This window comes from Schistocerca americana, chromosome 5 (assembly GCF_021461395.2).
Source record: "Schistocerca americana isolate TAMUIC-IGC-003095 chromosome 5, iqSchAmer2.1, whole genome shotgun sequence".
Classification (NCBI taxonomy): Eukaryota; Metazoa; Arthropoda; class Insecta; order Orthoptera; family Acrididae; genus Schistocerca; species Schistocerca americana.
Window position 1 is genome coordinate 756,757,189 of NC_060123.1, and position 72,089 is coordinate 756,829,277.

General features: G+C 40.5%; 2 protein-coding genes across 8 annotated transcripts in view; both read left to right on the top strand.

Annotated features, from left to right (window-relative positions):
• Positions 1–4,699: 4,699 nt before the first annotated feature.
• On the top strand, positions 4,700–60,066 carry LOC124616715. 5 transcript variants are annotated; one of them, XR_006979868.1, is made up of 6 exons: positions 4,700–4,816; positions 14,093–14,278; positions 19,709–19,888; positions 24,013–24,252; positions 40,925–42,442; positions 43,587–44,154. XR_006979868.1 is itself a non-coding variant. In XM_047145074.1 (6 exons), the coding sequence occupies exons 1-5, from the start codon at positions 4,722–4,724 to the stop codon at positions 42,397–42,399; spliced, it is 792 nt and encodes a 263-aa protein (XP_047001030.1). In that variant the 5' UTR covers positions 4,700–4,721; the 3' UTR covers positions 42,400–42,442; positions 43,587–44,154. The 5 variants fall into 5 exon arrangements, 4 of the variants coding, with proteins under 4 accessions (XP_047001030.1, XP_047001032.1, XP_047001029.1 ...); XM_047145074.1 differs by having other exon boundaries at positions 42,309–42,442; XM_047145076.1 differs by lacking the exons at positions 40,925–42,442; positions 43,587–44,154 and adding an exon at positions 59,495–60,066.
• An 11,266-nt stretch (positions 60,067–71,332) lies between these two features.
• LOC124615385 overlaps positions 71,333–72,089 on the top strand; it is a 251,077-nt gene continuing 250,320 nt past the window's right edge. For all 3 annotated transcript variants that reach the window (XM_047143209.1, XM_047143210.1, XM_047143211.1), the window contains exon 1: positions 71,333–71,440. In XM_047143209.1, coding sequence (XP_046999165.1) covers positions 71,426–71,440 — 15 coding nt within the window. In that variant the 5' untranslated portion in view covers positions 71,333–71,425. The remainder of the gene's footprint in view (positions 71,441–72,089) is intronic.

The window sequence follows — 72,089 nt, forward strand, 5'->3', positions numbered from 1 at the left end:
CAGATTGGCTGCGTAATAGCCTACAGGGGCAACAAACAATTGATTTTCGGTACTTCATATAATTACTGTCTGACCTTAAAAGAAAATGCTGTCATAATATACCCATTGAGAGGTATAATCCTAAGTCAAAGATTTAATGTAATAAAACAAGTATTACAGTTCAAAATTGTGCACATCTTGAGGCTGCATAACACACAGCACACAAATTACCCAGACTATATACTTACACACACACACACACACACACACACACACACACACACACACACACGCACACAAAATAATGAAAGGAAAAAATTTCATCACTTATCACATTTTCACTGTTCATGCAGTGAAACATCCACATCAGGCATTACTCTATTACTTCTTCACTACTAACTCTATTTTCAACATGTTTTGCAGACAGTATCCACACATAGCACAGATAGATTAGGAGATATGGTTGTTGATGTCTTCAGTCTGAAGATTGGTTTGATGCAGCTCTTCACACTACAGTTATTCTGTCCTGTGCAGGCTCCGTCATTTCGAAATAACTGCAATATACAGGGTGTACATAAAGCCCAAAAACACTTCAAATAATTTATTGCACAAGAACTAAACATTGTACAGGTATCATACATATGTAATTTTGAAGAGAAAACCTGAAAGTTTTTTTCACATATACCGCCACAGCATAGTTGGGTAATTTGCCGATAGTTGGCACTAGTCGCAAATGTGGTGAGTTCAGGTGCAGAGTGAGCTTTCTTTGTGTCGGAGTTCGACAAAAACGAGTGTGCTACAGCTGTTTGACAGATGTTTAGAACCGAGTACAGTAAGAAGCCACCGACAAGGAAGGCTATTTACCGCTGGCACAGCAAATTCATTAAGATGGATTTCTCGTGCCCGGCAAGATGAGCGGATGTCCCAGTGTGGGTGAAGTGAATGTGGAGCACATACGAGGGACATTCGTAAGCAGTCCAAAGAAATTGGTAGGTCACGCATCCCGTGAACTCGAAATGGCTCCGATGACTGCGGAAAGTCCTGCGACAGAAGCTGTCTGTGAAACCGTTCAAATTGGAGTTAGTGCAGAAGCTCAATGGCGACAACAAAGATGAGCATTTTGAGTTTTGTTCACAGTTGCAACAACTGAATGAGAATGCGGATGGCATTGTTGATCGCTAAATTTTTAGCGGTGAAGCTACTTTTCACACTGATGGGAAAGTGAACAGGCGTAACTGTCGAATCTGGGCTACAAAGCATCCACACAAATGCATTGAATTTGAGCGTGATTCCCCAAAGGTAAGTGTTTTTTTGTGCCTCGTCATGTCGAAAACTGTACAGGTGATTCTTCTGGTCGAGAGCACTGTCACTGGACATTCCTACCCGGACATGTTGCAGCGATGGCTGATGCCTCGAATGCAATCGCACTTTCCGTTCATCTTTCAGCAGGATGGGGCTCCACCCCATTTTCGTCGTGAAGTTCGTGGGTACCCGAACACGGAGCTATCGCATCGATGGATCGGCCGTGCTACAGAAGGGGACAGCTGTTTCACGAAATGGCCTCCCTGATCGCCAGATCTCACTCCGTGTGACTTTTTTGTGTGGGGACCATTAAAGACCTGGTGTATGTACCTCCTTTATCACGTGATGTAGCAGAGCTCTGGGAGAGAATACGGGAAGCGACTGCCACAGTCGACTATGCCGTGCTGGGACAGGTACGGCAAGAATTTGATAACCACTCGTGGTTTGCACATCGAATTTTTGTACAAAAAACTTTCATAGTTTCTCTTCAAAATGCAATATGTATGACATCTGTACAATGTTTAGTTCTTGCACAATAAATAATTGAAAGTATTCCTGGACTTTATGTACACTCTGTATGTCCCTTTGACATCTACACGATTACTCTGCAATTCACAATTAAGTGCCTGGCAGAGAGTTCATAGATCCACACTTAGGCTACCACTCTACCGTTCCACTCTTGAAGAGCGTGCAGGAGTAACAAACCTAAATCTTTCTGTGTGAACTCTGCTTTCTCTTATTTTATTATGATTTTACCCCCAGTAGTTCCCTCCAGTAATAAACTGGTAATTGCTTGATTTTTCAGAATGTGTCCTGTCAACCATTGAGCTCTTTTAGTAAAGTTATGCCACAGATTTCTTGTTTCCCCAGTTCTGTTCAGTACCTTTTCATTAATTATATGATCTATCCGTCTAATCTTTGGCAATCTTCTGTAGCACCACATTTCAACTTCCTGACACTTATATCCATGTTTCATGTCAACAAATTTCTCTTCTTAAAAAACTCTGTTCCTGCTATTACCAGTCTACAGTTTATATCCTTTCTACTTAAGCCCTCATCAGCAAAACTCATCTATTACTTTTAGTGTCTCGTTTCTGAATCTAATTCCCTCGGCATCCCCTGATTTAATTTGACTACATTCCATTACCTTTGTTTTACTTTGTATCCTATCTTCCCTTTATAAGACACTACCCACTCGGTTCAACTGCTCTTCCAAGTTCTTTGTTGCCTGACAGAATTACAATGTCGTCGGCAAGCCTCAAAGTTTTTATTTCTTCTCTCTGAACTTTAATTCCTACTCCAATTTTTTCTGTAGTTTTGTTTACTGATCATTCAGTGTAGAGACTGAATAACATCGGGGATAGGGTAAAACCCTGTCTCACTCCCTTCCTTTTCGTGCCCCTCAACTCGTAACTGCCACCTGGTGTCTGTACAAGTTGTATACAACCTTTTGGTCCTGACACGTTACATGTGCTACCTTCGGAACTAAAGAATGTATCCCGCTTAACATTGTCAAAAGCTGTCTGCAACCCTACAAAATCTATAAGAGTAAGCTTGCCTTTCCTTAATCTATCTTCTAAGGTAAGTCATAGGGTCAGTATTGCCTCGGGTGTCCCTACATTTCTCTGAAATCCAAAAATATGTTCCCCGAGGTTGAGTGCTACCAGTTTTTTGATTCACCTGAAAAGAATTTGTGCTATTATTTTGGAACCAGAACTTATGAAACTGTTAGTTTGGTAATATTCAGACCTGTCAGCATTTGATTTCTTTGGAATAGGAATTATGATATTCGTCTTCAAGTCTGAGGGTACTTTACCTGTCTCATATATCTTACATACCAGGATATCATTAGTTCAGAGGGAATGTTGTCTATTCTAGGGGCCTCGTTTCGACTCTCGCAGTATCGTATCGTATCTCCCATCTCGTCTTCATCTGTATCCTCTTACTTTACCATAATATTGCCTTCAAGTTCATTTCCCTTGTGTACACCTTTTGCATACTCCCTCCACCAGTCACCTTTCCCTTCTTGCTTAGGACTGGTTTTCCATCTGGCCTCTTGTTATTTGTACAGATGCTTTCCTTTTCTGAAAATGTCTCTCTAACTTTCCTTCAGGTGGTATCTATCTTTCACTGGGTTATATATACTTCTGTATCCTATGTCTTAAAACCACTCCTGCTTAGCCATTTTGGATTTTTTGTTAATCTCATTTTTTAGATGTGTGTACTTCCCTTCAACTGCTTCATTTGCTGGATTTTTATATTTTCTCCTTTCGTCAACTGAATTAAACATATCTTGTGATATCCAGGGAGATATTTAATCGTAAGCACTGAGACGTTTGAAAGACTGCATTTTGCTTAAAACAGAAAAAAGTTATCCGAATAATACTCCTCCAGTGTTTGATGAATAGGATGGCCATTGACTTTCAGCACACTTCAAACATAATTTCAAACCTTTACTAAACCTTTTCTTGTTCACATGCTGAACATTAACACATTAACTCATATGTAATCACACATTTAATGCCGTTTTTGTATGTGATAGTTTGTTTTATAAAATAATGTTGGTCAAGAGTTGCATTGGTATCGTATTACAGCTTAAAACAACTCAAAAAAAAAAAAAAAAAAAAACATTAAATAAACCATAATGGACCTAAATGAACCTTTTGGGTAGTAAGCATTTTTTACTGAAAAACTCCTTCTGAACTGAGGAAACTCCACTAATGTATTTCCATTCTGATCCATTGAGCTTTTGCCCAGTAACTACTTTGTCTCAATGTATATATGATTACTGGGGTGGCACATAGTCAATTAACAACAAGGAAGAAGAGTAGAGTTCAGTTGTTCTGAAATGTAGGCCATTCAGAGTGTTTCCTGGGATCAAAAAAGACACACGGTGGTGCGAGCAGCTGTGACATCGACAATACGAACTGACTCGGGAGTCATCAGAAGGGAGGACACCTGTTAGCTGATAGGAAGTCAGTTTGGTGAGCGTGGACGGTGCGGGTGCTTTCCTCTCGTTCACCGCAGTTACTGACTTCCTCTGTGGCCGTCTGTTTAGCTGCTGTGCAACTTCTGTTGCTGGAAATTGGTCAGGTGCTTCAGAAGAGGCAGAAAGCATCTGTTTGAACGACCATTAATAGTGCTTCTTTTGTTTCAGTGTATCCCACTCCTTAGCTCAGAAGTGTTACTGTACTACAGGAAGTGTGCGGTTGCAGACGGTGAAGAACTCGGTCGAGCAGTGCTCCGGGATACACGTGCTGACGGCACCCGATGAGCTACTGAAGACCGAGAAATTTTCAGAGGCGGTGTCGCGTCTGCAGCACCTCCGTGTGCTGTGTCTGCAAGAGAGATACGTGGGGACGACTTGCGTCCTGCGTCCTTGTGTGCTGAGACCTTTGGGTGACGGGTGCACCCGACTGGTCGAGATTGACTTCGGACGTATGTCTGTCGATACGGATGATCTGAAGTACTTTCTGAATGCCAAGAAGAACACCCTAAAGTGCTTACGAATAAAGTGGTCGGTGGGTGGAACGAGGTGAGTACTATTATCTCTCCTCGTACGAATGTCTAACTTTTACTCGAGCCAACTTTTGCTCGACGAATACTGTTCTCGTATGTTCGGTATTTTTCACACTGTGTAAAAGACATTTGGCATATTTCACCGTTATGTATACATAGGGACATGAGATACAAAATGTTAAGGAGACATCTAATTATTGTTACAGTGCTTTTAAGCTAGGTCTAGTTCAGTAAACATATCTATGTCTTCAAACATCTTCTGTCACGTTTATTACGTAATTACTTTCACTCGTAGCTAATAGTGCCGCTGTATTTAACAGTTGTGCCCAGTTCAGTTCTGTGTGATTCGGTAGTACCCGGCAGACCTGTCTCAATTGCACATTTTGGGTTTCTCAGTTTTTTTCACATTAGTCTGTAGATGGGGCTTCGTAGTGAAATTAATGGGTAGACTGTGTCATTTCAGAATGGGGACTTATAATTTAACATATGCCACTGTCGATTGATTGCGTATGCACAGCCTGTGGAAGAGGAAGTTTTTGAAATGTTTATCCCTCAGGGCACAATTCTGGGCCCATTACTTTCCCATTTACATCAGCAATATTCTGTCATCTTTTACTTCTCTTCTACTTTTTGCTGCGCAGTAGCAACAGTATGAGAAACTTGGCAACTCGTATGTGAGGGGACTGTGCATGCTACTGTGCAAGCTTGTAGTGGAACATATGTTTTGGTACTATGTAATTTTATTGTGAAACATTTGGCAAAAATGGCTTTCTACTGCAGCTCGCATATGAAAGTGTGACCGTGTGAATGTCATGCTAAACTCCCAAAAATAAATACAGTAAACCACTGTGTTTACATTCTCACATTTTACATTTTCTTGCTTTTTATATTCATTTTTGTCATTACAATCAGGAGTCACATTCTCTGAATTCAGTACTTTCCTGTCGTCACTGATTCCGTGTTACGACATTTCCCGCACCTTTAAGTTTTCTTTGACATTATCACAACATTTGACTTTGTTTTTTGTGCAGATATCTGCAAAAAGTGCATTGTATTCCTACTCAAAGTCAACCTCGGAACAAAGCAGAAAATGGAGACTATACACAAAGTTAATAATCGTGTCAGACAGCGTTAGCATAGTAAGTGAGATTTTCATTGTCATCATGTTTGGCCACAGCCACCTGTTTATAGGTACGCAGTGTTTGGAAGGGTGGGAAAGCACGCTGAGGCACTTCCCGAATGATGATCGTGACCTGACAGTATTGACTGTAGTAGCAGCCTTCCTTCTGCTCATTGTCTTGTATTACCACAGCTTTGATTTAATTTCAGTCATTTATACAAACAAGACATCACTCTATAACGAGCTTTCACGAATTGTTGTTACTTCAGTGTAAAATACATGAATCCGTACGAGGCACGCAGTCTTATGTCGGTACGACTTAGTGTCAGACGTAAATATTCCTCCTCGAGATGCTCCATAATGTTGCAATTTCCGTCCTCTTCCTCGCCCAGGATGTTCCTGAACCGTGTGATCTGCTTGTCGACAACAAGCTGTATGATTTTGTGTCTGTTGTTCTCCATTTATTAAAGACTCCCAACATTAATGTTTCAACCAATATTGTGTTACAAGTTTTATTTACCATAGGTTTATAATGATTACCGGTAATAAGTTTGACAGTAGAATTAAAATGCTCTTTTAATGTGGTTTAACAAAAGAATACAACAAATTGCTGTTAGAAAGAAGCAAAAACAATTATTTCAGTTTTTTTAAATAGGCAAAATTTAGATTGTTATAATTTCTGATTTTGAACAATATAAAGAGAATGACAGTAAGATAAATTTATTCATTTTTTACTTGGTTTGTTTCCAATGCTTTCCTGTATTTTGCAATTTCCTGCAACTTACACTTTGTGTGTGTGTGTGTGTGTGTGTGTGTGTGTGTGTCATTCCACTGAAAAGTGTAAGCAGGGGTTTAACTGTATGTCAAGAGCTGGTCCCAGCACTTGGATGTAAAAATTCAGTATACTACAGTTCAGTTACACACTTCAGAGTCCCTTTACCTGTGATACATTAACTGTTGTCCACAATTAACCATTATCAGGAACCACTGTGGCCTGGACTGTCATTGTTTCATTGTTATGCACACACAAAAATAACTCCCTGTGGAATATGCACTCAAAATTTAAAAAAAATACAGTATAGAATTTTCTGTAGATAGTGTTCAGTGAGCACATGTATTTGCAGTGATGGTTGATAACGCTGACACATGGGGCAACAGTATCTGAACAAAGTAAACCTCACACTTAGGCGAGAGAGAGAGAGGGGGGGGGGGGGGGGGGGGAAGAGAAGAAAACCATAAACACCTTTTGTTCATGCATTCATGTCAGCACAAGTGCATATTTCATATCTTGTAATGATACATTGAACTCACAAAAATGTAATTAAATTATGTAGATAAATACCGATACACGATGATGGTTGTGATATAACTGTATAATAATAGTGGTAGTAGTAGTAGTAGTAGTAGTAGTAGTAGTAGAAGCAGCAGCAGCAGCAGCAGCAGCAGCAGCAGAAGCAATGACGCTTGGTATTGGTTATTATCCTGTAGTGAGGAACAGATTTGAGGCAGAGATACGAGCTTCACACTGAAACACAAAGTTCACTGCAAATGCTGCATTCTCAGATTAAGATTTGTAAAGTTGCATAGTGGTGAACTCACAAACTGATCAGGGCCTAACTGAACTACAAAAATCAGTTGGGTTGGCGCTTTACGTGCCTAGGTTATCCTCTCGGTATCGCCTGTCCGCGAGTGCCCGGCATTCGATCGCGCACCTACTCGTATTCGGAGCTAGTGCGGCGCATCTCTTCCACTGTGGCTTGTCAGTCTGTGCCTCATACACGACAGTCATTTTAAAGGACTACACTTGCCAAAATACAGGGTTATTCAAAGAGGAGTGGCATATTTCTGGGATTAATCTTTTACATACTATAAAGGATAGAAATGCAACTCCAGACAGAGAAAAGTGGAAACTTTTGAGCAGTTGACATAGAAGTTCAATTAAAGGTGCAGTGCTGCTGTTGCTCATTCGTAGGAAAATGGAGACACCACGGAGGCATTTGTTTTCTGTGCTGCAATTAGCAAAATCGGAGTCCACTGTTAGTGTGAAATGTGTATTTTGATAACAATTTGACAGAGAGCTGCCTGCCAGTAAACAAATGTACGAGTGCCACTGAAAATCACAGAAAATTGGTGCATCTGCAAATGGAAAAGTGAGTGTCATCCTTGCACATAGAGTGAAGATGTCAAAGGTATCTGTGCAACTTACAAAAGGCGCCCTAGAAAATCCGTGACACGAGTGAACAATAAACTTAAAACCTTTCAACTCGAGATATGGTGAGTTCGGAAACTGACTGCATCAGAAATCATACACACTGGAATTGTTGCAAGCATTGCATCTGATGACCACACCAAAAGGTAAGAATTTTGCACAGGAATTCTAGAAGAAATGGAGGTGCACATTTTTTCTGAGCTATTATATTTTTTGTATGAACCCACTTTTCATCTTTCTGGTACAGTTAATTGGCATAGAGCTAGATTTAGATTTTGGGAGAGCAAAACTCCTATGGTAGTAGCTCAGCACAAATGAGACATTCTTTCGTCTTTCCCTCTCCTTCCCTCTTTCCTGACGAAGCAACCGTTGGTTGCGAAAGCTTGAATTTAGTGTGTATGTTTGTGTTTGTTTGTGTGTCTATCGACGTGCTAGCGCTTTCGTTTGGTAAGTCTCGTCATCTTTGTTTTTAGATATATTTTTCCCACGTGGAATGTTTCCCTCTATTTTATATATATATATAAAAACAAAGATGATGAGACTTACCAAATGAAAGTGCTGGCGGGTCGACACACACACAAACATACACACAAAATTCAAGCTTTTGCAACAAACTGTTGCCTCATCAGGAAAGAGGGAAGGAGAGGGAAAGACGAAAGGATGTGGGTTTTAAGGGAGAGGGTAAGGAGTCATTCCAATCCTGGGAGCGGAAAGACTTACCTTAGGGGGAAAAAAGGACAGGTATACACTCGCGCGCACAAACACACATATCCATCCGCATATACACAGACACAAGCAGACATTTGTAAAGGCAAAGAGTTTGGGCAGAGATGTCAGTCGAGGCGGAAGTACAGAGGCAAAGACATTGTTGAAAGACAGGTGAGGTATGAGCGGCGGCAAATTGAAATTAGAAATTAGCGGAGATTGAGGCCTGGCGGATAGTGAGAAGAGAGGATATGCTGAAGGGCAAGTTCCCATATCCGGAGTTCTGACAGGTTGGTGTTAGTGGGAAGTATCCAGATAACCCAGGCGGTGTAACACTGTGCCAAGATGTGCTGGCCGTGCACCAAGGCATGTTTAGCCACAGGATGATCCTCATTACCAACAAACACTGTCTGCCTGTGTCCATTCATGCGAATGGACAGTTTGTTGCGGGTCATTCCCACATAGAAGGCTTCACAGTGTAGGCAGGTCAGTTGGTAAATCACGTGGGTGCTTTCACACGTGGTGCTGCCTTTGATCGTGTACACCTTCCGGATTACAGGACTGGAGTAGGTGGTGGTGGGAGGGTGCATGGGACAGGTTTTACACCGGGGGCGGTTACAAGGGTAGGAGCCAGAGGGTAGGGAAGGTGGTTTGGGGATTTCATAGGGATGAACTAAGAGGTTACGAAGGTTAGGTGGACGGCAGAAAGACACTCTTGGTGGAGTGGGGAGGATTTCATGAAGGATGGATCTCATTTCAGGGCAGGATTTGAGGAAGTCGTATCCCTGCTGGAGAGCCACATTCAGAATCTGATCCAGTCCCGGAAAGTATCCTGTCACAAGTGGGGCACTTTTGTGGTTCTTCTGTGGGAGGTTCTGGGTTTGAGGAGATGAGGAAGTGGCTCTGGTTATTTGCTTCTGTACCAGGTTGGGAGGGTAGTTACGGGATGCGAAAGCTGTTTTCAGGTTGTTGGTGTAATGGTTCACGGATTCCGTACTGGAGCAGATTTGTTTGCCATGAAGACCTAGGCTGTAGGGAAGGGACCGCCTGATGTGGAATGGGTGGCAGCTGTCATAATGGAGGTACTGTTGCTTGTTGGTGGGTTTGATGTGGACAGACATGTGAAGCTGGCCATTGGACAGGTGGAGGTCAACGTCAAGGAAAGTGGCATGGGATTTAGAGTAGGACCAGGTGAATCTGATGGAACCAAAGGAGTTGAGGTTAAAGAGGAAATTCTGGATTTCTTCTTCACTGTGAGTCCAGATCATGAAAACTTTGGGTTGGCAGGCCTGGGTAACCAAGAAGGCTTCCTCTAAGCGACCCATGAATAGGTTGGCGTACGAGGGGGCCATCCTGGTACCCATGGCTGTTCCACAAACATGCCTTCGCCCTAGCCAGATTACACTCCCATATTTTATTTTCTCAGGCTTGTCTGACATTTGGCATCACCCCCAAAGGCCTCACACTTAAAGTTCCCATCTCTGGCTGCAACCCTTCTTTCCATCAGTCCCTATACCAGTTCCAAACTGAACAATCCATTGCCCTCACCCACCTAATCCTTCAGCTACACACCCACTCAGCCAATCAACACACCCGTCAACTCCTATCCTTAATAAAAGTCCTCAATCCTTCCTCTCCCACATCCACACCGGCTGTTCAGAGCATCCTCCTACAGGCCAACCGCAAATTGGAACAGCATGCCACCCTCCACCTTAAAAAACTATCCAATCTCCTGGTTTCCCACCTCCGGAAAGGCAACTCACTCACCCTTCACAACCTTTCCAGCAAACCTCAACTTCCTCTCATTGCACACAAACCCAGTCTCTCCCATCTACTCAATCTCCCACTTCCAGCTCCACTCCCTCCAAAACCTCAAAATTTCAATCAACACAATCTGGAACCACAACACCCCAATTCAGTAGTTAACCTTTCCTCCAAACCTCTCTCCCAATCTGAAACCCCTGTCCTATCCAAAGGCCTCACCTTCAGCCCCACTCCCAGATTCAACCAAACAGCCCTCGTCAAAGATTTACTGTCCTACACCTGTACTCTCTGCTGGAAATATCACTTTGCCACGAAGAAAAATGATCCTAATCCTACTCCTAATGATCCAACTCCCCAAGACACTATCCAAATTGAACCCTGCCTGGAACAGTTCCGTCCTCCGTCACAGCGGGACCCACCTCCTCTTCCTCAAAATCACCCTCTCCAAACCTTCCAGGAATTTCTGACTTCCAGCCTTGCCTCTCAATCCTTAAAAAACCTTAATCCTACTCCCAACATCACCACTGCTGAAGCCCAGGCTATCTGTGATCTGAAGGCTGACCGATCCATCGCCATTCTTCCGGCGGACAAGGGTTCCACGACTGAGGTACTTGATCGTCGGGAGTATGTGGCTGAGGGACTACGTCAGCTTTCAGACAACACTACTTACAAAGTTTGCCAAGGTAATCCCATTCCTGATGTCCAGGCGGAGCTTCAACGAATCCTCAGAACCTTAGGCCCCCTACAAAACCTTTCACCTGACTCCATCAACCACCTGACCCCACCAACACCCCGCACCCCTACCTTCTACCTTCTTCCTAAAATTCACAAACCCAATCATCCCGGCCGTCCCATTGTAGCTGGTTACCAAGCCCCCACAGAACGCATCTCTGCCTACGTAGATCAACACCTTCAACCCATTACATGCAGTCTCCCATCCTTCATCAAAGACACCAACCACTTTCTCGAATGCCTGGAATCCCTACCCAATCTGTTACCCCCGGAAACCATCCTTGTAACCACTGATGCCACTTCCTTATACACAAATATTCCGCATGTCCAGGGCCTCGCTGCGATGGAGCACTTCCTTTCACGCCGATCACCTGCCACCCTACCTAAAACCTCTTTCCTCATTACCTTAGCCAGCTTCATCCTGACCCACAACTTCTTCACTTTCGAAGGCCAGACATACCAACAATTAAAGGGAACAGCCATGGGTACCAGGATGGCCCCCTCGTACGCCAACCTATTCATGGGTCGCTTAGAGGAAGCCTTCTTGGTTACCCAGGCCTGCCAACCCAAAGTTTGGTACAGATTTATTGATGACATTTTTATGATCTGGACTCACAGTGAAGAAGAACTCCAGAATTTCCTCTTTAACCTCAACTCCTTTGGTTCCATCAGATTCACCTGGTCCTACTCTAAATCCCATGCCACTTTCCTTGACGTTGACCTCCACCTGTCCAATGGCCAGCTTCACACGTCCGTCCACATCAAACCCACCAACAAGCAACAGTACCTCCATTATGACAGCTGCCACCCATTCCACATCAAGCGGTCCCTTCCCTACAGCCTAGGTCTTCATGGCAAACAAATCTGCTCCAGTCCGGAATCCGAAAACCATTACACCAACAACCTGAAAACAGCATTCGCATCCTGCAACTACCCTCCCAACCTGGTACAGAAGCAAATAACCAGAGCCACTTCCTCATCCTCTCAAACCCAGAATCTCCCACAGAAGAACCCCAAAAGTGCCCCACTTGTGACAGGACTGGATCAGACTCTGAATGTGGCTCTCCAGCAGGGATACGACTTCCTCAAATCCTGCCCTGAAATGAGATCCATCCTTCATGAAATCCTCCCCACTCCACCAAGAGTGTCTTTCTGCCGTCCACCTAACCTTCGTAACCTCTTAGTTCATCCCTATGAAATCCCCAAACCACCTTCCCTACCCTCTGGCTCCTACCCTTGTAACCGCCCCCGGTGTAAAACCTGTCCCATGCACCCTCCCACCACCACCTACTCCAGTCCTGTAATCCAGAAGGTGTACACGATCAAAGGCAGCGCCACGTGTGAAAGCACCCACGTGATTTACCAACTGACCTGCCTACACTGTGAAGCCTTCTATGTGGGAATGACCAGCAACAAACTGTCCATTCGCATGAATGGACACAGGCAGACAGTGTTTGTTGGTAATGAGGATCACCCTGTGGCTAAACATGCCTTGGTGCACGGCCAGCACATCTTGGCACAGTGTTACACCGTCCGGGTTATCTGGATACTTCCCACTAACACCAACCTGTCAGAACTCCGGAGATGGAAACTTGCCCTTCAGCATATCCTCTCTTCTCACTATCCGCCAGTCCTCAATCTCCGCTAATTTCTAATTTCAATTTGCCGCTGCTCATACCTGACCTGTCTTTCAACAACATCTTTGCCTCTGTATTTCCGCCTCGACTGACATCTATGCCCAAACTCTTTGCCTTTACAAATGTCTGCTTGTGTCTGTGTATATGCGGATGGATATGTGTGTGTGTGTGCGAGTGTATACCTGTCCTTTTTCCCCCTAAGGTAAGTCTTTCTGCTCCTGGGATTATAATGACTCCTTACCCTCTCCCTTAAAACCCACATCCTTTCGTCTTTTCCTCTCCTTCCCTCTTTCCTGACGAAGCAACCGTTGGTTGCGAAAGCTTGAATTTAGTGTATATGTTTGTGTTTGTTTGTGTGTCTATCGACCTGCCAGCACTTTTGTTTGGTAAGTCACATCATCTTTGTTTTTAGATATATTTTTCCCACGTGGAATGATGAGACTTACCAAACAAAAGCACTGACACACAAAAAAACAAACACACACACAAAATTCAAACTTTCGCAACAAACTGTTGCCTCATCAGGAAAGGGGGATGGAGAGGGAAAGAAAAATATATCTAAAAACAAAGATGTGTGACTTACCGAACGAAAGCGCTGGCAGATCGATAGGCACCTATATATATAAAAACAAAGATGATGTGACTTACCAAACGAAAGCGCTGGCATGTCGATAGACACACAAACATAAACACAAAATTCTAGCTTTCGCAACCAACGGTTGCCTCGTCAGGAAAGAGGGAAGGAGAGGGAAAGACGAAAGGATTTGGGTTTTAAGGGAGAGGGTAAGGAGTCATTCCAATCCCGGGAGCGGAAAGACTATTTTGTACCCAACAGAAGGCCTAGTACCCAGTGCCCTGACACTCACCACGATGTCTGATGTATACCCACGCAATCTGTCCCTCACAGGTATACTTTCGATGCAAATTAATGTGGTGGTAATAGTAATGATGTCGTATTTCAGTGGCAAGTGATGTAAAGGTGACAGTCGAACACAGAAATGTTACAAATGCAGAATAAGAACCCTTAATTTGGAATTGGAATATAGTGTATGCCGTTTGTGTGGTCTCCTCAAATGTGACAGAAGACGAATAATTTTCACGAGCCCCATTTCTGTTGTTAGAAAGGCACGTCATACCGTTGCTGCCGGTATATGCCGACAGCTTGGAACGTCTGGAACTTTATGAGTTCGACATAGTCCGCAACTCGGCCAGAGAGGCGTTCACTACCGTCGGAAGCTTGAAGCACTTGCGGGAACTCAGGATGTCCGTCCCCGATCGAATACCGCCCGGAACAGCTGCTCTGGCTTTTACGTAAGTGACCCATCAAGTAGGTAACTGCTGTATTTACCTGATTATAAGATGAGGTTTTTTTTCCAAATTTGCCATTCAGAAAATATGAGATCGAGTAATATTGGCAGATTAAACTATTGCTGCTGAGATTAACATTTTAACATTGTTTAATAGAGTATATAGAGGGTATCCTACATTTACAGATGAAGCTTTGCTAGCTGAGGTCACGTGCAGGTTTATTTTGAAGAATTCAGAAGGGCAGGGCCGGGCAAACGATATTTGCATCGAAAGAGTCTCGAGGTTTCCCGATAGAAACATTAATACTAATTTTTAAGTAAACATAACATTCAAAAGCGAAAATGTTGTCCTTCAAAAAACATTACTCGATTCTGACCCCAGATCAATATTTTATTTGATTATGAGAGACTGGAAGGATTTATCAAGTGCATTGCAAGTGAGAAATTCAGTTGCTGTTCGTGTATTAGAACAATGGGTGAAACATTACCAACTTTTAATCAGCTTTAGAACTTGGTGACATTCAGATGAGAAGAGAGGAAAATTAATCCAGAATTAGATTTCTAATTAACAAAATAAATCGTATTAGGTTGACTGTAAATTATAGTGGCGAGACTCATCAGGAGATAGTACTGACAGACGTCAGTAGATCGTGGGGTAAGCAATAGTTAAAGAATTGGACCGAATCATGATTGTGAACTTTATTTATGTATCGGTTGTGGTTGTCATTGTTGTTACATCTGACTTGCACTCTGAAGATATTGTAGTACACGTTCCACAGTCTCGAGCAGCACTATACGAGGCTCGGTGGGGGAACAGCTTGGCAGGGAACTAGGATGAGTGTGGGGAGGGGAATAGAACAGAAGAGAATCTTTTGTGGTGTCACCACCAGACACCACACTTGCTAGGTGGTAGCCTTTAAATCGGCTGCGGTCCGTTAGTATACGTCGGACCTGCTTCAGCTACGTCATTTGCTATGACCTAGCAAGGTGCCATATTCAGTTACTATAATCTGAACAGATAATATTGTGAATCATGTACCATCAAGAGCAATGTTCATCATTAATGGATTAAAGTTAAGTATCAAACTAATTATGTCCGCTTTTTGAATTCTAATTCCTTGTCATGTTCCAGATCTCACGTCAATGTAGTTCTTCCCTCCTTATGCCAGCCTGCGTGAGCTAAAATGCGTGCCTTTTGGCCTCCTCTCGTAACACGGTGTTGACTCTTCAGCCAACACAACATCTTTATTGTCACATGACATGTTATATACAGTCGTTTGATTGAAATATTGGTCACTCATCAATGAATAATTCTGTGCCTACCTAAGGATACCTAAAACAAGATACATTAAAATAATGCATATGGAAGTATTTTTCATGTTTGTTTCTGTAGTTTATAAATATGGACATACCTCAAGGACCACATATTTCCATAAATGTAATATATGTGTTTACATCTACATATTTAGATACATAGTTCTCATGATAGTTTACAAGTATCGACACATTTAAAAAGAACATATACCTCCAGTAAAAGGGAACATAAGCATACACATAGAACGTAATGTAGAAAAAACAGGAAAACAAAACAGATATGTTATCTCCTACTTGTCTCTGTTTATAAAATCATCCACACTGTAGTAGCAGTTGGCTTTTTAAATATTTTCAATGTTTGCACAGGTAGATTCTAGCTTACAGTCCTTCATCTTTGAATGGATTTTATTTGCTAAGCTTCAAAGCCATGTAATATGCAGTATTTTCAGATAATGGTTGTCTATGGCAATGTAACATGTAATCTTGTTTGTGTTTTGTTGGATAAGTATGTGTAAATGAATTTCCCTCAAAAAGATGTGGGTTTCTTAACTCAGAGAAGTGTTTCATATATAAACATGGAAGGAATGGTCAGAAAGTCAAGGCTTGCAAATAAAGGTTTGTTCCAGTCATAGCTCTGATAATTTTTTTTTCTGTAGCTTGAACACTCTTGGGTGGCTTCCTTTTCAACTCCCCAAAAAATTATGCCATACCTTACAACTGATATAAAATATGTATGATACACAATTTTCCTAACAGCTAAGTCAGTTACTTTATTCGGAACCCTCATTGCATAAACAAAACTATTTAACTGCTTCAGTAAGCAATCCACATGATCAGTCTGTTTTGTTTTCTGTGCTAATTCTTCAGTGTTTTTACAGCAGACTACTGCTGTTGAGTCATCTGCACACAGAATCGTATCTGAAGTTACCTTACCTGGTGTGTCATTTATATAGTAATGGGCCTTGTATGGACCCCTGGGGTACACCTGCATGTATTTCCTTCCAACTAGAGCAAGCTTTCTTGCCCTTATGTTGTATAACTACCCTCTGTTTCCTATTTTTGAGATATGACTTGAACTAATTTAAAGATTTTTCATGGACACCATAAGAAGCTAATTTGAGGGGCAGCTGCGTATGGTTCACCATAGCAAATGCCTTACTGAGGTCACATAAGATACCTGATATGCCAACAGTGGTAATCTGTACCACATACTCTGTCTCTTTTTGTACATCTTCCATGTTTAAACTGCAGTTTGCCTGAATGCACATGTATTCAGAACTGAATTGACTTTAAAACTGGACAAACACACAATAGTAGTATTAACTTCTGCAGCAGACAGTTAGTCTACATAGGGGCCAGTGGCGTAGTTGTGTGTTTCCCGCTGTAGTGTTATCGATGTTCACTGTGATGTATGACGGGTGTGAAAGGATATGTGTCAGCTGTCAGTTCTATGTAGCTAATGAGAGAGCAGTGAGCAGATTATGTGTTTGGAAGTGAGAGACACCGCAAAATTGTCACACCTGTACAAAAGCAAAATCCTACACGTATTTGGATGAAAACAGCCATATTCTGAGGTCATCACATCAGAACAACTCACAGTTAATTCAATTAAAATGGCATAAATTTAGAACAGGTATAATGTTAACTCTTTAGGCAAATACTTTGTCAATAAAACAGTTTGTAATTTTGATTGGTCAAGAATATGTTAAAAATTAATTTTTCTTAAGAAGCCAGTCAAATAAAAGGGGGCTCGTCTTAAAATTGGGGTCATCTTACCCTTGCATATGTACAGTATGGTGTGCTGTTTGTTACTGAAAACATGTACTGAGCCAGCAGGGGTTAGGTCTCTCAGCTGTCAGGGTTACTCACAAATTTGGTGGCTTCAAATCAACCAGCCAAAGATCTGGCAGTTCTAATGTAAATATTATGAAGTAAAGGAAGCCTCTCACTGCACTAGATAGCAGAAGTGTAGAGTTTTTCAGAAGAAACCCTTTGGCAAGTTAGAGGGGACACACACACACACACACACACACACACACACACACACACACACAGAGAGAGAGACACAGAGACACACACACACAGAGAGAGAGAGAGAGAGAGAGAGAGAGAGAGAGAGAGAGAGTGTGTGTGTGTGTGTGTGTGTGTGTGTGTGTGTGTGTGTGTGACAATTTTTGTTTTTCATATTCACGTTTCCAAAAAACGCTTAAAGAAAGATTTTCACAATTCCTGTTGCAGGTTCCTAAGGGTTGTGCAGGTGACTTGGCAGAACAAATCTGATGAGGAACCCATGTCTGCAAATTTACCATTTGGATGTAAAATAAGTTTGAAGGTTGGATCACTTTCATATCTTCCACTTCACTGTGTGCAGACACGCACACAGTGGAGGTAATGAGCTCCGACTCGCGTGCTGTAGGAGCACACGATACAGTCAGTGTTTAGAATATTCGTCTTAGTGTTCCATTCTACGTGGTGAAGGACATTCTCTTCAAAGTAGAGAGTTTGGCCGGTCTGTGAAACACCACAGATCGCTGCAGTTGTGAACGTACTGACCAGTGAACGTACTTGCAGCCATTGTTGGAGTCAGAGGAAAATAGTACGTGATGTCATAATTACAACAGCGTGTGAGAACGGCACATTCCTCTCAATAGGTGCGCGCACTGGGAAGTGGTGGATTCAAAAGTGTTCTAATCTTCAAACTTATTTTACATCTCAAGAGGTGCGGGTTCATTATTAAAAACTTGTATACTAAGTCTCCTCTCCAAGTCCTAGAAGACAGCAATAGGAATTGTAAAACACTTTGTTGCCAATAAAAAACAGAAAGCGTACAGAAAGCAGAATCTGGACTGAGGATCAAAGTAAACAAATAATATGAACACAGGTCTCGTACCAGTCAGCCACAGTCAGTGAGGCCTTTATCTCGAGGCACATCTGTGGTAACGGGTGAAACTTTGGCGTGACACATACCACAGCTGTACATATTTTAAGAAACTTTTATTTTCACAGACTCAGTTGTATGACATAAATGACTGAGTTGTTTGGTCATATGAAAGACAGAGAACAACAACCAGACTGATCGATTCAGACCACAGAAGAGGACACAGAATTGACAAACATTTTCTGAATAACTGTAGGTCATAACTGCACCGTTGTGGAGCTACAGCTGATCGGTGACGAGAGCACGGAAAAGTGTGTGCTCTGAGCACAGTTACTACTTAAATTAGCTGCAGATGATAGTATCAGCTGGTCTGTCAAACTTGGTAAAACTTTAAATACATATCCACGGCTAGTTACCTGACACACGAATTTTCTGTTATGTTTACTGTTTAATGGTAGACTGTTAAATCCAATTATGCTAATAGTACTGTAATGTCAATAATAAGATACTAATTGGTACTGGAGAAACAGGACTGCATGTAGATAGTTGACATGAGGTACTGTAAGATCCAGTGTTGTTAATACTGAAATGTATAGGCTACATGTTTGTTTTTTTGTCATGTAGAGATAACCTGAATTAACTTATATTCTAACAACTTCAGTAGCACCGATTCTGACAAAATTACACAACTAGACACATCCTCGCAGCTGACCGGCTGCTGTTCTACAGCGGGAGCTTCCCGACGGTGCATTTCTGACCCGTGGTTCTCTATTGCTCAAATCGAGGTTGCCAATGTTGCTCTACTCTCGTGTTATGGCCAGTTTTATTTTCCCATACTATATAATGATCACCTCGATATCCGCGAGTCCCCACTGTCCGTGATCAGTCGAACATATATGAAACAAATTTAAATTAGAATTTTGATACCTGGAAAATTAATATAGTTACAATTTCCCTATTTTTTAGTGTTCTAAAATTGTACTTGGTGCAAATCAGATAGCGCCTCGGTTCATTTGATGTGGATGTTTCCAAAAAATGTAGTGTTGTGACCCTATCCTTTCGTGAGAGTTACTTTGCTGTGGCAACTGATCAGCGTCCTGAAGTTATCAAAATTGGTGAGCAGGGTGTGTTCTGTCATTGTAAGCAGAATGTGTCAGGTTGCTGTTTCTGATTTTTTCCCCCCATTATAAAGACAAAATAATGTGACACAACATAAACTATGTACTCGATTGTATTTTTAAGGAATGGAGGACTGCCACAACTGAAAGTGCTGGATCTACCACACGGATACGGTGTGGAAGATAACACAGTAATTGCCATCAGCCACGGATGTCCCGGTTTGCGGCAGCTCTCCGTCACTCACGCTACGAAGCTGTCGCCTGCTGCCTTCTCGGAGATCGACCATCTAGAACATCTTGAAATGTAAGTGATGTTGCTGGCTTTGCAGTGTAGTGCAGACAGAGTATTTTGCTGAATAATGAAAACGTAACTGGTGAAGTAGTACAGAATCGTGTGAGTTACTCATAAATGTTGTGACTGAAATTGTGTTGAAAAAGAATTGTAAGTCAAGACAATAAATAAAATATGCAGCTGGCCATTAAAACTGCAATATGACTGAGGTAGAGTGCAACAATTGTCAAACACGCATGAAGTTTACTACTGTTTTTACCCAAGTATAAGACGATCCGAAAGGCTTCTTTAGAAACATTTATTTTAACATACCCTGACGAATCAGAGTAACAAACTGTTTTATTGACATTATGTATCTGCCTAAAATTCCAGTTTTGACTGTCTACATTTTGATAATACAAGGAGAATTAACCCCTTAATATATATATATTTTTTTCAAATTATGTTCCAAAAATGATATTTTTTATTAATGAAAAACATTATATACTGAAAGACATTACATACTGAAATATAAAGATGGGTTTTAGAGCTCAAAATTATAAGTTGCAAAATTTTGAAAATCACCAATAGTAAAATCCTGAGCATACTGGTGCACTAGACTTCGATTGAAATATCTGAAACTTGGAGTCATTTTTAGGTTTCTGTGCAGCTGTCAATTCTAAGTGTGGATTTTACAACGGTTTCCTGTGAACAGAAATCTCGTAGAAGCTGGCCAGAGCACAGTGGACGTATTTATCTCGTACCACCGGCAAGTACTTGTCGCTCGACTGGCAAACTGTCGTCACTTTCGGTCTCGAATGAAATAACGCCACATTCTTCTTCACTTTCTAAGGTGCAGTAAATGAAGCAGGGAAAAATGAATACAAACGTCTCAAAAATGAGATCGACAGGAAGTGCAAAATGGCTAAGCAGGGATGGCTACAGGACAAATGTAAGGATGTAGAGGCTTATCTTGCTAGGGGTAAGATAGATACTGCCTACAGGAAAATTAAAGAGACATTTGGAGAAAAGAGAACCACTTGTATGAATATCAAGAGCTCAGACAGAAACCCAGTTCTAAGGAAAGAAGGGAAAGCAGAAAGGTGGAAGGAGTATATAGAGGGTCTATACAAGGGTGATGTACTTGAGGACAATATTATAGAAATAGAAGAGAATGTAGATGAAGATGAAATGGGAGATATGATACTGCATGAAGAGTTTGACAGAGCACTGAAAGACCCGAGTCGAAACAGGGCCCCAGGAGTAGACAACATTCCATTAGAACTACCGACAGCCTTGGGAGAGCCAGTCCTGACAAAACTCTACCATCTGGTGAGCAAGATGTATGAGACAGGCGAAATACCCTCAGACTTGAAGAAGAATATAATAATTCCAATCCCAAAGAAAGCAGGTGTTGACAGATGTGAAAATTACTGAACTATCACGTTAATAAGTCATGGCTGCAAAATACTAATGTGAATTCTTTACAGACGAATGGAAAAACTGGTAGAAGCGGACCTTGGGGAAGATCAGTTTGGATTCGGTAGAAATGTTGGAACACATGACGCAATACTGACCCTACGACTTATCTTAGAAGAAATATTAAGGTAAGGCAAACCTACATTTCTAGCATTTGTAGACTTAGAGAAAGCTTTTGACAATGTTGACTGGAATACTGTCTTTCAAATTCAGCAGGTGGCAGGGGTAAAATACAGGGAGCGAAAGGCTATTTACAATTTGTACAGAAAGCAGATGGCTGTTATAAGAGTCGAGGGGTATGAAAGGGAAGCAGTGGTTGGGAAGGGAGTGAGACAGGGTTGTAGCCTCCTCCGATGTTATTCAATCTGTATATTGAGCAAGCAGTAAAGGAAACAAAAGAAAAGTTCGGAGTAGGTATTAAAATCCATGGAGAAGAAATAAAAACTTTGAGGTTCACCGATGGCATTGTAATTCTGTCAGAGACAGCAAAGGACTTGGAGGAGCAGTTGAACGGAATGGACAATGTCTTGAAAGGAGGATCTAAGATGAACATCAACAAAAGCAAAATGAGGCTAATGGAATGTAGTTGAATTAAGTCGGGTGATGCTGAAGGAATTAGATTAGGAAATGAGACACTTAAAGTAGTAAAGGAGTTTTGCTGTTTGGGGAGCAAAATAACTGAAGATGGTCGAAGTAGAGAGAATGTAAAATGTAGACTGGCAATGGCAAGGAAAGTGTTTCAGAAGAAGAGAAATTTGTTAACGTCGAGTATTGATTTAAGTGTTAGCCATGTATGGAAGTGAAACATGGACGATAAATAGTTTAGACAAGAAGAGAATAGAAGCTTTTGAAATGTGGTGCTACAGAAGAATGCTGAAGATTAGATGGGTAGATCACATAACCAATGAGGTGGTACTGAATAGGATTGGGGAGAAGAGGAGTTTGTGGCACAACTTGACTAGAAGAAGGGACCGGTTGGTAGGACATGTTCTGAGGCATCAAGGGATCACCAATTTAGTGTTGGAGGGCAGCGTGGAGGGTAAAAATCGTAGAGGGAGACCAAGAGATGAATACACCAAGCAGATTCAGAAGGATGTAGGCTGCAGTAGGTACTGGGAGATGAAGAAGCTTGCACAGGATAGAGTAGCATGGAGAGCTGCATCAAACCAGTCTCGGGGCTGAAGACCACAACAACAACGACAACAACAACAACATGCTTAAATTCAATGTCAGACTTAGGATCACTGTAGTAAACCTAAACAACAATACAGGAGAAAGGCTGGAATGCACGTGTTTAATTGTCGAGCATCTAAAGCTGCACACAGTAAAGATGGTACCGAGTGGCAACCACCACGACAGCCAGGTGCAAACGCAGTACCAGATGCTCTATAGTGGCTGAACACTTAACTATCAGTGCTGAAACAGGTATAAATGGAGTTCTACTTTTTCACAGGTCTATTTATAAGCTGGCCAAGTACACTATGGATTTTTAGTATCTGTCAGAATAATAAAACCGAGGTAACTCAGGGTTTTATGATAAGGAGTTAAAATAAAGGAAAAGATATGGTTTTCATTAATATTTGGACTGTTTTCTTTTCTACCTATTTTGCTTCTAACCCAGTTTTTTTGTGGTACCACTGTTTTTAATCATTATCCTGACAGTACAGCTGTGAAATTTATATCTTTGCTGTCACAATTATTTGCCTGTTTATTCAGAATACATTGCAATTTCAAAGGTTTTGGTGGGACCTGAGAAGGCATCTGTCATCCCTCCCTCCACCCTTTCCCTGCCCTTCCAAATTCTTCAGAATTGACCTGCATGTGACCTCAGAGTCAAAGCTTCATCTCTAAATGTATTATGACCTCTATATGCTCTACAAAACAATGTGAAAATGTTGACTGTGAATACGAGATGAAATGATCCTTCAGTTTAGGAATGATGAGTTTGGGAAAAGCCTCATCTTATAATCGGGTAAATGCGGTAAACATTTGTATATGCAAAGAATCGGCATTTCAGTGCAATCGTGCAAAATTCTTAGCGAAACCTCTACCTACATTCTTTATGTAAGGAAATATTACAATGGTGGTTTCTCTGCACTGGAGCATAAAAGCCTTTACAGTTCCCAGGACTGATAATTTTATAGCTCAATGGAAAAGTATATTGTCTCTTAACATGGAAAAAATGTACTTTCACCCAAGGGATAGTGTATTTTCTCTAGGCAAAAAGTGTGTTTTTGTTAAAGAAATAAAGAAAATTTTTTCTTCTCAATGCATAACCCTGAAGTTTCTCATTGTGAGATAGTGGCTAATGTAGCATTTTGCTCTTTTCCATTGTGTTAACAATGGCTTGCTGATTATAAAGCCTGATGTTCAGGCTATCTCAAGGAGTAGGGTATCGTCATCAATGTTGCAAATCTTTGCTTCAGATCTTGTGTAAGGTGTTGTTTTTGTGACTTTTCCTTTATGACAGTCATGCCACTTTGTAGGTGTATTTGTCATCACCCTCACCTTAGACTTAAGTTTAATTTTGGAACAATTTTACTTGAAGATGTACAATAATTTTGATTTACATGAAAAATGCTCTGTCTCAAAGGTGACAGCTAGGAGTAAAATTCATCATATTTATTTCTGCCAACTTGTTCCCGTGTAAACGATAGTGCACTTGTGGTTTGTTCCAGACTAGATGTGACAGGTTGTAGCAGACTCGGCGGAGGCCTATTCCCCTGCCTCGTCGGGCTACCGCGACTTCACACGTTGCGAATGGGTACCATGTATTTCGGTACCACGTATTTTACAGAGTTGCAGCCAGGTGTGAGCAGCATCCTCAAATTGTCAGGTTTGCGCTGTCTGACATTCGATTATTCGGATGTTACTGGAGTGCCTTTTGATAAGTTTCCGGAGAATCTCATCAGTCTCAGGTAAGGAAAGATCTGTGTCTACATAATTACTTTGCAGGTTCAAGCTTTGGAAACTGCAGGTTGGAATAAGAATAATATAAGGAAAAGGATAGATTCTTACTCACAACAAAGGTGACCTGTCGAGAAGCAGAAATGCACGACAGAAAGACTGTTACACAGTATAGCTTTCCACGAGAGAGAGAGAGAGAGAGAAAGAGAGAGAGAGAGAAGCACACCTCATGCACACATGTCCACTCCCACCAGCAGGTCTGACTGGAACGCAACTGTCACATTAATAGCAATCTGAACCATGGACCTTGCCGTTGGTGGGGAGGCTTGCGTGCCTCAGCGATACAGATAGCCGTACCGTAGGTGCAACCACAACGGAGGGGTATCTGTTGAGAGGCCAGACAAACGTGTGGTTCCTGAAGAGGGGCAGCAGCCTTTTCAGTAGTTGCAAGGGCAACAGTCTGGATGATTGACTGATCTGGCCTTGTAACAATAACCAAAACGGCCTTGCTGTGCTGGTGCTGCGAACGGCTGAAAGCAAGGGGAAACTACAGCCGTAACTTTTCCCGAGGGCATGCAGCTTTGCTGTATGGTTAAATGATGATGGCGTCCTCTTGGGTAAAATATTCCGGAGGTAAAATAGTCCCCCATTCGGATCTCCGGGCAGGGACTACTCAGGAGGACGTCGTTATCAGGAGAAATAAAACTGGCGTTCTACGGATCGGAGCGTGGAATGTCAGATCCCTTAATCGGGCAGGTAGGTTAGAAAATTTAAAAAGGGAAATGGATAGGTTAATGTTAGATATAGTGGGGATTAGTGAAGTTCGGTGACAAGAGGGACAAGAGTTTAGATCAAGTGAATACAGGGTTATAAATACAAAATCAAATAGGGGTAACGCAGGAGTAGGTTTAATAATGAATAAAAAAATAGGAGTGCAGGTAAGCTACTACAAACAGCATAGTGAACGCATTATTGTGGCCAAGATAGATACGAAGCCCACGCCTACTACAGTAGTACAAGTTTATATGCCAACTAGCTCTGCAGATGACGAAGAAATTGAAGAAATGTATGATGAAATAAAAGAAATTATTCAGATTGTGAAGGGAGACGAAAATTTAATAGTCATGGGTGACTGGAATTCGAGAGTAGGAAAAGGGAGAGAAGGAAACATAGTAGGTGAATATGGATTGGGGGTAAGGAATGAAAGAGAAAGCCGTCTGGTAGAATTTTGCACAGAGCATAACTTAATCAAAATTAACACTTGGTTCAAGAATCATGAAAGAAGGTTGTATACATGGAAGAATCCTGGAGATACTAAAAGGTATCGGATAGATTATATAATGGTAAGACAGATTTAGGAACCAGGTTTTAAATTACAAGACATTTCCAGGGGCAGATGTGGACTCTGACCACAATCTGTTGGTTATGAACTATAGATTAAAACTGAAGAAAGTGCAGAAAGGTGGTAATTTAAGGAAATGGGACCTGGATAAACTGACTAAACCAGAGGTTGTACAGAGTTTCAGGGAGAGCATAAGGGAACAATTGACAGGAATTGGGGAAAGAAATACAGTAGAAGAAGAATGGGTAGCTCTGAGGGATGAAGTAGTGAAGGCAGCAGAGTACCAAGTAGGTAAAAAGACAACGGCTAGTAGAAATCCTTGGGTAACAGAAGAAATATTGAATTTAATTGATGAAAGGAGAAAATATAAAACTGCAGTAAATGAAGCAGGCAAAAAGGAATACAAACGTCTCAAAAATGAGATCGACAGGAAGTGCAAAATGGCTAAGCAGGGATGGCTACAGGACAAATGTAAGGATGTAGAGGCTTATCTTGCTAGGGGTAAGATAGATACTGCCTACAGGAAAATTAAAGAGACCTTTGGAGAAAAGAGAACCACTTGTATGAATATCAAGAGCTCAGACAGAAACCCAGTTCTAAGGAAAGAAGGGAAAGCAGAAAGGTGGAAGGAGTATATAGAGGGTCTATACAAGGGTGATGTACTTGAGGACAATATTATAGAAATAGAAGAGAATGTAGATGAAGATGAAATGGGAGATATGATACTGCATGAAGAGTTTGACAGAGCACTGAAAGACCCGAGTCGAAACAGGGCCCCAGGAGTAGACAGCATTCCATTAGAACTACTGATGGCCTTGGCAGAGCCAGTCCTGACAAAACTCTACCATCTGGTGAGCAAAGCGTATGAGACAGGCGTAAGAAATACCCTTAGGTTTCAAGAAGAATATAATAATTACAAACCCAAAGAAAGCAGGTGTTGGCAGATGTGAAAATTACCGATCTATCCTGTGAATTTTAACTTATTTTATGTTTAATCAAGAATATTTTGAACAGACTGACGGTGTCGCCATGGGTAGCCCCCTGTCTCCTTTGGTGGCCAACCTTTTTATGAAGGATTTTGAAGAGAGAGCGCTTGAATCAGCTGCCCTGAAGCCAACTGTTTTTTGGCGGTATGTGGATGACACTTTCATAGTGTTGCCTCATGGAGAAGATAAATTAATCGAGTTTCTACATCACCTCAACTCCATTCATAGCAACATCCTGTTCACCATGGAAATAGAGGAAGATGGTTGTTTGCCTTTCTCGGATGTCCTGGTCGAAGGAAGAATGATGGTTCTCTAGGGCATTCAGTTTACCGGAAACACACTTGTACTGATTTGTACCTGCAAGCATCAAGTTGCCATCACCCATCACAAACCATGAATTTGCTTAAAACACTTGTTCATAGAGCTCATACTGTCCCAGATCTAGATAGCTTACCTCAAGAATTCGCCCATCTAAAGACAGTACTCAGCGAAAATGGGTATTCCATCCGGCAGATTAACAGGGCACTAACAATTAAAACTAAGAAGCAGGAAGAGAATAAAGAGGAGAACATGCCAGAACCATCTTTAGCTTTTCTTCCTTTTGTTGGTAACACTTCGTTTAAAATAGCAAGAATCCTCTGCTGAACATGGTATTTCTACTGGACATTCAATGGAGTATGAGAAAACAATGATTTTGTCTACAGCAACGTCTTTCTGGGACTCCATTATTGAAGAATCCGTAGAAATACGACTGGCGGAAAATCTGTTAAACTGTGACAGCGGCTACCAGCTGGACAGTGCATGGAATCCTGTCATCTCCACGATTTGCTCAAATCGAAGACGACTGAGTGCATCGACGGCCGTGGCAAACAGCAACGCAGAGGGCGACTGAGTTCCACTATTCACCAGCGAGGGCGCGGCCGGCGGGCAGTGTGGTTCAACTATCAAGCTTTCGATGCATGCGCAGAATAGTTACAGTACGCTATATATTGTGGAATGGAGGACGTTTTCGCGTCTGCGACAGCTCAGCTGAAGGTGACTGGCAGGTGCCCAGTTGACATATCGTGCGAAGTATTGAACGACGACCGGCTGCAAGCTCGAAATTTGTTTGAACTACCGACCTATCCATTTAATATGCCACAGCTGCAAACTACTAACACGAATTCTTTACAGACGAATGGAAAAACTAGTAGAAGCCGACCTCAGGGAAGATCAGTTTGGATTCCGTAGGAATGTTGGAACACGTGAGGCCATACTGACCCTACGACTTATCTTAGAAGAAAGGTTAAAGAAAGGCAAACCTACATTTCTAGCATTTGTAGACTTAGAGAAAGCTTTTGAAAATGTTGACTGGAATACTCTCTTTCAAATTCTAAAGGTGGCAGGGGTAAAATACAGGGAGCGAAAGGCTATTTACAATTTGTACAGGAACCAGATGGCAGTTATAAGAGTCGAGGGGCTTGAAAGGGAAGCAGTGGTTGGGAAGGGAGTGAGACAGGGTTGTAGCCTCTCCCCGATGTTATTCAGTCTGTATATTAAGGAAGCAGTAAAGGAAACAAAAGAAAAGTTCGGAGTAGGTATTAAAATCCATGGAGAAGAAATAAAAACTTTGAGGTTTGGCGATGGCATTGTAATTCTGTCAGAGACAGCAAAGGACTTGGAAGAGCAGTTGAACGGAATGGACAGTGTCTTGAATGGAGGATATAAGATGAACATCAACAAAGCAAAACGAGGATAATGGAATGTAGTCGAATTAAGTCTGGTGATGCTGAGGGAATTAGATTAGGAAATGAGACACTTAAAGTAGTAAATGAGTTTTGCTATTTGGGAAGCGAAATAACTGATGATGGTCGAAGTAGAGAGGATATAAAATGTAGACTGGCAGTGGCAAGGAAAGTTTTTATGAAGAAGAGAAATTTGTTAAAATCGAGTATAGATTTGTGAGGAAGTTGTTTCTGAAAGTATTTGTATCGAGTGTGGCCATGTATGGAAGTGAAACATGGACGATAAATAGTTTGGACAAGAAGAGAATAGAAGCTTTCAAAATGTGGTGCTACAGAAGAATGCTGAAGATTAGATGGGTAGATCACATAACTAATGAGGAGTTACTGAATAGAATTGGGGAGAAGAGGAGTTTGTGGCACAACTTGACTAGAAGAAGGGATCGGTTGGTAGGACATGTTCTGAGGCATCAAGGGATCACCAATTTAGCATTGGAGGGCAGCGTGGAGGGTAAAAATGGTAGAGGGAGACCAAGAGATGAATACACTAAGCAGATTGAGAGGGATGTAGGTTGCAGTAGGTACTGGGAGATGAAGAAGCTTGCACAGGATAGAGTCGCATGGAGAGCTGCATCAAACAAGTCTCAGGACTGAAGACCACAACAACAGGTGGAGAGCTGCATCAAACAAGTCTCAGGACTGAAGACCACAACAACAGGTGGGGGGAGAGAAGAAGACGGGCGGGGCATGCAGGGACTAGATGGGGGTACAGCAATACTGGCAGGTGCAGTGTTCTGAGGTGGAGGGAGGGGGAAGATTGAAAAAGAGGAGAAGAGGAGGGGAAAGGATGGTCAGGTGCATTGGCAGAGGGAGGCACACAGCGAGGGTGAGAGGACACGAAAATGGAGGAGGTGGAAGGACAGAGGGGATGGAAACAGTAGCGACAGTAGGTTACTGTATGTTCAGGCAACTATAATTTCGGGAGGGAGTGGAGAATGTCTTGTAAGGATAATGCTCATTTTTGCAGTTCGGAAAAGCTGGTGTTGGAGGGTAGGATCCACACGGCTCGAGTAGTGAAGCAGCCGTCAAAATCCAGCACATTATGTTCACCTGCAAGTTGTACCACGTGGTGCTACTTCGCTCTCGCCCCCCAGGTTGGCGGTGCCCGTTTGTCTCGTACCGATATAGAAAGCTGTGCAGTGATTGCAGAGCTGGTAGATGACGTGGCTGCTTTCTCGGACGGCCTGGCCTCTGGTGGGCTAGGACGAGGCTGTGACGGATCTGGAATTGGAAGTGCTGGGAGGTGGATTGGGCTGGTCCTGCACCAGGGTCTCCACAGTGATACGATCCCTGTAGCTGTGGCCCAGGACGGGGAGTGGCATAGGGATGGACTGAGATGTTAACGTGTCATATTTATGGTGAATAGTAATCTATCCTTTTCCTGCAGTTTACGTTTGATTGGCAAAGGGTTCAAAAATATAGAAGCACTCGGGCTTTCTCTGTGTTCTGTCTCAGATAGCATGTGGGGAAAATAAATAACTTCTCTTGCAGTTCTGTATCAGTGTTAAATAAGGATAAATGTAGAATAATGACTCTGTGTGTGTGTGTGTGTGTGTGTGTGTGTGTGTGAGAGAGAGAGAGAGAGAGAGAGAGAGAGAGAGAGAGAGAGAGAGAGAGAGAGAGAGAGCTAGCTGTGTAGTATCGGCTTATAAGATTAGTAGCAAACGTCTTGAGTGTATCACATTGTATATGCATTAATGGGTAATAGTAAGAAATTATATGAAATATGGTGATCAGGCAAAACATTACTAGGAAAGGTGCACAGAAAGCTTAGATTTGTTGAAAGGGTGCTGTGATTTATGTCTGAATAGGAAATTGCACATGACGCACCAGTGCAACCATTTATGTCACTGTAGATGTTTGTAGATACGGTACCGTCCCAAAGTGTGGCAAGTGTTGATGATGTACTCCTCCAGTCCGTGCACACACAGTGATCATTTGAAGAAATGTCAGTCAGAATCACTGCTACTTCTCTGAATTACAACAGCTGCTGTTCTCCTATTTGGTATCACAGTTGCGTGGCAGTCTGTATTCTGTGGAGTTATGTGCTCGTTCTCACGGCCAGGAAATCTAGAAAAAATGGGGGAACTTTTTCATCCGGGAAAAGTCCAGCAATTTGTTATAATTTTGGGAATTTTTCATTGTTTTAATTTTCAGATCAATTTTTGTAGTTTTGACTGATAAAAACTGATATTCTAACAAATAATTTTACTGTAGCCCACTGCTGCAGAATAATACTGCAGCAGTAAAACATAAACCAGAGAATAACACCAAAGCAAAAGTTAAGACTGTGAAAACTTTGTAAGAACAAATTGCTTTCGATGAGAGTGACATCACAGGTGTTTACATTTCTAACAAGCTGTGGGAAAATATTGTGAATGGTTATTTGAGAAGCACTGCTTTCAAAGTAAATTTCCTTTTACACAAGACATGTGAAAATATGTGATGAATTAATTAAATTGTGAAGTGTTTCACTGTCATTCGAAACTTAAACCTTTTGAGAGCCAGCCACTTTAAAAACGACCAGCCATTTATGCCATTATTTAAAATTTTAATGGTGCGTTTGTGTTTAACACATGCTAAAAAGAGACCAAGCTTCAAGGTTAGTTTTTCATATTTATTTCAGTTCTTTTGTAGATTACAGATTATGCAAAAACAATGGCAGAAGTATGATTATCCTTTAGAAAACGAAAAAAAAAAAAAATTGAAGGATGAGTTCAGCAATTTCACACGTAATTTGATTTCCAATGAAAGGGTCAAAGTTTTCTCACATGTAGGGGGATATGTCGCAGTCGTAGCAATACTTGTTTGCTTCTTTCCTGCTCATTTTACAAGTAAATTGTCTCATCTTCTCCGTACCGTGCTCCGAATATCTGCTGTCGTCGGCTGTCTAGGTTGTGTGACACAAGCTATAATTGGTTAACGAAGTGCATTGTGCAGCACAGTCTAAATTTCACTGCTCCAAAAGCTACTGTGCTGTACGTGCTGGAATTCGTATTTATACTTTTGTAATACCAGTATATACAATGTTTATGTTGCCCCACGGCAAAGAGCTTTCCAGAACACATTGTTTTCTTGCTGGATTTTGTTTCCTAAAATGCTGGAAGTTCTGTGCTGGTGTATAAAACGTTTACCAGTCAAAGAATTGAAAAGTTTTACAGCTTCGAAGGAAAATATACTGGCACTTAACAAGGAAAAATGTACTTTCTCTCAGGGTATAGTACATTTTCACCCAGAAAAAGTGTATTTTTAACAGGGGAAAATCTACGTGGTTTTTTTCTTATTTATTTATTTATTTATTTATTCCCCCCCCCAAATTGTCCGCATGTACACCCTGTCGTAAAGAATTTAAATCCAGAAGCTCATTGAAATAATGGTCCTGATGCATCTCCATAGTGCTTTGAGTCATGAAGCAAGTGATGTTCAGTGTGTGTGCGCTGCATCCTGTCACTGCAGTTATAGTATTGAATAACATTACGCAACTGCTCTGCACGTGTCGCCCACAACGTAGCTGATGTTAATCAGTTCCTGTCCTCAATGTAGATAATAAAGTTCGTGTTAAAGTACAGTCTGTCTGCAAAGGAATGTTCCGTTTCAGTGGTATATTATAACAGTTTTTTATACAAATATTCAGTTCGACCTAAAATACAATTCTTCCCACACTTTGGGTAATAAGTCCAGAGCAATGGAAGCAACAACAGCCCCTTCAGTTCTGTGTCTCAACTCTGGCAGATCATTAGATAGTGGCACAAAGCAGACAAGATCTTTTACAAAGCCCAAAGGAAAAAAATCACAGGGGTCAAGGCCAGCAGAACAGTGTCCTCGTCATATCAGTTATTAGCACCAGTCCAGCGGTCAAAGGCTTCGATGTTCGACTGTGCTCGTACAAAAACGTGCCGACGGATAGGGGCCCGATGTTGTTGCCGAGTAAAGTTTTCGGGGTCACCTTTTAACTGATGAAAGAGCCGTTCTGGTAACATATCCAGGTAAGCTACCCCTGCTATGGTAGCTTCAGCAGAACAAAATAGTCTGAACACTTGACATTGGGACACACCACAGAAAAAGTTTAATTTTGGGATTTCGCATGTACTTCCATTGCGTAGTTCTGTACATCTTAATTGTCACATCGGATAGGTCATCTGCAATCACTTTGTACGGTCCACGGAATTGTGCAGCTAGGTTCTTAGAATGACACCTTCTTACGGTCTCATCAAACAAAAGAAGCATCCTAAATATTCTTCGATTCTCCAACTCTTCGTGTGAGCTTTACTGGTTTCCTTCATTTCTTTTATCCTTTCTCGTGCTACTGGATGTACTGCTTGCAGCATTCTAGTTGGCTGATATGCATAACAGTTCATTCCTCTGTCTTTATGACTCCTGGAATGTGTACTTGTCTCCCATAAATTTATGCCAACAATGTATAGCCATTGCTACTGTGAAAATATAAGTAATTGGATAGATTAGTTTTCCACATCTTTCATTTTCTAACCTTCTATTTTTTGCAATTCCCATCCCACCTGTACCACATACAGTGCACTTAGCTTTCCGCATTTATTAGCTCGTGCACGATGTTACAGCAGTATTCTCTGTTTCTCGTATTACTGTATCTACCGTGTTTAAGCTCTCAGATTTTTGAATCTTGTCCACTGCAGTCTATAACGGTCAGTCTTTCCGTCTCCTCCTGTCCGGTAAGTCTTCCTCCGACCAGAGGTTCTGCGTGACTCCTCCAAACTCTACTCCTTTTCCTAAACCTTACCAGTCCTCCTCTTTCACCGCTCTCCCTTCCCCTTCGACCCTTCTGCTAGGAGAAGGATCCTTCACTGCTCTCCCTCCCCCTTCGACCCTTCTGTTAGGAGAAGGAGCAAGTGGCTCCAAAAGCTTGCAAACTGTAATACCTTTTTCATGTGTGTTCTCCTGCCACCACATGATGAATAAATTTTTTTTCTATCCAGTTACTTGTTTGTTTCAAAAACTGATTATTTTTGTTGATACTTTGCTACTGTGAGGCATATTAAATACAGAAACAGTATACTGTTCCCATATATTCCAAGTACAGTGGTCCTCTCTAACGAAGTGTCATAAATATTCCACCAGTGTCCTACGAGTTCTCTAGAGCACCCCGTTTGTCAGTGAAATGCTGTCGTCACAGTTTTCTGGATCCTTAATAACTTATGTACCCTCTTCTCTGTGTGAACTTATTTCTTTGAGATTTGTAATAGTTCCTAATGTGTTCCTCTTTTCATGTCTTTCCACTAATTATAGTTTTCTATTTGGCCTAAGTTTCTGTGCATCCTCTGATGACTGCCTAACACTAGTTCAACCTTTTCCTCTGTGTCTAGTTCATTTTCTTCACACGTTCTTAATTTTCCCTAACCACTCTGTGTCTCGTTCTTTCGTGCCCTCTACATCGTCTGACCACATTCGGCTCAATGCATCACAGTGAGGACGCATGTTATTGTTGCAATGTTGCCCAGCTCCCAGTAATTTTACACGTCATATGTCCACTTTTCTTGTAATTATTTGGTTTAGGAAGCCTAATATGTGCTGTAATAGATGTTACAATATACAGTCTTCGGTTACCTGACATCTTGTCACCTCGATAACAGACGTGAAAATGCTGCAAGGCTCGAAGCAAACTCGGAGTTTTCTCTCTTACTCCAACTCTGTGCAGACAGTGCACACCACCGTACTCGGAGCGGGTACGAGTCGAGTCGACGCCCGTCCGTGGCAACAGGTGGCTCATGTGCCAGTGACGTCGGAGAGTAACGCAGTCGGCACGCAAATTCCCTGACTCGAGACAGTTCCTAATGTCCCGTCAGAAGGCGCCACTCTATGGACGACGTGTCTGCCAGCTTTCTTTCATTCATTTGTCATCGAGGCCACTAGAGTGTGCCATTCCACCATCCACAAAGTTAAGAGTACCGATCTTTTAACATCGGTTGTGATAGTTTTGTTTTTTTGACAAATTAGTTTTGAAGGTAGAAATTCGGAGAAATTTTTTTCTCATCAGCATAACTGGAGTTTATAGTTTTTCAGTTGTAAATTGAGCGCAGATTTAATGTAGTGGCATTTGGAAAAATGGCTGGAATATTGCAATTGTAGCTGTTACTGAAGTCCTAATGTTTTTATTTATCACATTTAGAAATATTATCTCCGAGAACCTCGTGTGTATACGTTGTGGCGTTTCGAGGTGATCGAATGTATCGGTTCTCGATACTGCATTTTTCTGTGCACTGTTGCATATAATACGTTCTGTACAGTGAGAAATAGCTCGTCACACAGTTCCTAGTTTGCAAAGTGTAACCAGTTTTAAACACCGTGCAAAATATTAATACTGGAAATTGACAGTTTAGGACAGCGTTTAAAATGAATATTTGTAAAAATAGTGATTGGTTGTGTGGCTGTCAATTTAAAAATGCATTATTTTGCTTCCCATGCCTGTATGATGTTGAACCCTTGTGGACAAAAGTGAGGGTTACAGACGTAAACCATCTGAGTACCAAAGTGTAAAAGCACGAATCTTCAGCTGCTCAAATACAACCGAGTAGTGCATCGAGAAGGAAAATTGCTGAGAATGACGTGTCCGAAAGAACAGACGTCACACATTTGTATAACCGATCTGCCATGATGGGCACTGAAATCACAACCTTCAGTGCAGATGCACATTTACATTCAATCTCCAGCAGGAATCTAAATGTAGTGAGTGTGGACGACACGGGTGGGGGCTGTGGATAGGTACTAGGTGGGAGTGCAGGTCAGCTGAGATAGTCTGTGCATTTGTGATAAACGGTCTGTCCGGGTCACACAGTGGTTAATGCGACTACCTAGTAAGCGGGAGATCCCAGGTTTGAGTCCCAGTTGCGTGCACATTATCCTCACCACTTATTTTGCACAAAGTCCTGATACGACTGATATCTTAGTACCATCCCCGTATGTTTATTTCTCCTCCCTCCACTGTCAGTTTGCGTAGTAGAAGAAGTTGGGTGTAATAGGTCTGGGCTAAATATATTTCTGTGGTTCCTTCGAATTGGCCTTAAGGGATCATGATAAAACTGAATTGTTATCAAACCCTGACTAATTTTACTTCTGGATTGAATGCAGCATTGAAAGATAATTTGGGTAAGGCAACTGTTTTCAAAGGAACCTTCAAAACTATTCAAAGTGAACTTTTCCAAATTATGTTGGATGTATACCAAGAAGAAATTTCAAAGCAAATAAGGAATCATAATTTTTAGCTGTTATAGCAGATAAAACAAACAGATCAAACATATTTCAGATGGCTGTTGTATACTGTTACATATTGAGACCCAGAGGTTCTAGAGTTTCCTATCTCCTTGTGAACACGGTGCACAGATGTTCGCTGCGACTTTGCTAGAAGAATTGAATAGGCAAAAAGACTCACCAAAAATTACTTGCACAGACCTGTGATGAGGCATCTGTTATGGCTGTTTCCTCGGGTGGAGTACAAACTGTTGTGTAAAAATTGTCCTAATGCAGAATGTGTACATTGCTATGCTGATGAAGTTAATCTTATAATGAGCAAAGCGGTATCAATCAATTGCAGTATGATTTATTTATTTATTTAGAGTTTTCAGAGAATATGTCCATTCTTTTCATAGAGTGCGCAGTGGACCACTATCCTCGGTGACTTAGTGAGAAAGCATTTCCCTCGATCTTGTCCAGTGGATTTTTCGATCTCAATTCGTAAATGCAGTTCATTACTCCAACAATGTATAAATCACATACTGGAAGGTGATTCTATAAGAAGTGAAACTACAATTTGCCAGGCTCTTCGCCATAAAAATGTTCGTTTCAATCATATCTTAAATTATCAGTGAGCACAGACATTTGCCTGCAGGGGAACAGCAACTGTTATAAATTAAAATTGTAGAGCCGGCACAAGTTGCATGTAATTTTTTATTTATTTTACATGTTTCATTTGTCCAATGCGAGCACTCTCAGAACTTATGTAGCGGGGGCCACACGGTACCCGTTTCAGTTATTGGTTGGAATTTTCTAGTTAAGTTATGCCATTTGTCAGAGTTCTGTTTGGTCAGTTACGGTACGGAGAATCAATGCGTGCTGGCCCATAAGATCATTTCGACATTTAAAATAAATGTTATCGAGATTTGAGAAGTAATTGGTATCACCAGTGGCATTGAATCTGTTGATTACTAATGAATCTACTGATTTATCAGTGAAGAGAATGAAGTTGGAATAGCCTGATGTGAGTAGAAAAGAAAGGCAAAGGTGCTGTGCAACGTGATTGATGTTATAGATCATTGTATTTTTTCACATCATCTTGTAGCTGCTTCATTGTTTTTTCGTGTTAAGTTCCCCTTGTATCTTTTTAAGATATCCTGAAGATACCTTAAAGGAAATGTGTTCATTGTCATCATTTTTGGATAAGCTGAAACTATATTGTTAACTATCTTTTATCTACCTAGCACAAGAATGTAGATCATTATCTGGTGCAGTTAGTCTAGTAGAGTCTGACAACTAACAGCCCAGGGAAGATGTTCACTAAGTAGTCTAAACTGTTGAAGGTGACATCGGTCGAACCGAAAGGCTGCTTTTCAACTTTGAAAATAATAAAATTATTCTTACATAACTCCGAGTGAGGAAAGGTTGACGGCCTCGGCGATGCTTTCCACCGAAAGAGGTCTCGCGATGCAGATTACAGACTGCAATTGGTGTGTGACTGAAGAGTTTGTCAGTGAAAAATGGAATGGCAAAGTTTCAATACAAGTAAGACAAGTTCGTTAAATGATGAGTGTGTTTCAGTTCTACTAGGAATGTAGCTCATTCAATAGTTTTTCTAGATAGTTGATAAATCATAGCATGCTCTTTGCTACAGATATTTTTCTGTCAGATATATTTCTCACTTTTTTCAGGATCATAACTTGGATTTAAAAAATTGAATTTTCTGGCATTCATACACACGAATTGTCAGGATGTTTAAATCGTAACAAATGTCGGGAAGCGAGGCACCGATAAAAGAATTTTCTTCCTTGTAACCATCTCGTATAAAAATGTAACATTGAAACTTTGGTGCAACACCCAGCTTCAGATACCACTGGCTACCACTGATGTATCAGCATTTGCATTAAGATTTCTGGGTTTATACAAAGTGTAAAAAAAATATTCCTCTAGTTCCAACCACCATTTCAGTAATCTCAGCAACAGACCTTCGACACCAAAAGTCCGTGTCAGTGGCTCGTGATCTGTTACTATGGTAAAATCTTCCTAAATGTGTGGTCTGCACTGTTTTGTGGCCATACAATTGCTAAGCACTCTACCTTAGTTTCAGCCTTATCCAACAACCGTGGGGCACAGTTGACTGGCAAATCTGAATCTATCTCCCTTCGTGACAGAACTGCTCTGAACAGTTCTGCACTGGTATCTGCAGCACCAGTGTTATGGTTTCTTGAAATCAGGGTAGCTCAGTATGGGAGGATTTACTAATCTCTCAGTTCCTCAAATGCTGCTTGTGGCAGAGATCCCAGTTCAGCGATTATACAATGGATTCACAGTATTAATATTCAGCCACCCCTAAATATCCTTTAAATCCTGTAATGGATTTCAGAACTGTTCTCCACCTCTTCACATTATGCTCACCTGGCTCCACATCTTTCTTTGTTATTTTGTGTCCTAAGAATATTACCTCTTTCTCAGAAATTCACACAATCTGGTGTAACTTTAACCTAGGTGCCCTTAAACCATCCAATATTTTCCTGCAACTTCTCATCACATTCCTTTACTGAACTACCTTAGCAAGTTACGTCATCCGAGTACATTGAAACACTTTGTCCCATGCAATCTTGCCAAAGCAACATTCACTAGTCTTTGAAATATACTTGATGCATTCTTTGCCCCATTGGCATCCTTTTGGACTCTTAGTGCTGATAATTTGCAGTGAATGCTGTGTTTTCCTCTATCTGCTGAATCTATTAAAATAGTGGAGAAATACTTGGCTTTCCCCAGTTTGTCCAGTATCTCACTTATGTTGGGGATGGGGAAAGTTTCCCCCACTGAGATTTCATTCTATATTTCCCTATCCCACAGGTGTCCGTGGGTACTTTTCAGGTTCTCTGAACAATTATATCCCCATTAACCATTTTCTCAATTTGCTCCTGTAATACCACCTTTTGTGCTTCCAGTATTCTATAGGGATGCACCTTTCCTTTGTTGTTTTGGCAATATAGGGAATGCATGCCTTACCATTTATGTGAATGCCAAATTGTCACCTTTTAGATAAAATACCTCACCATATGCCATACAATTCATATCAGTCTTCTTTATCCAACTGACCATTCAGATCATTTCTCTAACTTGTGCAGTGAGATTTCCTTTTGTGCTCATGCCGTTAATTGCTCCCTGTGTGGCTCATGTTGGTGTCACTTTGTCTTATCAGTTCACCTAAAACTTTCACTGTACTCAGATTCCACTTGGCCTCACTTGTAATTAGTACACTGAAAATATATTTCCCTTGCTCTAATAGAACCATAAATTTGGCTGTATGCACACTTGGCATTTCTTCTTGTTTGGGAATAATCTTTTCTTTTTTTTTTCATTACTGGGATTCAACCCTGTTTCTACACACGTTCTTATGTTTTTCTTTGCTGTGAGCTACTTTCACATCACTTTCTGATGCCCCACTAGTTTGCCTTATAGGTAACTCATAACATGTCGTCTCACAACTTGCCTTTAATTTGCATTTTTAACTTTTCCTTCACCATTCTGTGATTTACACTTTTTCATCTTATGTCTGTCATGTGGAGCTTACCGTCGTATTCATAGATCCTTTTTGCCATCTACTTTTCCTGATTTGCGATTATTGATGAAAGCTGGATCCATCATTACACACCAGAGTCGAAATGGCAGACAAAACAATTGACAAAAGGCTGGTAACAGTCCACTGAAGAATGCAAAGACCATTTTGTCAGATGGTGAGGTGATGGTCACTGTTTCTTGGGATTCCCAAGGATTACTTGGAAAAAGGCACAGCCGTAGCTGGACCTGTTTATGCTTCATTGTTGCATCATCTGAAACTTGTGTTGGTGGAGAAAAGACCCAAGTTTAACCACAAAAAAGGGTCCTTTCACCAGGATAGTGCACCATCCCACCCATCAGCGATAACAATGGTGAAAATGCATGAATTGGACTTTGAATTGGTTCCTCATCCACCCTATTCACCATACTTAGTCCCAAGTGACTTCACCTTGTTCCCTTACTTGACACTTTGGCTTGCTGGGAAGAAATTTTCATCAAATGAGGAAGTGATAGTTGCAATCAACAAGTATTTTGCAGTGGGATGAAAAAGTTGGTGGATCCCTGGACCAAGTTTATATCCTTCCAAGCAGAATATGTTGAGAAATAAGTTGAGTTATTTACGAAACAAACATTTTTCTCGCTTATTTTAAATGACTTATCAAACCGACTTCATATGTGCCCTTGATATCTATTGATAACTGTAACTGACTTCCTAATTTGTAGCAATATTCCACTGCAATTTTGTTTCTTGCTTCAAAATCTGTGACTCTTAACATTTGGGCATTTTGTCACAGTAAGATGTGTATTCCTCGTGTAACACACTCTTAGTTTTCCATTTCACTTGTGGGCACAGCCCCTAATTTCTCATTGAATTGGGGTCTAGCCTTTCACATTTTTCACAAATGGTTATCTTTTTAAGTCTGCATTTGTGTGACCTGGTTTGTCACAGTGGTAACAATATTTCTGAGAGCCTTTTGCTTCTTCTGCCTTCACCGTCTACCCTCGTGTTCCTCTTTGACTTTCCACAGTCTCTAGCCATGTGACCCATCTGCACTCAGTGTCATCATCTTCCCTCTGTTACTTAGAGTTTAGACTTCCTTCACTCTCAGGAATAGATCCTTTTTCTTTCACGGAGAGTAGGGCACTTTCCTCTCTCAACACCTCTTCTGCTGTGGTGCCTAACCTAATTTAATCGGCGTGTCTTCGTACAGCTGCCCGAATCCTATCACTCGCCAGGCCCTGCACGGAGCGATCCTGTCCCAGTATCCGCACCAGTCTCGATGCACCTCACGGTTGTGCTGCCCGTGTCACTGGTGACGGCCTCTCTGAATGATTTTTAAACTTCATCTATCCGATGAACCGATGATGCAATTGCTTTCCCTGTGTGTTGTCTGGCCTGACAGGCCTACAAGCATAATAGCCTATGCTGCACTTATCTGTATAATTTTCTTCCCCGATTATATTCACTCGATTCCAGTTATAATTATCCCGGACAGTTAATTTTGCTGTAGCTTTTGCCATAATTTTAGACTTATATTGTGAAGTAGCAATGGTTTGTCATCTGATTGGACTACTTGAAATCCTGCATTCACATTGTCTGTGAAATCCCTAAGTTTGGAGCTCCACTAAATGACTTATTTAGTAATACAAGAAGATCCTTCGCACTGATGCCTTTAACATCTGAATTAGTAGCTGAAGCCAGCTTACATTGATACGGTGTTATACGTACAGTCTTAAAACTCTTATGTCATTGCTTCCCTGAAGTGTGCCGATGCTGTAGTTCTGCTGATTTCTTTTGCAGTTCCTTCAAGTATTTCTTCCTCTGATGGTCCCTCCTGCGACTTGCCTGGCCCGGACAAAACCACCGAGAAGTCAGTGTTGGGCTCTGGGGATGGCATCTGCTTCGTTTTACCTGTTCCACATTCCCCATCACCAATCTTCTTACCGTACACAGTGTGAAGGACCGATTCCGATAGTCTTTTGGAGGTGTGGCCCGTGTGGTGCAATCGGGCTGTCGATGACAGTGTGGACTGAAGCCTACTGAGTTATCTGTAATGGAGGAGAGGAAGAAAGTCTTGAGGATGCTTAGAACAGGTGATTCTGGAGTGGAGAGGAGAAGTTGTTGGCTTTGTAGGAAGTGAATAAGGGTGCAAACACTAAAGAGGTCGTATGGATAAAAAAGAGAACATTCTTTGGAGAAGATTTTCTGAGTGAAAGAACGTGCTCTGAGGAAGTTCTTTATATCGTATGAACAAAATGTTCAGAGCATATTTTCTGATGAGGGAGTTCATTCTCACTATCTCGCCACCTGCTCGAATCTGTTCTCCGCGTTGTGTTGTCTGCACCGGGCACAGAACGTACTCTTTATCTTGCATTTCGTTCAGCTTGCTGAAATATGCAAACTATTCAGTGTACAAATATGGAACTGTAGCATCACTGTGTTTGGGAAGAGTTGCATAAAATTTCATTTTGTTTTCACTTTTTTGTGCGGCAACAGATTATTAAGAACATTACGGATGGTTTATGAAAATACATTTTCTGATAATCTTGACAAATTTTCGACATGCAGGGAACTTTTTTTTATTGATGTTAGGTGAACGCATTATGCGAATGAAATTTTAACAATACGTCACATTATCGTCTACTCCGGATTGTAAAACGAGTGTGTTCTGACACGTGGTAATCTCGATTAAATGGCACATAATACTCTGTTGGCACGTCAAGTACTTAAGTGGTCATCTTGTGGTTTTGTTATGAGAAACAGTTCACTAGGTTTGTAATAAACCTGTTTTTAATTTTTATGATTTGCCTACTTATTTCTAGCATAGCAAAATGGAACATCTGTGCTGTGCGAAAATATGATGAACATCTGAAAAGGTCAGTGACATATTTGTCTGGTTTGTACCTGGTCTTCCCATACACCACTCGGGAAAACTTGGGTCTCATAAATAGCACAAAAATGTTTTCATTTTTTCTTCATGATATTTGGGAAATAAGTTCACCACCCTAATAATGTTTTTACTGTTAAACCCATATAAACTTACACAGTTACTCTACTCAATATGTCTTCGGGTTACGTATATCTTTCTTTTTCCATCTGAGCAACATAGATTTATTAAATTTACTAAAAAAACTTGGTAAGACTTAATGTCTGCAGAATTTAATCAGCCTGATTTATGTTACAGAGCTCATATCAAAAAGGGGAGAATTTTCTCTGCTCGTGAGAAACTTCGCTGTGTTTATTCGTATGAAATCGGAGAATGTTCTTCATGTTGAGCAAGGTTACCCACTCATTTACTCAAGCTGAGAACACAGTCAGGTGAAGTACATACTCACTTTGTTTTATTTGTGTGAACTTGAGAATGTTCTCCAAAATTTATAGAATTGAGTACTTTCCCCATGTTATTTATACAATCCAAGGATTGTGAAATTAAGAACAACAAATTCCAGTAGCTTTATATCTTTGCAAATCATTGCGGCCGCACCTCTCTACCCCCCCCCCCCCCCCCCCCACCATGCCATCAATTTCCCCAATTTCTCTCCTACGCCACCACTGTCCCTGCCCATCCCACCATGCTGGCAACCCCCCCCCCCCCCTCCCCCTCTCCGTGCACAGTCGCTCCTGCCACACCTCCTTTTTCTCTTACCTAAAGATTTTTTTTCTCTGAGTAAATATAAATTTCCATGTACGTTATTAGAATTTTGTAACAATCTCTCTCTCTCTCTCTCTCTCTCTCTCTCTCTCTCTCTCTCTCTCTCTCTCTCTCTCTTTCTATTTCTATTTGTCTAGACAGTTCCAATTCTCTGTGATCACATGAACCAAAGCATGCCAATTTCTTTTGTCCTGCACTTTCTCCTGTAGGCTTTCCAGGTTGGAGCAGATTACTTCTGTGATGCGATTGATTCATTTCACCTTCTGACGTCCTCTTCTTCTAGTGCCTTTCCTCACCATTAGAGTTTTTTGCAGTGAAACATATCTTCTCATGATGTCTCCAAAGTAGGTCAGGTTTTGTTTTAGCATCAGACCTTCCAGGGAGTGCTCTGGTTTTATTTGCTCTAATGTTAACCTATTCATTCTCTTTGAAGTCCACGGGGCTCTAAGGAGTTTCCTCCAACATCACAACTCAAAGCAGTTTATTCTTCACCATTCGTTCCACATTTGTAATGGTCCAGGTCTCACATCTGTATATAACAACTGGAAAGACTGTAGCCCTTACAATATGGATCTTTGTTGCTAAAATTATATCTCTACACCTTAAAACCTCGTCAAGGTCTTACTTTTTATCAAGCAGCGAGCATCTCTCGATATTGTGGAGACGCTTGCTGCTTGGTAAAAAGGCAGTGTCAAAACTTGATGAGGTTTTAAGAAGTGGAGATATACTTAATACTGTTGTACAAACATTCACAGTACAGAAGGATCTCAGTTTGTCACAGTAACAGCAGTGCTCCCGTTCCTGTCACAGGGAGCTGAGTGTCGAAGGGTGCCCAGGTGACCCCAGAGCCACAGACGGGCTGACCGAGCAGATGCCCAATCTCGTAATCCGCGGCACGGTCCACGCTGAGCTACAGCCTTTCTACTTCGAGGCACTCGAGGACGTAGGGCCCGGCGAAGCAGACGAAGCGGTGGACGACCGTTCGGAGAGTGACGAAGACGGCGACAGTGATAGTAGCGTCGGCGGCAGTGACAGTGAGAGAGGTTGAGAGCACTATATCTGTATGTATAAAAATAATGTGAAATTTATAGGAAAGTACAATTCTCAGTACTTGTCAACATAAGCGGAAACTGTTTTGAAGGAATATAACAAATAATTTTAGAAATGTGTAGAAGAAACAGTAATGTTGTTTGAATACCTGCTGTAATAATCTGCAATAATGTTTGATTCTTGTTGTAACAACAATGGATTCACAATGAAACAAATTTTTTAAATGATAAAATGGCTACACAGATCAGCAGTTACTTCTGTAAAATATCTGGGAGTGTGCGTACGGAACGATTTGAAGTGGAATGATCATATAAAATTAATTGTTGGTAAGGCGGGTACCAGGTTGAGATTCATTGGGAGAGTGCTTAGAAAATGTAGTCCATCAACAAAGGAGGTGGCTTACAAAACACTCGTTCGACCTATACTTGAGTATTGCTCATCAGTGTGGGATCCGTACCAGGTCGGGTTGACGGAGGAGATAGAGAAGATCCAAAGAAGAGCGGCGCGTTTCGTCACCGGGTTATTTGGTAACCGTGATAGCGTTACGGAGATGTTTAATAAACTCAAGTGGCAGACTCTGCAAGAGAGGCGCTCTGCATCGCGGTGTAGCTTGCTCGCCAGGTTTCGAGAGGGTGCGTTTCTGGAAGAGGTATTGAATATATTGCTTCCCCCTACTTATACCTCCCGAGGAGATCACGAATGTAAAATTAGAGAGATTAGAGCGCGCACGGAGGCTTTCAGACAGTCGTTCTTCCCGCGAACCATACGCGACTGGAACAGGAAAGGGAGGTAATGACAGTGGCACGTAAAGTGCCCTCCGCCACACACCGTTGGGTGGCTTGCGGAGTATCAATGTAGACGTAGATGTAGATGTAGATCAGGTAGCAATTCATAAATAGCACTGACAATGTTTTTTTGCAGTAAGTCGAATTTAAAAACTTCTTTGTTTTTATAAACCTGTGAAACAATAATAAATGAGGACTGCTACCTTGTTATTTTAAGTGTTAATTATATTTATCAGGATACTGCTAGATACCATTTTTAAATATTAAATTTCATTTGGAGGAACCACTTTGTGATTAAAATACACGACAGACTCTTTTACGAATGAACCACACATCACTAGTGTAATACTGTACAGCATTTATTATTTGTTACACAAACCAGTTTTTGGCTGATAAGTCACTGTCGGGTATGAAGATAAGTAAGTGGTAAAGTGAAATTGGTTGGATCAAAGATTTTAAAGTAGTGCATCTTTAGATGCACTACTTTACTACTTTACTACTTTACTACTAGATGTTTCCAGAGGTGAAAAAAAATTAATGTTACAAGAAGGAACAAATAAAGGATTATTTCAGTGTAAATGTGGTGTAAGATTATTTAACTTAAATAAAATATGTGAAGCATTATCTGGTGAACTATAGACCATTAAAGTAAAATTTACTTTGTATAACCACAGCTGCGTAATATGAGTATTATATCTTGTCTGTTTGTAATTTAGGATGGATTAAAGACAAGATTATTTTCTTCAGCTGCATGTTTGGACTATGTCACTAAAGAGTAATGTTAAATTATTTTCTTCTACGTACAACCGTTGTAATTTGTGTAACGGCATCCCGTGCACGGGAGAGCAGTTCCCCAGTGTCCCAGGCGGCAGACGCAGCTGAGAAGGGGTCACGTGTGCTCGTGCTCGGTGCACAGGGTGATCCTAACTTGTGGCAGTCAGATGTCAGATTTGCCACAGGTTCTGGAAATCGGGGAAATTCCAAACACATCAGGGGAATCTGAACAAACAAAACACTGGAAAAATCTCGTTTTCGTCTCAGTAGATGAAATGGTTTGTTTGCTGAGGTGTCACGCATCGTCGATGGCCAGATGTGGCTGAGTATGTGTGTGCACTTCTTCCCCACTCCCCCCCCTCCCCTTCCTACCACTCCCCTCAGCTCGCAGTCAGTGCTGCCACTACTTTTTGTCGCCAGCCTAGGAGCTCCCGACAGGAGGCGTGAGGAGTGGTTTGTTCGGATCTGATTCTCAGAGACTGTAGACGCAGTGGCCTTAGACAGTGGTCGTGTGTCGAAACAAGGCCCCGGGAGTAGGCAACATTCCATTAGAACTACTGACAGCCTTGGGAGAGCCAGTCCTGACAAAACTCTACCATCTGGTGAGCAAGATGTATGAGACAGGCGGAATTCCCTCAGACTTCAAGAAGAATATAATAATTCCAATCCCAAAGAAAGCAGGTGTTGACAGATGTGAAAATTACCGAATTAATAAGTCACAGCTGCAAAATACTAACACCAATTATTTACAGACGAATGCAAAAACTGGTAGAAGCCGACCTCGTAAAAGATCAGTTTGGATATTGGAACACATGAGGCAATACTGACCCTACGGCTTATCTTAGAAGAAAGATTAAGAAAAGGCAAACCTACGTTTCTAGCATTTGTAGACTTAGAGAAAACTTTTAACAATGTTGACTGGAATACTCTCTTTTAAATTCTGAAGGTGGCAGGGGTAAAATACAGGGAGCGAAAGACTATTTACAATTTGTACAGAAACCAGATGGCAGTTATAAGAGTCGAGGGGCATGAAAGAGAAGCAGTGGTTGGGAAGGGAGTGAGACAGGATTGTAGCCTCTCCCCGATGTTATTCAATCTGTATATTGAGCAAGCAGTAAAGGAAACAAAAGAAATGTTCAGAGTAGGTATTAAAATCCATGGAGAAGAAATAAAAACTTTGAGGTTCCCTGATGACATTGTAATTCTGTCAGAGACAGCAAAGGACTTGGAAGAGCAGTTGAACGGAATGGACAGTGTCTTGAAAGGAGGGTATAAGATGAACATCAACAAAAGCAAAACGAGGATAATGGAATGTAGTCGAATTAAGTCGGGTGATGCTGAGGAGTCGTGTGAAGTTAGCACCCCTTTTTCGAGAAATATACATTTTTTTCAGAGTTCTTGATAGATATGGCATAGTTCTAGAGTTCTTTGTACAAAATTTCAATAGTTCTGCAGAATTTAGCGAAGAAAACAACAAAATTCGAAAAAATTTTCGTATCGAAAACATTTTTTGTCAATTTTCGTAAAAATTAAACTTGTACAACAGTTCTGAGGACAGTTCTGAACAGAACCCCAAGAGCTCTATCGAAAATCCCAACAACATTTTTCTCTGGCGATAATGGTTTGAGATAAATTGATTTAATATGGGACACACTTTCTTTACGGAAAATATAAATATATTCGTACAACAGTTCTGATGACAGTTCTGGACACCACGTGAAGAGTTCTATCGAAAATCCTAGTGAAATTTTTTTGTGCAGGTAATAGTTTAAGAGGTAATTGCAACTTAATTAAGAATTCCATAAGAGCTCCTACTGTGAAGCTGGCACCCTTTTTTTCAGAAATGTATACTTTTTTCAGAATTCTTGATAGATATGCCATAGTTCTAGAGTTCTTTGTACAAAATTTCAATAGTTCTGCAGAATTTAGCGACGGAAACAATATTCGAAAAAATTTTCGTATCGAAAATATTCTTCGTAAATTTTCGCAAATTGTAAATAAGTACAACAGTTCTGAGCACAGTTCTGAACAGAACTCCAAGAGTTCTATCGAAAACCCAAGTAACATTTTTTTGCGCAGCTAATAGTTTACGAGATCATTGCAATTTAAGGAGAAAATCTTTTCACTTACTGTGAAGTTGGCACCCTTTTTTTCACAAATGTATACTTTTTTCAGATTTCTTGATAGATATGCCATAGTTCTAGAGTTCTTTGTACAAAATTTCAATAGTTCTACAGAATTTAGCGACGAAAACAATATTCGAAAAAATTTTCGTATCGAAAACATTCTTCGTAAATTTTCGCAAATTGTAAATAAGTACAACAGTTCTGAGCACAGTTCTGAACAGAACTCCAAGAGTTCTATCGAAAACCCAAGTAACATTTTTTTGCGCAGCTAATAGTTTACGAGATCATTGCAATTTAAGGAGAAAATCTTTTCACTTACTGTGAAGTTGGCACCCTTTTTTTCACAAATGTATACTTTTTTCAGATTTCTTGATAGATATGCCATAGTTCTAGAGTTCTTTGTACAAAATTTCAATAGTTCTACAGAATTTAGCGACGAAAACAATATTCGAAAAAATTTTCGTATCGAAAACATTCTTCGTCAATTTTCGCAAATTGTAAATAAGTACAACAGTTCTGAGCACAGTTCTGAACAGAACTCCAAGAGTTCTATCGAAAAGCCAAGTAACATTTTTTTGTGCAGCTAATAGTTTACGAGATAATTGCATTTTAATGAGAAAATCTTTTCACTTACTGTGAAGTTGGCACCTTTTTTTTTAGAAATATATATTTTTTTCAGAGTTCTTGATAGATATGGCATAGTTCTAGAGTTCTTTGTACAAAATTTCAATAGTTCTGCAGAATTTAACGAAGAAAACAACAATACTCGAAAAAAATTTCTTATAGCAAACATTCGTTATTAATTTTCACAAAAAGTAAATTCGGACAACAGTTCTGAGGGCAGTTCTGAACAGAACCCCAATAGTTCTATAGAATATCCTAATTACAATTTTTTGTGCAGCTAACACGTTACGATATAATTGCAATTTAATTAGGGAACCTCTTCACTTACTGTGAAGTTGGAATCCTTTTCTTCAGAAATATATATATATTTTCAGAGTTCTTGATAGAAATGTCACAGTTCTAGAGTTATTTGTACAAAATTTGAATAGTCCTGCATAATTTAGCGAAAAAAACAACAATACTCGAAAAATTTTTCGTATCGAATGCATTCTTTGTCAATTTTCGCAAAAAGTAAATTCCTACAACAGTTCTGAACAGAACACCAAGAGCTCTATCGAAAATCCTAATAACATCTTTTTGTGGCGATGATAGTTTATACGGTAACTGCTTTGATGTTAGACCCACTTTCTCCACAGAAAAAGTAAATTCGTTCAACAGTTTTGATGAACAGTTCTGGTTAACACGTCAAGACTTCTATCTATAATCATAATAACATTTTTTGTGGTTGTAATAGTTTGTATGGTAATTGATTAATTGTGGGGCACTCTTACTCAAAAAAAAAAAAAAATTATGTCTGTTCGTATGCTCTGATGCCAGCTCTGGATAGCATTGTAAGAGTTCTATCGAGAAAACTAGTAACATATTCTGTGCAGGTAATTGTTTACGTAGTAACTGCCATTATTAAGGAATGCTTATGAGCATTTCCCGTGAAGTTTGAACCCCTTTTACGATAAATATAAATTTTTTTCACAGTTCTTGATATATATGCAATAGTTCTAGATTTCCCTGCTCAAAACACGAATAGTTCTACAGAATTTCGGGAAGAAAACAATAACACGGCAAAATTTTGGTATGGTAAAAAATTATTTGTCAGTTTGGAAAAAATAAATTTGTATAACAGTTCTGTTGGCAGTTCTGGATAGCACCGGAAGAGTTGCAATGAAAATGATAAGAACATTTTTGTGGCGATAATAGTTTATACAATAATTGTTTTAATCTGATACTCACTTTATCTAATATAGCAAAATTCGTAGAATAGTTCTGATGACAGTTCTGAATATCACCCACAGAGTTCTACCAAAAACTATAATAACATTATTTGTGACGATGACATTATATGAGATAATTAATGTGGGACTCACTTTTGTCATGTAAAAGTAATAAATTCGTACAAAAGATCTGACGGCATTTCTTAATACGACCCCAGGAGTTCTACCGACAACTGTAATAACATTTTTTGTGGGGATAACAGTTAATGAGATAATAGCATTTTCGAGAGACCCACTTGGTCTACATTATAATAAATTGGCACAACCCTTTTGCTACCAGTTCTGGATAGCACCGAAAGAGTTCTTTTAAAAATCCTCATAACATTTTTATTGTGCCAGTAGATTATGAAATAGATTGTGTGTTCACTCTGCAGTGGGTGTGCGCCGATGTGAAACTTACTGGCAGATAAAAACTGTGTGGCGGACCGGGTCTCTAACCCGAGGCTGTGACCAAAGAATATCGTCACAATATCCTTTCGTCCAGGAGTGCTTCTTCTGCAATTTTCGTAGGACAACTTCTACGAAATTGGGAACGCAGGAGATGAAGTACTGCTGGAAGTACAGCTATGAGTACGATCGTAAATTCTCACTTTTTATTTTGGAAAACCGAAAATCGAAAACCGGATGTATATTCTACTAAATACAAAAAGTCTAAATGTTCAGCACTATACAAATGCCAGTACACCTTCTTAAGACTGACTGTAGTAACTGTAGGTGGAAGCGTGGGATGTGCACGCTTAGATGATTCAAGGAGAGAAGGCTCGTCAGTGCAAAACAAACAGATGGCTGAGAGAGCAGATACATTCACACGCGCCACTAACCAGATGGTGTCACACCTGTCGAGAATCGCACCAGAGGTACAATGAGCTGTGGTGGAGTGCTGTTGGCGTGGTTACTATGCAACTTACTTGATGGGCATCAATACACCGTTATATTAATGTACCATACTTGAGAAACAATGTCATTCACACACTCCGAGTTCCTTATCAAACAGTACTAGACTAAATTACCGGCCTGGTGATAAGCAGCCTATGTACCTCACCGACTACACATCTTCGTGTTATAAGAAAAAAAAGAGAAAAATACCAAGGGACACAAAATATGAATCCGGATAAACCGGAAATCCGGATTATTGAGGACCAAATAAACGAGGTTCTTATTTACAAATTTCGAACTTCTTATTAACTTTAATACTGTATCCCCTCAACATTATAACACCTCTATTAGTCATGTATTGAATTAGGATTTAAACATACTACTTAGTTCGTTTGTACGATATATTCAGTAAATATACTTACATTTCTATACATTGTAAAGACTTTTAACTCTCGCTGTAGTGTAACTCATCAAACTTCCACACTTCCTTTCTAACTAGAACAAATGTTTGCAACAATATTAACGACATCAATTTCAAATTTATTCGTTACACACAGCACATGTTTTATGTATCCTAGGGGCTGGTGATGTTGCAATATAACTTTCATCCATGAGGGTCCTGGGCATATTTTTAGCTGTTAGTGGGTCCTGGATGTCATGAGAGTTCAAAACAATTACTGTTTTACGTGATAAAATTCATCTGGTTCTTCCTGATTCTAAAAATATACACTTCATGTGTGCCTTTCATTGTTGTATGTATGATTCAGTATCGACGCTAATGCTCTCTTGATGAGATATGAGCCGATTGCTCGTTTTTATCCACTGTGCCCTTTCGTATTTCATTTCAGCGATTAGTTTATTTGTTTATCAACGTAGTAAGTAGTACAAAGCTAATCCAGAATGTAAACTGCACTTAAATTCTGTTTGAACTGTTTAATAGTCAGTGTCCGCTGTCTGAACGTCAAATATCAGATTAATACACTGCGCCTGGTTGCGTTATTTTATAGGAATTTTATTATTTTAAGTGGGAAGTACTAGATAATGTTGAAGAAATTCGAAGCATATTGTTCGAAGAGCATAATATTATTCGAAATTTACCTGTACCAATAGGTGCAGCCAAAGCAGCATTTGTGATGCTGTAATTACCTCATAGATGACGATATTTGTCTATTGTAGTTTTGTATTCCAATCAGAATTTTGAGAGCATCAAAGCCTCATTTCAGCGTGAGAGAGGGGTAAAATCAATAGATGATATTGAATTGAAAGCCTTCATCAGTCTCTTGTTTTTAATTGTTGTTAACAAAAGTAACAGATAAAGCCTGGAAGATCTGTGTGGAACTGATGGTGATGGCATTGAAAAATTTCACCTCGCAAACGAACATAAAACGTTTCAAATTTATTCTGGAGAGCCTTAGATTTTACAGTCGCGCTATTCGTGATGAAAGGAGACAATTAGACAAGCTAACAGCTATTCGGGAAATATTTACTGTGTTTGTACGCAACTACCACAAATCTTACACCCTTGGAGAAAATGTTACAGTAGGCAAGAAGCTGGAAGGATTCTGTGGAAGGTACAGTTTTCGCCAATATGTATCAATCAAAACAAACGAGTATGGATTCTTAAGTGTGGATTGTTAAGTATTGTACCTGTACAATTTGGAAATATACGCTGTGTTGCAACCAGAAGGATTTACCAACTGAGCAATAAACAATTTGATGTTGTTCTGTGACTGTGTAAACCTATATATCAGTCAGGTCGAAATGTGAAAGCGGACAACTGGTTTACTAGTACTGGAATGATAATAGAGCTATGAAGGGAGAGTTTTTCTTTTGTTGGCATGATGAAGAAAAACAAGTGTGGAGATTTCTCTAGAGTTTGCTATCAGTAAAAGAAGGGCTGCCCACATTTCCTTTTTTGACTTCCACAAGACTGAACTCTAGTTTCCTCCGTACCTAAAAGGGGAAGTGAGTGATCCAGGCATCACGTTTGCATGAAGATAATTCGATAGATGCTGACATTGTAGATAAACGGAAGCCATCCACCGTAAATTTTAAAATAGCGTTAAGTGTGATATTTTCACAGCGGATAAGCCGAATGCTTTGTACAACGCTGCAAGAAATGTGCGCCGCTGGTCAATGGTTGTATTTTTGTAATGATCAGTACAGTTGGAATCTATGCACAAGTGATTTATTGTGGCAACAGGAAGAATTGTATCAAAAGGAAAGGGTTCCTGAATCAGCTTTGTTATACAATGTTGTTTTCTTCGCTAAATTCTGCATAACTATTGAAATTTTGTACCGAGAACTCTATAACTATGACTTATCTATCAAGAACTCTGAAAAAAATATATATTTCTGAAAAAAAGGGTGCCAGCTTCACAGTAGGAGCTCTTATGGGGTTCTTAATTAAGTTGCGATTACCTCTTAAACTATTACCTGCACTAAAAAATTCTACTAGGAATTTCGATAGAACTCTTCACGTGGTGTCCAGAACTGTCATCAGAACTGTTGTACGAATATATTTATATTTTCTGTAGAGAAAGTGTGTCCCACATTAAATCAATTTATCACAAACTATTATCGCCATAGACAAATGTTATTAGGATTTTCGATAGAGTTCTTGGGGTTCTGTTCAGAACTGTCCTCAGAACTGTTGTACCAGTTTAATTTTTGCGAAAATTGACAAAAAATGATTTCGATAGAAAATTTTTTTCGAGTATTGTTGTTTTCTTCCCTAAATTCTGCAGAACTATTGAAATTTTGTACAAAGAACTCTAGAACTATGGCATACCTGTCAAGAACTGTGAAAGAAATATACATTTCTGAAGAAAAGGGTGCCAACTTCACAGTAAATGAAAAGATTTTCTCCTTAAATTGCAATTATTTCGTAAACTATTAGCTGCACAAAAAAATGTTAATAGGGTTTTCGATAGAACTCTTGGAGTTCTGTTCAGAACTGTGCTCAGAACTGTTGTACTTATTTACAATTTGCGAAAATTGACGAAGAATGTCTTCGATACGAAAATATTTTCGAATATTGTTTTCGTCGCTAAATTTTGCAGAACTATTGAAATTTTGTACAAAGAACTCTAGAACTATGGCATATCTACCAAGAAATCTGAAAAAAGTATACATTTCTGAAAAAAAGGGTGCCAACTTCACAGTAAGTGAAAAGATTTTCTCCTTAAATTGCAATTATCTCGTAAACTATTAGCTGCACAAAAAAATGTTAATAGGGTTTTCGATAGAACTCTTGGAGTTCTGTTCAGAACTGTGCTCAGAACTGTTGTACTTATTTACAATTTGCGAAAATTGACGAAGAATGTCTTCGATACGAAAATTTTTTCGAATATTGTTTTCGTCGCTAAATTTTGCAGAACTATTGAAATTTTGTACAAAGAACTCTAGAACTATGGCATATCTATCAAGAAATCTGAAAAAAGTATACATTTGTGAAAAAAAGGGTGCCAACTTCACAGTAAGTGAAAAGATTTTCTCATTAAAATGCAATTATCTCGTAAACTATTAGCTGCACAAAAAAATGTTACTTGGATTTTCGAAAGAACTCTTGGAGCTCTGTTCAGAATTGTGTTCTGAACTCTTGTACTTATTTACATTTTGCGGAAATTGCCAAAGAACGTTTTCGATACGAAAATTTTTTCGAGTATTGTTGTTTTCTTCCCTAAATTCTGCAGAACTATTGAAATTTTGTACAAAGAACTCTAGAACTATGCCATATCTATCAAGAACTCTAAAAAAAATATATCTTTCTGAAAAAAAGGGTGCCAACTTCACAGTAAGTGAAAAGATTTTCTCATTAAAATGCAATTATCTCGTAAACTATTAGCTGCACAAAAAAACGTTACTTGGATTTTCGAAAGAACTCTTGGAGCTCTGTTCAGAACTGTGCTCAGAACTCTTGTACTTATTTACATTTTGCGGAAATTTCCAAAGAACGTTTTCGATACGAAATTTTTTTCGAATATTGTTGTTTTCTTCGCTAAATTCTGCAGAACTATTGAAATTTTGTACAAAGAACTCTAGAACTATGGCATATCTACCAAGAAATCTGAAAAAAGTATACATTTCTGAAAAAAAGGGTGCCAACTTCACAGTAAGTGAAAAGATTTTCTCATTAAAATGTAATTATCTCGTAAACTATTAGCTGCACAAAAAAATGTTACTTGGATTTTCGAAAGAACTCTTGGAGCTCTGTTCAGAATTGTGTTCTGAACTCTTGTACTTATTTACATTTTGCGGAAATTGCCAAAGAACGTTTTCGATACGAAAATTTTTTCGAGTATTGTTGTTTTCTTCCCTAAATTCTGCAGAACTATTGAAATTTTGTACAAAGAACTCTAGAACTATGCCATATCTATCAAGAACTCTAAAAAAAATATATCTTTCTGAAAAAAAGGGTGCCAACTTCACAGTAAGTGAAAAGATTTTCTCATTAAAATGCAATTATCTCGTAAACTATTAGCTGCACAAAAAAACGTTACTTGGATTTTCGAAAGAACTCTTGGAGCTCTGTTCAGAACTGTGCTCAGAACTCTTGTACTTATTTACATTTTGCGGAAATTTCCAAAGAACGTTTTCGATACGAAATTTTTTTCGAATATTGTTGTTTTCTTCGCTAAATTCTGCAGAACTATTGAAATTTTGTACAAAGAACTCTAGAACTATGCCATATCTATCAAGAACTCTGAAAAAAATGTATATTTCTCGAAAAAGGGGTGCTAACTTCACACGACTATGCTGAGGGAATTAGATTAGAAAATGAGACGCTTAAAGTAGTAAATGAGTTTTGCTATTTGGGGAGCAGAATAACTAATGATAGTCGAAGTAGAGAGGATATAAAATGTAGACTGGCAATGGCAATGTAAGCGTTTCTGAAGCAGAGAAATTTGTTAACATCGAGTATAGATTTAAGTGTCAGGAAGTCGTTTCTGAAAGTATTCGTATGGATTGTAGCCATGTATGGAAGTGAAACGTGGACGATAAGTAGTTTAGACAAAAAGAGAATAGAAGCTTTTCAAATGTGGTGCTACAGAAGAATGCTGAAGATTAGATGGGTAGATCACATAACCAATGAGGAGGTATTGAATAGGATTGGGGAGAAGAGGAGCATGTGGCACAACTTGACTAGAAGAAGGGACCGGTTGGTAGGACATGTTCTGAGGCATCAAGGGATCACAAATTTAGCATTGGAGGGCAGCGTGGAGGGTAAAAATGGTAGAGGGAGACCAAGAGATGAATACACTAAGCAGATTCAGAAGGATGTAGGTTGCAGTAGGTACTGGAAGATGAAGAAGCTTGCACAGGATAGAGTAGCATGGAGAGCTGCATCAAACCAGTCTCACGACTGAAGACCACAACAACAACATGTGTGCACTTGTTGTGTCTGTGTGATTGTTTGAATGCGTGTGTGTATATGTGCGCTCTTGTTTTCTGACAAAAGCTATGGCTGAAAATTTAGTTGTGAGAGGACAATTGTCTTTTATACGTCCTGTCGGTGCCTCGGCAATCATCTTTACAGTGAGTTGCTACCTATCCTCATCATTATCGATTCTCAGAGTAATCGAACAAATTACCTGTCGTGCGGACCGATCGCCCCAGTCTCATTTCGTCGACACGCTGTCTGCGGCTCGTGAATAGCTGGATTTGTGTGGGTACCTGTAACGGGTGAGGCTCGCCGACCTGAAGCCGCTCGGTCCCCCCTGGTGTGCGAGCCCTGCTCGTCAGATCTACTCCCACCGACCCGCCCGCAGGCCGGTCAACTCCTGTGCGTGGTTTAAACGCAGCAAATTTTCACGGTTTATCCGTGGACCGGGACTGCGGTGCTCCTCGGCGGGCCAGAGGCCACGGGCGATGGATTTCAGGAACTGCAACTGTCTCACCACAAGCACATTGTACAGTGTCGCGTTTTATAGACTTTTATTTATTCTAGTACATTTTGGCACTTCAAAAGTAGGTAACATATTAGAAAGTACGGACAATGAGAAGAAGAAAATTGTGTCAGTTGCTGGTAGTTTGTATGCCACTTACTCGTGTATTTTTCGAAATACCTGTAAAATAATAGATATAACGCAGTGGCTAATAATTGACAATAACGAACGTAGTAGAACCGACATTGTATTGGTGGTCACCTACAGTGCTGATTTACACAATTCTTCCCCTTCTTATACGCTTCTTTTGAGAGGCCTACTTTTTTCTGAGGTTATTTCCAAAGTCAGTGAACCTATTTTAAATCTGTCTTGTGACTCTGAGGAAATGCGTACTTTTGTCACCGAATGTGTTTCATTTCATTGAAATGAAATAATATTGTGGTCTTAATGAGACACACGTACCGTGTGGCTTGCTTTCTCCATCTAAAAACAGTTCATTACAAAATATATTAATGTTAGTACTTAAGATTTTTGCTCACATTGGGAAACGCCATCTGCTTGCAAGCTTTTTTAGATATTTCCTCGTTTACACTATTATTTCTTGTACCATTGTGGCAATGACGGGTTGTCGACTTAAGTTTTAACTTACCCTCGATACCTCAAAATTTGTCAGGGAAAAATGCTAAAACTTGTGTGGAAATCGGGGAAATATCAGGGAATTTCACTTGGGGAAACTTGTGGCAACCCTGGTTGTGGTTGGCCAGAAACTAGACTAGTATGTCTGCCCTCACGTTCCCACGCACTCGGACATCGGGCCACTGTCACACGTGACTGACCGGCAAATCTCTGTACTGCACGACTCGACTAGCCGGCCGGCAGTTTCTTTCAAACTTTGTCACGTGCTGATAGCGCTGTCTCACAGGATCTGTGTCCTCCTCAGAGATTACTCGACTTCTGACACTGTTTATGCCCCTTATATATCCTTCCGGGCCGATAACAACGTGAAGCACGAACGAGATTAACACTCTCTGGTGGCCATTCTGTGTGTCACAAAGAATCGCGACTCTAACACACACGCACCACTGGCCGTCACGTAAATAATTAGTGTTACACTGTCATCCGGCCACGTCTTCTGGACACTTCACTTCAGTCATCGGGCAGCGTATTTCAGGTCGAGATGCAGCATACGATTTAGAGGTGGTGTCTTACTATAGTTCAATTTACAACAGATTTGATGATGGAAAAACTGTTAATGAAGGTGAATTTGTTAGTAATTGAATTTAGTTTGTGTTCTGAAACTGGTTCGGAGATGTGCAGAAATCATCTGACACCCTCTTCATTGATTGTAGCAATATTATGAAGAAGATAGTCACTCTTCACCATGTAGCAGAGATACTGAGTTGCAGGTGGGCACAGCCAAAAGGCTTTCAGAAAATGAGCTTTCAGTTAACAAGGACGTTGTTGGAGGTAGAACACACACACACACACACACACACACACACACACACACACACACACACAATTGCAGCTCACTTGCACCTGAGGCCACAGCCAGAGACTGCAGTCACGTTCATATGTTTATCAGCTGTGTGTTTTCTATCTCTGACAAAGGCCTTGTTGGCCCATAGCTCACTTTCTAATATTCTTTTTGCTGTGCCTATCTGCTCCTCAGCATCTTTGCTATGTGGTGAGTAGCAACTATCATTGTCATAATATTGATACATTCCATTCTGGATTCTCTTTATTGATTGATCTCTTGAAATCTGCCAGTAAGATAGTTTAATTTTAGATGGAAAGACATAAGACAGTTTCATGTGAGATGGAAAGTCATAATGTTGTCAATGTACTGGGAAGTTTATCTAGGAAGAGGTCCAAGATATTACTTGTTAGTATGATACTTGATGTACGAGGGGGGACCCAAAAGAAACCGGACTCCGAGTTCGCTGTCACTCGTAGACGTAAAGGTTCTCACACTAGATGGCGTTAGTACAGACCTCCATGAAACAGCTGTGCAGACGGCGCCAGTGTAGAGCTGAACGTGCAAGTCTGGTATTGTGTTTCCCTCACTGTTGGCGGGTTACCTCTGCAAAGTCATTATGGCAACTTTAAAAGAACAAAGAGTGTGTGTGAAATTTTGTTTCCTGCTTAAAAAAGCTGCAATGGAGACACACCAAATGCTTCAGGAAGCTTTCCAGGACGACGCTATGAGCCGCACACAGGTTTACGGGTGGTTTGGGCGCTTTAAACATGGTGAGATGTGTGTCGAAGACCGAGTTCATTCTGGACGCCCTTCAACATTGCGAAATGAGGAGAACATTGAAAAGGTCCGCCAAAAGATCAACGAGGATCGTCGCCAAACGATCGACCAAATTTCAGCTGAGACAGGAATCAGTTGGAGCTCGTTCCAGTGGATTTTGAGTGAGGATTTGCACATGAGACGCATTGCTGCTAAATTTATTCCGTGCCTTATCACACAGGAGCAAAAAACCATCTGCATGAATGTGTGTCAGGATTTGAAAACAGAGACTGCACGTGGTCCAGACTTCTTGAACATAGTCATTACAGGGGATGAGAGTTGGTGTTACAGGTATGACCCAGAAACCGAGCAAGCGTCAAGCCAGTGGAGGACTCCCAACTCTCCCAGACCAAAAAAAGCGAGGCGAGTGAGGTCAAATGTGGAGATGCTGATCACTGTCTTTTTTGGTGTTCGTGGAATTGTGCGCCGGGAATTCGTACCCCCTGGCCAGACTGTTAACCAGCACTTTTACTTGGATGTTTTAAGGCGTCTGCGAGAGGATGTGCAGAGGAAATGCCCAGAACTTTGGCGATCAGGTGACTGGTTTCTGCATCACCACAATGCTCCAGTACACACGGCCTTACGAATGACCCACTATTTGGCATCTCAGAGGTGGTCTGTCATTCCTCACACTCCGTATTCGCCGGACCTAGCCCCGTGCGATTTTTTCCTATTTCCACAAAGTAAAAACAGCTTCGCAAAGGGCACTGGACAATATCACAGTTGAAGAGTTCCAAACATGCTTCCAACAGCGGGAAAAGAGACTTGACAAGTGCATCGCATGTAATGAAGAGTATTTTGAAGGTGACTGAAGTAATTTTGTAAAAAGGTTCATCAATAAATTTTTTATGACAACAATCCGGTTTCTTCTGGGACCCCCCTTGTACACTGATAACTGCTCTGTGGAAATCAAAGTATCTTATTTACTGATTGTATATATATTTTTTGTTTGTTTTCATTATTTGACTAGGTGACAAGCTTGGTGTTGCCCACATACATATTTTTTACTAATCAGACTTTTTTGTATACAGTGTTTGAAGCAGTGTGATTGGGGACATGCACAAAGAGACTGTTTGCTTCACTAACACAGGAGAGAGCCATATAAAGCTGCCCGTGCAAAAAGCGACTGACGCCAAGGTCCACACCCGCATCACGCAGCATCTGGTGTTGTGTTTTGTTTGTGGTCTGGCATAACCGTGAATTGCACACATTTAAAGGGAAGTGATAAACTGATAAGAATAAGTGGGATTTTTGGTGTAAGAAGTCCCTCGTCTGTGCCGATTCCCGTCAAATTTTCTGTTTGTACGATGTTACATTGGGGACGAGTAACTTAAAGCCTGTGTGAGTGAAGAGGTCAGAGGTGCGAGATAATGCACAACACTCCCGATCGGAGTTATGTTTCTTGAAAGGAACTTCCAAAGAGCTAGTCAAAGCCTGATGTTCTCAACCCGAAGTGAGTCTCGTGTCATGATCTTTATTGGGTTCTTCAGATGGCGTAGACCTGTCTATTAGCCATTCTGGTGTAATCAGAAAGACTTGACTGTTTCCTAGGCATTTTTATTTGTAAACAAAATGAAATTGAAATGTAGTGAGTAGGAATCCAAATAAAAATGCAGATTTAACAAACTCATTTTTTCCTAGCAAAGAGTATAAATAAAACCTATCCAATGAAGTGCACCAATGTTGTTTTACAATACACAAAGCAAAATCTGTAAATCTGGATATCCTAGCCAAGCAATTTCGCAGTTAGTCTGTATTCCTAAAGACGAGATTGCTGTGCTTAATTCTGTCACTGAGGTAAACTTCCTCTCGCACATCTGTAGTGGAGTTAACAAAAACTAAATCGATTCTCTGGCGTACTACACTGTAATGATTAACACCTGGACTACTAAGCTGCACTGACAATTTTAGATAAAAGTTTGTTACAAAATATATATAGCGTGTTTAAAAAAGTTTCAGATACTTCGACACGTGGTAGTAATCATCAAAAAAAGAAACAATAAACACTGGTCTGCAAACGATATTTTCTGAGATGGACGTGTTTATAGGAATGGCTGCGCGATGCTCAGTTGTGGTTATTAGCACTGTCATCGCATTGGTGCCCTGTCAAATGTGTCGGCATGGTATTATGTTGTCTTACCGTTAAGTGATCCGCAGCCAGTTGTGTGGTTAAGAGTTGTGTTGTAGGCTGCATTAGTTTTCATAATGTTCGAGTGCTTATTGTCATTACAGTCAACCCTGGGTATGTATCACGGTGTTTTATCTTCTTCCAAATGCGGATTCACTTATGTATTTACTGTTATTGCACTGTTTGTATGTGCAAATGGTATAGTACATTTACATTTTCTCACTTCCACCACTTGTTAGCAACGGTAGTCTGCTACTCGACAAGTCAACTGGCCGATACAATATTCTGCTACTGTGTAGCAAATGGAGATAGCCTGTCAGCTCCTGCCCTCTATGCTGAAATGCATCTGAAGTGCAAAATGGCTTCCGATAAGCTGTTAGACAGACTTTTCCGGCGCCTGAGGGACACAGGTATCCTTGCGCCTCAGAAGACTGACAGTGGAAGGCCCCACAGAGTCTGAATACCTGACAAGGAGGAGCTTGTACTATGTTTGGTGGAAGAAACCCCTGGGACTAGTTGCCATGATTAGCTGCAGCAGAAGGCATGTCTCATTCTCTTATCTGGGGAGTACTTCATGAACAGTTACTTTACCCATATCGTCTACAGCACATTCAGGCCCTAAGGCCACAGGATCATCACGACAGATGGTGGTTCTGTCAGTGGCTGTTGCAGAAGTGCGCCGCAGATCTACTGTTCACATCAGAGATTTTATTTACCGATGAGGCATGGTTCACTTGAGATGGTGTTGTGAATTCCCATAACCAGCATGTATAGGCAGGTGTGAATCCTCAAGCGCCAGCCGGAGTGGTCGAGCGGTTCTAGGTGCTACAGTCTGGAGCCGCGTGACTGCTACGGTTGCAGGTTTGAATCCTGCCTCGGGTATGGATGTGTGTGATGTCCTTCAGTTAGTTAGGTTTAAGTAGTTCTAGGGGACTGATGACCTCAGAAGTTAAGTCCCGTAGTGCTCAAAGCCATTTGAACCATTTTTTGAATCCTCAAGCAATTCAGGAAAGAGGGCATCAGCACCAATTCTCAATCAAGTTATGGGCAGGTGTGCTTGGCATTAGATTAATAGGGTCATAAGTGCTACCACAAAGGTTAACTGGAGTGTATCATCTGGACTTTCTCATTAATGTATCGCCTACCTTGCTGGAGCCTGTGCCATTGCATCAATGAATACAAATGTGATTTATGCATGATCTCCCCCCCCTCTCCCCCCCACACGCGCACGCATGGGGCTTGCTGCTCTTTGGTGAGTTCATGCTTGGCTACCATGTGGCCCCAGCCTTTGCAACATCTTCTCCCTTCCGTGCTGGACAAAGTGACGTTTTCCCCTCCCTTAGGGAACATGCCTGGATTTTCTTTGGTAGTTCTTTTAACAGTTCTACTCCCTCTTCGGTTGTGTGGGCCAACCTCCAATGGCTCTCTGGGACCAAGGGTTTGCAAGGTGACAGAATGTAAGATTCCTGTCCGGCTGGTACGGTGGCTCGAGTCTCGCAATTTACTAACCACTGCACTGTGTGGCTTTCGAGCGCACCATTCTGTAGTTGACCATCTCATCACTTTGTCCACCAGTGTCGTGAATAGTTTTCTGTGGAAATCCCAGACTGTGGCCGTGTTTTTCGATTTGGAGAAAGCCTACCACACCTGCTGGAGGACTGATATTCTCCACACTCTCTACATGTGGGGTTTCCGTAATTACATGCCCCACTTGCTTCAGGAATTTTTAAAAGTTTGAGTTTTCAAAGTAAGTGTGGGTTCTGCCTTGTCGGACGACTTTATCGAGGAAAACGGTGTGCCTCAGGGTTCCGTCTGGAGCGTCGTCCTCTTTGCTATCACCATATACCCTACAATGGCCTGTCTACTGCCCTGCACCTCTGGCTCCCTACTTGTTGACGATTTTGCCATCTATTGCAGTTCTCCACGGACTCGCCTACTCGAGCGGCACCTTCTGTGATATCTCGATTGTTTTTACTCGTGGAGCATCAACAGTGGCTTTCGTTTCTCACTGACACAACAGTTTGTATGAATTTCTGCCGGTGCAATTGGTTTCTTCTATCGTCTTCACACCTCAGACCTGTTTCTCTTCATTTTGTCGAAACTACGAAATTCCTGGCACTCGTGCTCAATAGGAAACTTTCTTGTTCGTTTCTCGTGTCTTTCCTGGCTGCCCACTGCAGTCTCTCAATGTCCTACGTGTCCTCTGTGGTACTTCCCGGGGAGCAGATCGGAACACCTCCGTGTGTACCAGTACCTCGTCCATTAGAAACTAGACTGTGGGTGTCTCGTTTATGCATACCCTTCACCACTTTGGTTTCGTGCGGCAGTCAATGTTCACCTCGGCCTTCGTTTGCCTCGTAAGGACACTACTCCGGCCTCGCCCTATTGCATTCGGTATCGTGACCTTTGCACAGAACTTCGAATTAGTACCTCAGTGTACACTGACTGCTCTTAGAGTGACCGTGGTGTCAGGTGTGCCTTCCTCATTAGCACCAACATTTTTCGGTTTCAGCTTCTGGAACACAGCTCAGTATTTACAGCACAGCTCTCCTCCCCGTATGAGACAACGCAGTACATCTGGCGACAGAGGCTTTCCGATTGCGTCATCTGCTCAGAGTCTCTCAGTGCCCTTCATAGCCTCTGTGTGCTGCAGACTGTCCATCCTTTAGTGCGACGGGTCCACGAAAGCTGTCACTCGCTCACTCCTGACGGAGCCACCGTCACGTATACGTGGGTTCCCGGTCTCGTCGGTCTGACAGGAAACGAGGCCGCTGACGCTGCTGCCGAGGCTGCAGTCCTCGTACCTCGGCCCGCCAGTTCTTCTGTTCCCCTCGTCTCCGCATTGCAGTCTCTGCGCAGGTGGTTTCACTACGGCTTCACCACCGGCCCTCCCTTCACAGCAATAAGCTGCGGGTTATTAAGCCCAGTTGTCCGAACATCGTCGTCTTCCTTGTTGTGTTTCTTTGTACGGTCTCCTAATTTTTTACTTTTTTTTGTACTGTACCGGTGCCAAAGGGGAAAATTCTAGTCAGCCGTAAGTATACACGTCATACCCCACGTAAGCACAAAACAGAGGAGAGAACCCTATTATTGGCAATGTTTTAAGTGAATGAAATGAAAACTTCTATTGTAATGGAAAAAATGCATGTAAGTAATAACATACACAACAGATACAGATATTGTGCACACACGAATGCAGAATTGGCCAGTATTATTTTGGAAGTACCAGCACAGATGAGAGGTGAGACAGTTACACATATTTCCCACTGACACCTGAACAGTTCAGTCACAGTTCTAGTGGTGACGTAATGGCATTCGCGAAAATGTGTTTAGAATAGTGCACATTGTTATGCTGTAGACCGCGTCACACTGCAACACGTATGACCTGAGCAAATTCTTGTCACCAGTGTTCAATACTTGATGATGATTCGGTGTCGTCAAATAAGAGTGCATCATACTAAGACTGTAAACTGAAGATGGTAACCCAGAATTACACTGAATTTTTCTGGATATCCAAACTCGTACAGCCATTGCTCGTGACTTTTTTGTATTTTGGTTGGTATTTTGCTCAGTGAATATATAACACATTTTTGGAAATATGGCACCAGTTTTACTGTTACAGTCCTGTCAGTTAAAAGAAAAGAGAAAAGCCTTTATAGTGAGCCCCATGTATTTTGTTGCCACAGTGGTTTTTCTTTCTTTTGTGCAGTGATTTATTTGTAATATTGATTTTTCTCCTTACTTTGATTTTATACTGCATGTGCTTCTGTCCATTCCAGTATCATTTGGTGCACTGGAAGAACAATTGTTTAAACGCCTGTGTGCACACACTGTAATTAGTCTCTCGTACCTACAAGTCCAATGACACAGCGATACATAGGGGGTTGTGGTGTATTCCTAGAGCTGTCACTTAAAGCTCAATTTTGAAACTTTGTTAGTTGGCTTTCTCGGGGAACTTTATGTCTATCTACATGCACCTGCCAGTACAGTTCTTTCGACGTCCCATGGGTCAAACTGACTCACCTCGGTCAGAGTAACAGTCAGACATCGTCTGTACAATCACCCACTGGAAACACACGGTTACGGGTTGTTGAGCCACAACTTGCCACACGCAGTGACCGATAACCTCTGGCACAGAGATGCAACAGCAGGGAGCTGTCATCCAGTCATCTGAGCTCACGAAGGACTGCGCCTACTCGTCACCACTGATTTCGTCCAGATTTATGGCACGTGCTCCTCGGTATTGCCAAAAATGAGAGTGATCCAAGCGGGAGATCCAGGTGGCCAACCATTTAGGGAAAAATATCTGGATGGCTGGATTTTGTGTGAGTAGGACTTGGGCACTGAGAGCTCTGTAAAAAAATTGACAGTTTTTGCCCGTTATCAATACTGATACTGACATATACTGTTCCTGAGAACTCCAACACTTTTAAGAATGATTTTGTGTTATATTTTAAAATTTTTTGTAATTTTGCATTTGCTATTTTAATGTCTCATTTATTTTATTAATTTTCGAGTTATTTTAATATGCCGTGCCAACGCAATTGCACGTGCACTGACTTCATCTGCTGTTGTCCCTATTGTGATTAGTGGTAAGATCTGATGGAAGTCCCTGAAGAAGAAAATGGTACAGCTGGCTATAGGACTATATTTTTTACACAAACATTGAATTGTTCTCTGAATATTATATGAGGTACTGGAACTCGTCTGAAACAACTGAAGTGCATTCCTGCATCAATTACCAGTACTACTTTACTTTGAAATGCTACGGAGACTGTACGTGTCGTAGGCGTAGACTGTCAGCGCAGTAGTCGGGTGGCTCTACGCCTGTTGTGGCGATGGTATTAATTTCACAGTGGCGAGGGAATTCGTTTCGTCTTAGCTCAGGCAATTACACAAAATATTTGTGAGTGATACACGCAAACTTTTCTTGTCAGTCATTTTACCTATTGCTGGAAATGAGATCAAAATGCCTTCAGTACTTCCCTGAGATGTTTTACAGATTATGACTTATATGTAAGTTTGTAATGGCAGAAAGAAAATATTTTTGGTGATATATACTGATGGAAAAAAAATTGCAACACCAAAAAGTAATCGATGTAGAGTAATATAATTTCGGGAATACATTTGTCTAGGTAACATATTTAAGTGATTAACACTGGTAGATCACAGGTTAATGTAAGCCTGAGATAAGCCATTGAAAATGTGAAGCACTGGTACATTAATAACCTCTGTAACCACCATAATGGAAACCTGCATGCATTATGTTGTAAGGGCACCAGATACAAATACAAAATACATGTGTTTTATTCCACCTCTGAAAATGTTTACGTGCAATTGGTGCCTTCAGTGTTAACATAATAACAATAGTAATAATAATAATAATATAAATTTGGACAAATGTCATCAACTACAATATAATAATCCAAGATGGATACAACACATATTTATGCAAATGTCAATAACAACAAAAAGTTTCGTAACAGATCAGTTACAAGATAAATGAACTACAGGGGTCACTCCAAAAGAAATGCACACTATTTCTGTAAAAATACAGTTTTCATTCTGCATGTGTGAAAGTTTTACAGTGTGTAGATACAAACCTTCCCACTTGTTTTCAAACTTAGTTCAATCTGTTCCTGTGAGTGGCGCTGTCACAGCATGTCTTCAAGATGGCTGCTACACTTGACGTTCGTCAGAAGCAATGTGCTGTCATAGAATTCCTGTGCTGTGGAAACGAGGCAGTGGGAAACATCCACAAGAGATTGAAAAAGGTGTACGGAGATGCTGCTGTCAATCGCAGTACAGTTAGTCGGTGGCCAAGCAGGTTACGTGACGAAAGCGGGCACGGCAATATTGAGGACTGTCCTCGCAGCGGCAGGCCTCGTACTGCACACACTCCAGACAATGTGCAGAGAGTTAACGAATTGGTGACTGCTGACAGACGCATCACAGTGAACGAATTGTTGCGCTACATTGGGATAGGGAAGGAAGTGTTTGCAGAATACTGAAGTTGTTGGCGTTAAAAAAGGTTTGTGCCAGGTGGGTTCCCGGCACCTGGCGGGCCTCACGCCCAAAAATTTTAACTGCTAACACAGCCAATACAAGGAGCTGCAAATCAAAATGATGGATATTTCGTCGCCCAGCCAGGCATTCCCCAGCAAGCTCTACAACAAATACAGGAACACTTTAATGAAGCTTCAGAAGACAACTCTCAATATACAGTTTAATAAAAATTGCCTAGCTAATAATGTAATTCCATATTATATCAAAAACTCTGTGAATAGCATGTCATCTGCACCAAAGAAAGTGTAACAGAAAGTGGAGATTTTGTGGCTAAAGCATGAAATTAGGGAATTATATGCTAAAAAGTAGTTGCTTAGCACTAAACTTTACCAAACACATTTAGATTTGGCCAACAAATTTACAATACCAGCTCACTTTGAGGAAATAACAGAGAGAGAAAAGGCATATATTCAGAAAGTAATGCAAGAAAAACGAGAGAAACAAAACAGAAAACTCAACAGAATAATCAACAGCACAAACACACCCACTAAAAACAATCTCAACCAACAATATAAGTTCCATGATGGAATTGTTAACCTACCTGACATAAATCTTACCGAACAAGAAAAGAACCTACTAGAAAAAGGGCCAAAACACAACATTAACACTAACATATCACACAAAACAATAGAAAACCTAATAACGGAATCAGGAGACATTTTACAGGAACAAGAAAGACTCAGCACCCCAGAGTTTAATGCAAACTAGACAAGAGAATTAGTAGCTGCAGAAATATCACAGATAATCAGAACACACAAATCCACAATTATTTCTAATCATAAAACATCAGAGGAAATCACAGCCAGCAAACTTAAAATAAATTAAAACAGAACAATGCCATAGTAACAAGAGCAGACAAAGGGAATATTACTGTAATTATGAATGAAAAGGAAAACACAGAGAAAACACTAGATTTTCTCAAAGACAACAACATCACAAAACTGATCGGAAAAAAAACATTCAACAGACACTGTAAAACATCAATAATACATTCTCAAAAAGCCAGGTAAAGAGAATGACACAGGAAAATGCAAAAGCACCCACCCTAAATGCCCTACCAAAGGTTCACAAGGATAATATCCCATTAAGACCCGTAATTAACTTCCGAAATGCTCCATCCTACTACATAGCCCATCAAACACACGCACTACTTAAAAAGCTGTACACGTTTGATAACAACAGGAATCTGGAGTTAATAGACAGAATCAAGAACATACACATACCGGACACAGCAACCCTCATATCATTCGACGTCACATCAATGTACTCTTGCCTTCCAATAAATGAAACAATCATCGTCATCACACGAATATTAAAACAACAAGGAAACATACCAGACACACAAATCAATGAAATAACCAACATACTCAAGACCATTACATCACAAAATAATTTTGTATTCAATAAATAATTTTATTCTCAACACGAAGGACTGCCAATGGGATCACAACCTGGACAATCTTCAGACCCATAATAAAACCAAAGAACTACAGGTTATATACTGGTACTGTTATGTCAATGCCTGATTGATGAACCACATACACGCATAGAACAGCTACACAATGAAATAAGCAACTTACACCAAAAATTAACTTCACATTAGAAACAGAAACTAACAACACACTACACACTACACTTTCTAGATCTCACCATACAAAAAACAAACAACACACACAACTTCACAATATTCAGGAAACTGACAACCACAAGCACCACCATTCACAACCTATCAAACCACCCATTGACACATAAGCATGCAAACTTCTGTTTCTTCATGGGTGTTCTGTTTAATCTGTGGAGCATGAATCTGAACTACACACAAGAACTAAACAAAATAAAACAAATAGCAGCAGAAAATGGTTGTACCCTCATATGGTAGACAAGTTAAATCAAACAATATGCAAATAGTACAAAAATGAACACAGAACACACCACACACACACACACATCCTCACCCAGCACAGAACAACACAAAACACAACAGAGCAACAACACACACATGAAACGAAATGGCACATACTCACCTGCAATAAGAGCAAAAGCATGTGGCAACTTATTAATATGAATACTAATAGAGGAAAACAACTACAAAGTGATATTACCTTAAAAATAGAAGGAAAATTAGTCTCCAGTGGGAAAGAAACAGCAGAGGAATTCAATAACTACTTTACAGAAACAATAGAAAACCTGGCTGACCATCTTGAAAATAGCTGTCCCTTGCAACTAGAACCAAACTTATGCTCTGAGACACTATTTTTAAGGCCTACATCTGAAATTGAAATAGAAAAGACACTTCATAGCAAAATTTTAAAAAAATCATCTGCTGGACAAGATCAAATTCCATGCTTCCTCCTCCATAATTGCAGTAACTATCAGTAAACCCCTAGCCCACATAATAAACTTCTCATTCCTGAATGGTGCATTTCCTGGTATGCTCAAAATTGCAAAAATTATACCTGTCCACAAAAAAGGAAGCAAAGAGGATCCCAGTAATTATCGACCCATTGCACTGCTTTCAACTTTTAGTAAAGTATTTGAATATATAATGGCCACCAGAATCATGTTCTTTCTAGACAAAGAAAATATCCTGTCACCTGCTCAGTTCGGCTTCCAAAGTAAGAAAGCTACAACTGATGCAATACAAGAATTTCTAGATCATGCACTGGAGCTTGTGGACAAAAACCTCCCAGCCATAGGTATCTTCCTAGATCTAACAAAGGCCTTCGACATGGTTAATCATAGTATACTTTTGCAAAAGATGAATTCCTATGGAATAAGAGGAAATGCCTATGACTGGTTTAAAAGCTATCTGGAAGATCAACAGCAGTATGTCGAATTAAATGAACCTAAGCTCTCGGGTACAGCTAGCACTGTACATTCCTCCATACATACCATAAAGCAAGGCGTTCCCCAAGGCTCCGTCCTGGGCCCCTTGCTGTTCTTACTTTACATAAATGACCTTCCTCACAGCCTACCAGACACAAAAACCCTTTGTTTGCTGATGACACCTCTGTACTCATATCTGCGCCCGAACAAATTCTCCAGTCTAATGTAGATAGGACCACAGATCAAATAAGTTGATGGCTTCAAAGTAACAGCCTGCTTCTTAATGCAAAAAAGACAATTGGAATAACCTTCCACACTGGCCAAAACAGAAATCCATTATTACCAACTATATCACTGGACAAAATAATGTTAAACTTGAAAATGAAATAAAATTTTTGGAGGTCACTATTACTGATACGCTCACATGGAAAAGGCGCATTGACATTACCAGCACAAAACTTAATAAAGTATGCTTCATGATTAAATCAATAAGGAACGTCACTAACACAAGTACCCAAACCGCTATGTACCATGCAATCTTTCACTCTGTACTTAACTACGGAATCTTCTTCTTCTGGGGCAAAAATTCTGAATCAATTAAGATATTCAAACTGCAAAAGAAGATAGTCAGAACAATTATGTTCAAAAACCAAAGAGACACTTGTAAACCATTATTTAAGAAACTAAATATTTTGCCCCTCCCATGCCAATACATACTATAATTATTATTCTTTACCAAAAAAAGTATCAACAAAATTAGCAAAAATATGGATTACATCGATTATGACACAAGATCAAAAACCTCTCTAAGAATACTTCCCCACTCAACAAAATTATACAGTGATGGTGTCAATTGCATGGGAATAAAATTATATAACCATCTTCCAACTTTTATACAAGAAATAAATAAATTCAAACAGATGGTGAAATCTCTTTTAATAAAAGACTGCTTTTATACCATCCAGGAATATTATGAATCAAAATTGCCTTAGTGCACGATAATGTATCAAAGCTGAATGTTATTAAGTCACTTTTGTCACATCATGTAAAAATTCTCCGTGAAGCTGTAACTTTAAGTAACATAATTTGTAGGTAATGTAATATAATCATTCTTCTGTGTTCTTGTTTACTGTTTTAGACTACTGTAAACTGTATATTTGTATTGACTCATCCCATATCAGTTGTACAAGCCATTGTACTGATTTGACCTATGGGACAAATAAATAATAAATAAACAATAACAAGATCGTTCACAGAATAGGCAACATATTAAAGAAACAGGGACTCCAAATAGGATACAGGACAGAGAACACAACACAGAAAAAGATAAGAACACAAGAAACACCCATGGATAAATTTAACAGATCAGGAATATATGAACTCACATGCAACACTTGCCAGTCAGTATACGTAGGACAAACATGCAGAAACTACAAAACAAGATATTCGGAACATCTCAGAGCTTGTAAAAGCAACAGCTCCCATAGCACATTTGCTGACCACCTTATAGTCAACAATCACCACCCAACCATAATAGAAACAGACTTAAGAATACTAAAAACCCAGCCACAGCCTATACAGCAAACTGACTATTGAGGAAAACTTAATACACAGAAGGCAATAGCAGAAGGAAATAAGGTCTTAAACGGATACACTACACTCTCCAATGGCACACTATTTAACACATTAAAGGAACTTTACAAATAAAAACTGCACAACAGATAAAGTCTACACACACACAAAATGCAAACAAAATTCAAATTTGGCGCCGAACTCTCTGGTAAACAAATGAACACGCTCTGGGCTGAGACACACAACAAACCACAATCACACTGTGTTCTGGTGTAGTGAAAAAGTGTTTTACTACGTTATTTGTGGAAAATACTTGTAATAGTTACGTATGCATGACAACATCTCAGCGTGATGCGGAGAATGCAAGTGCATGCCACATGAAAACGTAAGTAAATACGAAAATAGGCGCGAAAAACTAAATTACATTCTAAAAGATAGGTTAACTCCCAGCAAAAAACTTTCCCCATTAACATCGTTTGGTTGCAGATGACAAGCAACCTGTAGCAATTAACACAAAAGTGGTACATAAAATTCATACACACCAAATGTAAAGGTATTTACAAAAAAAGAAACGATCTGTTGTTTGAACTAGAAATACACATAATTTTATAATCATTTACCAAAAATGTTCACATTGCAGAATAAATAAAAACGAAAACCCACTGATGGTGCCGAAACATGTTTGAGTACTGAGAAAAACGGTGTTTTGCGTAACGCGGACCTCACATCCAAAAATTTTAACATATGTACAGTTTGCAGTTAATTTATTCTTTCTTATAAGGAAAGTGGGTAATTTTTCACATACTCGAGGAACTCTTGAGCAGCGTAAATTAATTTACTTTTGATCCACCTTATTTACTGGCGCTGTGTAGGCATTTTTAGGTAATTTGTTGAAGCGGACAGGACCAAGATTTTTGTACCTGTTGTGTGTCTTTGCAAGCCTAACACATGGCAAATCAATTGTATGTCCACTTATGTTATGGTCATGAAATGCCCTCCTTAAGTCAAATTTACTCAAATTCTCATTAACGAAG

What these genes read in the sequence shown, in the direction of transcription:
- LOC124616715 (XM_047145073.1), top strand. Translation starts at nt 4,722, where the DNA reads ATGTCTGTCGATACGGATGATCTGAAGTACTTTCTGAATGCCAAGAAG. An exon ending in TGGTCGGTGGGTGGAACGAG is followed by an intron (nt 4,817 to 14,092) that starts GTGAGTACTATT and finishes GTTGTTAGAAAG; the next exon opens with GCACGTCATACCGTTGCTGC. An exon ending in CATCTAGAACATCTTGAAAT is followed by an intron (nt 19,889 to 24,012) that starts GTAAGTGATGTT and finishes GGTTTGTTCCAG; the next exon opens with ACTAGATGTGACAGGTTGTA.